The sequence below is a fragment of the Salmo salar genome, chromosome ssa15 (genome assembly GCF_905237065.1).
Source record: "Salmo salar chromosome ssa15, Ssal_v3.1, whole genome shotgun sequence".
Taxonomy (NCBI): domain Eukaryota; kingdom Metazoa; phylum Chordata; class Actinopteri; order Salmoniformes; family Salmonidae; genus Salmo; species Salmo salar.
The window spans coordinates 62,690,951-62,763,039 of record NC_059456.1 but is presented as its reverse complement, the minus strand read 5'-3'; the positions used below and the strand labels follow the sequence as shown (position 1 = coordinate 62,763,039).

At 44.5% G+C, this 72,089-nt stretch overlaps 1 protein-coding gene across 10 annotated transcripts; it reads right to left on the bottom strand.

Moving 5' to 3' along the window:
* Positions 1–14,884: 14,884 nt before the first annotated feature.
* Positions 14,885–45,079, bottom strand: LOC106571846 (dystroglycan 1). Of its 10 annotated transcripts, none has more exons than XM_014145327.2 (4): positions 45,009–45,079; positions 43,004–43,077; positions 39,203–39,784; positions 14,885–19,859 (listed from the first exon to the last, which is right to left on the bottom strand). In XM_014145327.2, the coding sequence occupies exons 3-4, from the start codon at positions 39,569–39,571 to the stop codon at positions 17,574–17,576; spliced, it is 2,655 nt and encodes an 884-aa protein (XP_014000802.1). In that variant the 5' UTR covers positions 39,572–39,784; positions 43,004–43,077; positions 45,009–45,079; the 3' UTR covers positions 14,885–17,573. The 10 variants fall into 10 exon arrangements, with proteins under 10 accessions (XP_014000802.1, XP_045551870.1, XP_014000798.1 ...); XM_045695914.1 differs by having other exon boundaries at positions 43,008–43,077; XM_014145323.2 differs by having other exon boundaries at positions 44,789–45,028.
* Positions 45,080–72,089: the final 27,010 nt, after the last annotated feature.

The window sequence follows — 72,089 nt, the reverse complement described above, 5'->3', positions numbered from 1 at the left end:
CAAGATGCTTTACTGTTGGCATGACACAGGACTGATGGTAGCACTCACCTTGTCTCCTCCAAAAGTCTTCGCCTCACTGTGCGTGCAGATGCACTCACACCTGCCTGCTGCCATTCCTGAGCAAGCTCTGTCCTGATGGTGTCCCGATCCCGCAGCTGAATCAACTTTAGGAGACGGTCCTGGCGCTTGCTGGGCTTTCTTGGGCTCCCTGAAGCCTTCTTCGCAACAATTGAACCGCTCTCCTTGAAGTTCTTGATGCTCTGATAAATGGTTGATTTAGGTGCAATCTTACTGGCAGCAATATCCTTGCCTGTGAAGCCCTTTTTGTGCAAAGCAATGATGACGGCACGTGTTTCCTTGCAGGTAACCATGGTTGACAGAGGAAGAACAATGATTCCAAGCACCACCCTCCTTTTGAAGCTTCCAGTCTGTTATTCGAACTCAATCAGCATGACAGAGTGATCTCCAGCCTTGTCCTCGTCAACACTCACAGGTTGATGGTTTATATTTAGTATAATGTATTACAGCTTTGGCATTCTATTTGTTTTATTATATTATTTAATAATTTCATATATTTTACGTGATAAGACCAGAGAGAAGGCCAGAGATAATTACAGACGCCTGTGATAATCTGAAGTACCCAAAAGGGCCACTAGATGTCCTGTGATAGAGTACATACAATTCTTGAAAGATTTACATTTACATTTTAGTCATTTAGCAGACGCTCTTATCCAGAGCGACTTACAGTAGTGAATGCATACATTTCATTTCATGCATTTTGGTAGGTTACTGGTAACATACCCTCCCTTTGCAACCCTACATTAGACTGTAAAAAAAATCTTACTTGCCTTTCCTATCATCAAATCAAATCAACTTTTTGCGCAGAATACAACAGGTATTACAGTGAAATGCAGTTTAAAAAATACAGATATGAATAAGAGATAGAAGTAAAAAGTCATTAAAGAGCAGCAGTAAAATAACGATAGTGAGACTATATAAAGAGGGTACCGATACAGAGTCAATGTGCAGGAACACCGGTTAGTTGAGGTAGTATGTACAGTTGAAGTCGGAAGTTTACATACACTTAGGTTGGAGTCATTAAAACTCGTTTTTCAACCACTCAACAAATTTCTTGTCAACAAACTATAGTTTTGACAAGTCAGTTAGGACATCTACTTTGTGCATGACACAAGTAATTTTTCCAACAATTGTTTACAGACAGATTATTTCACTTATAATTCACTGTATCACAATTCCAGTGGGTCAGAAGTTTACATACACTATGTTGACTGTGGCTTTAAACAGTTCGGAAAATTCCAGAAAATGATATCTGTAATGGTTTTCTTAGAGAAGTGGAGGAGTCAGGCGCAGGACACAGGGATAAAGGTAAACAAACGTGTTTACTAAAAATATCAATAAATCTTCTCATAGAAAAATACATAGTTTGGAGAAACACCTCCAACTACACAAAACAGACAAATAATCACCGACAAGACAAACAGGAAATGCAGAGGTTAAATAATGAACATGATTAGCGAAATGAAAAACAGGTATACACAATAAAGACAAAACCAAACGAACAGTGAAACATCGATCGGTGGCAACTAGTAAGCCAGTGATGTCGACCGCCGAACGCCGCCCGAACAAGGAGAGGGGCCGACTTCGGCGGGAGTCGTGACAGTACCCCTCTCCAGCAGCGGGGACGACCCGGAGGACGGGGAGCAGGGCGATCCGGACGGAAGCGGTGAAAATCCTGGATTAACGACGGATCCAGGATGTCTTCCGCCGGTACCCAGCTTCGCTCCTCCGGGCCATACCCCTCCCACTCCACGAGGTACTGAAGGCCCCTCGCCCGACGTCTGGAGTCCATAATGGCTCGTACGGTATATGCCGGGGCCCCCTCGATGTCCAGAGGGGGCGGAGGAACCTCCCGTACCTCAGACTGCTGGAGCGGACCAGTCACCACCGGCCTGAGGAGAGACACATGGAACGAGGGGTTAATATGATAATCAGGGGGAAGTTGTAACCTATAACAAACCTCGTTCAATCTCCTCAGGACTTTAAATGGCCCCACAAACCGCGGACCCAGCTTCCGGCAGGGCAGGTGAAGGGGCAGGTTTCGGGTCGAGAGCCAGACCCGATCCCCCGGTGCATAAACCGGAGCCTCACTGCGGTGGCTGTCGGCACTCGCCTTTTGCCGCCTGATGGCTCGTTGAAGACGTACATGGGCAGCATTCCATGTCTCCTCCTAGTGCCGAAACCATTCATCCACCGCAGGAGCCTCGATCTGGCTCTGATGCCATGGTGCCAGGACCGGCTGATACCCTAGCACACACTGAAAAGGGGTAAGGTTAGTGGAAGAGTGGCGTAGGGAATTTTGGGCCATCTCCGCCCAAGGGATAAATGATGCCCACTCTCCCGGCCGGTCCTGGCAATAGGACCGCAGAAACCTACCCACCTCTTGGTTGACTCTTTCCACCTGCCCGTTACTCTCGGGGTGGAACCCTGAGGTAAGGCTGACCGAGACCCCCAGGCGTTCCATAAACGCCCTCCAGACTCTAGACGTAAATTGGGGACCCCGATCAGAGACTATATCCTCAGGCACCCCGTAGTGCCGGAATACATGGGATAATAGGGCCTCCGCAGTCTGTAGAGCCGTAGGGAGACCGGGCAAAGGAAGGAGACGGCAGGACTTAGAAAACCGATCCACAACGACCAGGATCGTGGTGTTACCCCGTGACGGGGGAAGATCCGTCACGAAATCCACCGATAGGTGTGACCACGGTCGTTGCGGAACGGGAAGGGGTTGTAATTTCCCTCTGGGCAGATGTCTAGGTGCCTTGCACTGTGCGCATACCGAACAGGAGGAGACATAAACCCTCACGTCCTTGGCTAACGTGGGCCACCAGTACTTCCCCGTAAGGCAGCGCACCGTCCGACCTATACCAGGATAACCAGAGGAGGGTGATGTGTGGGCCCAACAGATCAAACGATCGCGAACATCAAACGGCACGTACACGCGCCCAACGGGACACTGGGAGGGAGTGGGTTCTGCACGTGACGCCCGTTCGATGTCCGCGTCCACCTCCCATACCACCGGTGCCACCAGGCATGAGGCTGGAATTATGGGAGTGGGCTCTGTGGACCGCTCCTCTGTATCATACAGCCGGGACAGTGCGTCTGCCTTGACGTTCTGGGAACCTGGTTTATAGGAAAGAGTGAAAGAAAAGCGTGTGAAAAACATAGCCCACCTAGCCTGGCGAGGGTTCAGTCTCCTCGCTGCCCGAATATACTCCAGATTTCGGTGGTCAGTCCAAATGAGGAAAGGGTGTCTAGCCCCCTCAAGCCACTGGCTCCACGCTTTCAGAGCCCCGACAACAGCTAACAACTCCCTAACCCCCATGTCATAGTTTCGCTCCGCCGGGCTGAGCTTCTTCGAAAAGAAAGCACAGGGGCGGAGTTTTGGTGGTTTACCCGAGCGCTGAGATAGCACAGCCCCTATTCCAGCCTCGGATGCATCCACCTCAACTATGAACGCTAAGGAGGGATCAGGATGCGCCAGCACTGGAGCCGTGGTAAACAGAGCCTTCAGGTTACCAAAAGCTCTGTCCGCCTCAGCCGACCACCGCAATCGCACCGGTCCCCCCTTCAGTAAGGAGGTAATGGGAGCCGCCACCTGGCCAAAGACCCGGATAAACCCCCGGTAGTAGTTGGCAAACCCTAAAAACCGCTGCACCTCCTTTACCGTGGTTGGAGTCGGCCAATTACGCACGGATGAAATGCGGTCAGTCTCCATCTCCACCCCTGACGCGGACAAACGGTACCCAAGGAAGGAGACGGACTGTTGAAAGAACAGACATTTCTCCGCCTTGACGTAAAGGTCATGCTCCAACAGTCGACCAAGCACCGTACGCACAAGGGACACATGCTCAGCGCGGGTGGTGGAGTATATGAGAATATCATCTATATACACCACTACACCCCGCGCGTGCAGGTCCCTGAAGATCTCATCCACAAATGATTGGAAGACGGATGGAGCATTCATTAACCCATACGGCATGACGAGGTACTCATAGTGCCCAGAAGTAGTGCTAAATGCTGTCTTCCACTCATCCCCTCCCCTGATACGCACCAGGTTTTACGCGCTCCTGAGGTCCAATTTTGTGAAGAAGCGCTCCCCGAGCAATGACTCTGTCATACTGGCGATCAGAGGCAGCGGGTAACTGTATTTAACAGTAATCTGGTTCAAACCTCGATAGTCAATGCACGGGCGTAAACCTCCATCCTTCTTCTTCACAAAAAAGAAGCTCGAGGAGACAGGTGAAATGGAGGGCCGAATGTATCCCTGTCCCAGAGATTCAGCGACATATGTTTCCATAGCCGCCGTCTCCTCCTGTGACAGAGGATACACGTGACTCCTGGGAAGTGCAGAACCCTCCAGGAGATTTATCGCACAATCCCCCGGTCGATGGGGTGGTAATTGAGTCGCCTTCTTTTTACAGAAGGCGATTGCCAAATCGGCATATTCGGGAGGAATGTGCATGGTGGAAACCTGGTTTGGACTTTCCACCGTAGTAGCACCTAAGGAAACACCTAAACACCTCCCTGAACACTGACAGGACCATCCCTTGAGAACCCTCTGTTGCCACGAAATAATAGGATCATGAGAAGCCAACCAGGGAAGCCCCAACACAACGGGAAACGCAGGAGGTCAATCAGAAAGAGACTAATACTCTCTTCATGACTTCCCTGCGTTACCATAGCAATGGGAACTGTGACCTCCCTAATCAGCCCCGACCCCAAAGGACGACTATCTAGGGCATGTATAGGGAAGGGAACATCAACGGGAACAATAGGAATCCCTAATCTATTGGCCAAGGACCGATCAATAAAGTTCCCAGCTGCGCCTGAATCTACTAGCGCCTTATGCTGGGAATGCGGGGAAAACCCCGGAAATCTTATAGATAACCACATGTGAGCAACAGGGGGGTCTGGGTGAGTCGTGTGCCTACTCACCTGAGATGAACCACCAATGTTCCGCCTACCACCTCGACTACCTGGAAAACCTCCCCAGCACCGACCAGCAGTGTGTCCTCTGCGGTCACCTCTGCATGGAACGGTTCCCCCTCCCTAGTACCAGCCCCGCCCAACTCCATCGGTGTTGGGTCTAAGGGACTGGAGGATGGAACCAACGGACCCCGATCCGGACGTCCGCGGGAGCCCAGCAGGTTATCCAGCTGGATAGATAAGTCCACCAGCTGGTCCAGGTGGAGGGTGGTGTCCCTGCAGGCTAGCTCCCTACGAACGTCCTCTCGCAAACCACACCTGTAGTGATCGATCAGGGCCCGCTCATTCCATCCCGCACCAGCCGCCAGAGTTCTAAAATCCAGTGCAAACTCCCGAGCGCTCCTCATCTCCTGCCTTAAATGTAACAAGCGCTCTCCCGCCGCTCTTCCTTCTGGTGGATGATCAAATACTGCCCGAAAGCGGCGGGAGAAGTCCTCGTAGTTATCCCGAGTCGGGTCTTCCACCTCCCAGATGGCGTTGGCCCACTCCGGGGCTTTACCAGTCAAACAGGAGATGAGGGCGCTCACTCTCTCGCGTCCCGAGGGCGGCGGCTGGACAGCCGCCAGGTAGAGCTCCAGCTGGAGTAGGAACCCCTGACACCCGGCAGCTGCTCCGTCATACGCTCCCGACAGCGAGAGCCAAATCCCACCGGATATAGACGGAGATTGGGTATGATCCAGAGGTGCGCCGGGTGGTGGTGTGGCTGGGTCGACGGGACATCCTTTACTCACCACTCTCTCCATGGTCAGCAGCACGCAATCCATGGCAGTCATAAGATTCTGGATCATACTCGCCTGCTGCTGAATGCGCTCCTCTATACGAATAGGAGGGCTGGCTGCTCCTGCTGACTCCATTGTGAGGTCGGTGATTCTGTAATGGTTTTCTTAGAGAAGTGGAGGAGTCAGGCGCAGGACACAGGGATAAAGGTAAACAAATTTGTTTACTAAAAATATCAATACATTTTCTCATAGAAAAATACATAGTTTGGAGAAACACCTCCAACTACACAAAACAGACAAACAATCACCGACAAGACAAACAGGAAATGCAGAGGTTAAATAATGAACATGATTAGCGAAATGAAAAACAGGTGTACACAATAAAGACAAAACCAAACAAACAGTGAAACATCGATCGGTGGCAACTAGTAAGCCGGTGACGTCGACCGCCGAACGCCGCCCGAACAAGGAGAGGGGCCGACTTCGGCGGGAGTCGTGACAATATCATGGCTTTAGAAGCTTCTGATAGACTAAATTACATAATTTGAGTCAATTGGAGGTGTATCTGTGGATGTATTTCAAGGCCTACCTTGAAACTCAGTGCCTCTTTGCTTGACATCATGGGAAAATCAGAAGAACTCAGCCAAGACCTCAGAAAACAAATTGTAGACCTCCACAAGTCTGGTTCATCCTTAGGAGCAAATTTCCAAACGCCTGAAGGTACCACGTTCATCTGTACAAACAATAGTACGCAAGTATAAACACCATGGGACAACGCAGCCATCATACCGCTCAGGCGCGTTCTGTCTCCTAGAGATGAACGTACTTTAGTGCAAAAAGTCCAAATCAATCCAAGAACAACAGCAAAGGACCTTGTGAAGATGCTGGAGGAAACAGGTACAAAAGTATCTATATCCACAGTAAAACGAGTCCTATATCGACATAACCTGAAAGGCCACTCAGCAAGGAAGAAGCCACTGATCCAAAACCGCCATAAAAAAGCCAGACTACGGTTTGCAACTGCACATGAGGACAAAGATCGTACTTTCCTCTGGTCTGATGAAACAAAAATAGAACTGTTTGAACATAATGACCATTGTTATGTTTGGAGGAAAAAGTGGGATGCTTGCAAGCCGAAGAACACCATCCCAACCGTGAAGCACGGGGGTGGCAGCATCATGTTGTGGGGGTGCATTGCTGCAGGAGGGACTGGTGCACTTCACAAAATGGATGGCATCATGAGGAAGAAAATTGGCAATCACAAATCCCTGACCTCAATCCTATAGAAAATTTGTGGGCAGAACTGAAAAAGAGTGTGCGAGCAAGGAGGCCTACAAACCTGACTCAGTTACACCACCTCTGCCAGGAGGAATGGGCCAAAATTCACCCAACGTATTGTGGGAAGCTTGTGGAAGGCTACCCGAAATGTTTGACCCAAGTTAAACAATTTAAAGGCAATGCTACCAAATACTAATTGAGTGTATGTAAACTTCTGACCCACTGGGAATGTGATGAAAGAAATAAAAGCTGAAATAAATCATTCTCTCTACTATTATTCTGACATTTCACATTCTTAGAATAAAGTGGTGATCCTAACTCAAAGCAAATCAAAGTTTATTTGTCAAGTACACCGAATACAACAGGAGTAGACCTTACAGTGAAATGCTTACTTACAGGCTCTAACCAATAGTACAAAAAAGGTATTAGGTGAACAATAGGTAAGTAAAGAAATGAAATCAACAGTAAAAAGACAGTGAAAAACAGTAGCGAGGCTATAAAAGTAGTGAGGCTACATACAGACACCGGTTAGTTAGGCTGATTTAGGTAGTATGTACATGTAGATATGGATAAAGTGACAATGCAAATATGAACAGAGAGTAGCAGTAGCGTAAAGAAGGGTTGGTGGGTGGTGGGACACAATGCAGATAGCCCGGTTAGCCAATGTGCGGGACAACTGGTTGGTCGGGCCAATTGAGGTAGTATGTACATATCTACATGAATGTATAGTTAAAGTGACTGTGCATATATGATAAACAGAGAAGCAGCAGTGTAAAAGAGGGGTTGGGGGGGGCACACAATGTAAATAGTCTGGGTAGCCATTTGATTACCTGTTCAGGAGTTTTATGGCTTGGGGGTAAAAACTGTTGAGATGCCTTTTTTGTCCTAGACTTGGCACTTCAGTACCGCTTGCCATGCGGTAGTAGAGAGAACAGTCTATGACTGGGGTGGCTGAGGTCTTTGACAATTTTTAGGGCCTTCCTCTGACACCACCTGGTGTAGAGGTCCTGGATGGCCGTACACACTAGTGCCTTGTAGTGCCTTGCGGTCGGAGGCCGAGCAATTGCCGTACCAGGCAGTGATGCAACCAGTCAGGATGCTCTCGATGTTGCAGCTGTAGAACCTTTTGAGGATCTCAGGATCCATGCCAAATCTTTTTAGTTTCCTGAGGGAGAATAGGCTTTGTCGTGCTCTCTTCACGACTGTCTTGGTGTGTTTGGACCATTCTAGTTTGTTGGTAATGTGGACACGAATAAACTTGAAGCTCTCAATCTGCTATACTACAGCCCCGTCAATGAGAATGGGGGCGTACTCGGTCCACCTTTTCCTGTATTCCACAATCATATCCTTAGTCTTGGTTACTTTGAGGGATAAGTTGTTATTCTGGCACTACCCGGCCAGGTCTCTGACCTCCTCCCTATAGGCTGGCTCGTCGTTGTCAGTGATCAGGCCTACCAATGTTGTGTCGTCTGCAAACTTAATGATGGTGTTGGAGTCGTGCCTGGCCATGCAGTCGTGGGTGAACAGGGAGTACAGGAGGGGACTGAGCACGCACCCCTGGGGGGCTCCAGTGTTGAGGATCAGTGTGGCAGATGTGTTGCTACCTACCCTCACCACCTGGGGACGGCCCATCAGGAAGTCCAGGATCCAGTTGCAGAGGGAGGTGTTTAGTCCCAGGATCCTTAGCTTAGTGATGAGCTTTGAGGGTACTATGGTGTTGAACGCTGAGCTGTAGTCAATGAATAGCATTCTCACATGAGTGTTCCTTTTGTCCAGGTGTGAAAGGGCAGTGTGGAGTGCAATAGAGATTTCATCATCTGTGGATCTGTTGGGGCAGTATGCAAATAGGAGTGGGTCTAGTGTTTCTGGGATAATGGTGTTGATGTGAGCCATTACCAGCCTTTCAAGGCACTTCATGGCTACGGACGTGAGTGCTACGGGTCTGCAAGTTGGTCAGCACATGCCTGGAGCACACGTCCTGGTAATCCATCTGGATCCGCAGCCTTGTGTATGTTGACCTGTTTAAAGGTCTTACTCACGTTGGCTACGGAGAACGTGATCACACAGTCGTCCGGAACAGCTAATTCTCTCATGCATGCCTCAGTGTTGCTTGCCTCGAAGCGAGCATAGAAATTATTTAGCTCGTTTGGTAGGCTCGTGTCACTGGGCATCTCGCGGCTTTGCTTCCCTTTGTAGTCTGTAATAGTTTGCAAGCCCTGCCACATACCGGTGTAGTATGATTCAATCTTAGCCCTGTATTGACGCTTTGCCTGTTTGATGGTTCATCGCAGGGCATAGCAGGATTTCTTATAAGCTTCTGGGTTAGAGTCCCACACCTTGAAAACGGCAGCACTGCCCTTTAGCTCAGTGCGAATGTTTCCTGTAATCCATGGCTTCTGGTTGGGGTATGTACGTACAGTCACTGTGGTGACGACGTCCTCGATGCACTTATTGATAAAGCCAGTGACTGATGTGGTGTACTCCTCAATGCCATCGGAAGAATCCCGGAACATGTTCCAGTCTGTGATCGCAAAACAGTCCTGTAGTTTAGCATCTGCTTCATCTGACCACTTTCTATAGACCGAGTCACTGGTGCTTCCTGCTTTAATTTTTGCTTGTAAGCAGGAATCAGGAGGATAGAGTTGTGGTTGGATTTACCAAATGGAGGGCAAGGGAGAGCTTTGTACACGTCTCTGTGTGGAGTACAGGTGATCTAGAATTGTTTCCCTCTGGTTGCACATTTAACATGTTGATAGAAATTTGGTAGTACTGATTTAAGTTTCCCTGCATTAAAGTCCCTGGCCACTAGGAGTACCACCTCTGGTTGGGTGGTTTCCTGTTTGCTTATTTCCTTATACAGCTGACTGAGTGCAGTCTTAGTGCCAGCATCTGTCTGTGGTGGTAAATAAACAGCCACGAAAAGTATAGCTGAAAACTCTCTAGGCAAGTAGTGTGGCCTGCAATTTATCACAATATACTCTACTTCAGGCAAGCAAAATCTAGACTTCCTCAGATTTCGTGCACCAGCAGTTGTTTACAAATATGCAGACTGCCAGTGAAACATAGGATATTCTTGATCGTACATCGTCTAATTTATTGTCCAATGATTGCACGTTAGCCAGTAATATTGACGGTAACGGCAGCTTTCCTACTCGCCTTCTGCGGGTCCTCATGAGGCATCCCGCTCTGTGTCCCTGTACCTGCGTTTCTTCCTCTTGCAAATAATGGGGATGTTGGCCCTGTCAGGTGTTTGGAGAATGTCCTGTGTGTCTTGCTTGTTGAAGAAAAAATCTTCATCTAATCCGAGGTGAGTGATCGCTGTCCTGATTTCCAGAAGCTCTTTTCTGCCGTAAGATACGGTTGTAGAAACATTATGTACAAAATAAGTTTCAAATACCGAAAAAAAAACACATAATAGCACAATTGGTTGGGCGCCCGTAAAACTGCTGCCATTTCTTCCAGCGCCATTTTATTTGACCTATTTGACCTAAAACAGGGAATATTTATGAGGATTAAATGTAAAACATTGTGAAAAACTGAGTTTAAATGTATTTGGCTAAGGTGTATGTAAACTTCAGACTTCAACTGTACAGTACATGTAGGTAGAGTTATTAAAGTGGCTATGCATAGAGTAGCAGTGGTGTAAAGTGGGGGAGGAGGGGGGAAATGCAAATAGTCTGGGTAGCCATTTGACTAGATATTCAGGAGTCTTATGGCTTGGGGGTAGAAGCTGTTTAGAAGCCTCTTGGACCTAGACTTGGCGCTCCGGTACCGCTTGCCGTGCGGTAGCAGAGGGAACAGTCTATGACTAGGGTGGCTGGAATATTTGACAATTTGTAGGGCCTTCCACTGACATCGCCTGGTATAGAGGTTCTGGATGGCAGGACACTAATATGATACATGTTGCACCAATTGGACAGCATAACATGAGCATCGTTATATGATTCACTCTAAGTATACACACTACAGTATAAGACATTTTCACATAAGACTCCCATATCATGGAGCAAATTATTAGTCATATACTCTACCAACTGTGGCTTTCTGAGGGTGGGGGGAAGAGGAATAGCTCTCAAGCACTGTATTGTGTTTGAAGAGGACAGATGAGAAAATGTGGACATTTTCTGCCAATAAACGTCTGTTTGTCAGTGAGGTATGGGTCTGCAACGCGTCACCAACCGCTAATAGAATTGCTTCTGACCTTTCCAAAGCCATCATAACAAAAGCCCTTTAATGTTACAATCCTAAGGCAATGATTAGTCATTGTTATAAATAGATAACCCCAGGAAAGAGGTAGGAGCCAAAAGCACTGGAGGAGAAGCTGGCCACCTGAAAACGTAGTTAAAAAAATATACTGAATATAGTATACTATACTTCAGGCTCCTCGTTACACTGAATTTAAATAGATTTACATTACATAAATATACAGTCATTTCTACTACAAATGTGTGGAGCTTGTATGTGGAAACCAATTTGCAGTAGCCAGCTAGGAACTGGGATGTTCAATATTGTTTTTATACTACAGTAATCAGGCATATAATCAGGAATGTGATTGGAATAAAAAAGAAAATCATGGGTAGAAAGGCTATCGGTCAACTTTGAATGTTAGATTCAGGTGTGCGAAATAGCAGTCCTGATTTTCTAAGGTCAAACGATCAGGAATTCCAGATCAGTCAGGAACACCAGTAGGTAAAAGCCCATCTCTCAGAAGTTCTTAAGGCAGAAGAAAAGTGGTGTACTTAGTCCTTACAAGGTCCTGCCTGTGCCTTGTAATAGCATGTGTAGCAGTGCTGGATAGTGGTTGGCCCTAACACTGGCCCTAATCTATCACTCTTGCACTTAAACAGTGGCGCTTGTAAAACACAAAGACCTTTCCAAACCATCATCATGAATAATGCAGAGTAGACACAACCACTCCGTGGTTTCTCACAAGAGGACATTTAGTGATAAAGGTACAAAAGACCTGCAGTTTTAATTAAAGCCTTCACAAAGTAGGGTAAGCTTAATATAGGCCTTTTGAAGGGCTACAACTCCTCTGGCTTACAGTAGCTCCACAATGACACACGTGTTCAATGTGTATGATTAAATAAGATTCTGATTTGCATTCATTATACACATTTGTAGCTTGTGCACCTGTTCATGTGAAAATATATTAATTGTGCAACTGCATGTCCCTTAAGAGATTTTCCATTACTTTTGAAAGTAGCATTCACGAGTGACTAGTGGTCCCCGAAAAGGGTGTACTAAGTCATGTGCAGATATGGGCACCATGACATTATTGCTCGCTCTGCTGTCTGCACTGAGCCGTTGGGCCCACCTGCAACCTTATTGGATAACACTAGGCAGGCCTCAAATGCGAGGGGCTGAAGTTCAGTGGCTAGAACTCTAAAATGATAGGGGGCTGGCCCCCGTGGGGGGAAATGTAGGGAAAATCGCACAGCACGGCTTCAAGAAAACAGTTGCTCTCAAACTAGGGATTTCGTGGATAATTGATGTAAAACAGTAATTCTGCTCATAGATTATGCATGTAAGAAATACACCGACACATCGAGCCCAAAACGGGAGGTTTAAAAAATACTTCCTTAGTCGCCAAAGTACCGGAGCATGTCTTTAAAATGATTGTGCAGCAATAGGCCCATTACAAGCGTTTTAATCCAAAATAAAAATGAACTCATGGTATTTGTAGATTGACATATGTCTATGATTATGAAAAGTAATGAGACACAATTTAAAATACTGATAGCTAGTTTGTGAAGAGAGAAATGTGTTGCTGATTCATTCAACTGCAAGATTCATATCAGATACTGATCTGATCAGGATTGTGATCATGTAAAATGCCTCATTAGCTAATGTCTCAGTCTCCATACTGTCTCTAAGTACACATACTGTAAACATGTTAAATCTTATTGACATTAACCATAGCTAATAACCCAATCTCATGGAAGTATTAATAACCTCTTAGGGCTAGGGGACGGTATTTTCACATCCAGATGAAAAGCGTGCCCAAAGTAAACTGCCCGCTACTCAGGCCCAGAAGCCAGGATATGCATACAATTGGTAGATTTTGGTAGAAAACACTCTAAAGTTTCTAAAACTGTTACAATTATGTCTGTGAGTATAACAGAACTTATTTGGTAGGCGAAACCCGAGGACAAACCATCCAGGATTTTTTTGGTTTTAGGTGACTGTGTTTTCAATTGGTTTTCTATGTGAATCTAGATTGCTGAGGCATCTGGTTGATGTTCCTAAGGCTTCCACTAGATGTCAACAGTCTTTAGAAATTGGTTGATGTTTTTCTTTTGAGAAATGAAGAAGTAGCCATTTCCTTTCTGGGTGTATAGCCAACTGGACTGTTTTGTTTGGGGTGCGTGACCTGGAGCTCGCAACACTTTCATTTTATCAGCTATTGAACACAGTTTATCCTGTCTTGAATTTTATCGATTATTTACGTTTTAAAATACCTAAAGTTGGATTAGGAAAGTTGTTTGAAATGTTTGGACAAAGTTTACAGGTAACTTATTAGATATTTTGTTGTCATGTTGGGCGAGTTGGAACCAGTGTTTTCTGAATCAAACGCGCCAAATAAATGGACATTTTGGAGATATAACAACGGAATTAATCGAACAAAAGGACCATTTGTGATGTGACTGTGTTTTCAATTGGTTTTCTATGTGAATCTAGATTGCTGAGGCATCTGGTTGATGTTCCTAAGGCTTCCACTAGATGTCAACAGTCTTTAGAAATTGGTTGATGTTTTTCTTTTGAGAAATGAAGAAGTAGCCATTTCCTTTCTGGGTGTATAGCCAACTGGACTGTTTTGTTTGGGGTGCGTGACCTGGAGCTCGCAACACTTTCATTTTATCAGCTATTGAACACAGTTTATCCTGTCTTAAATTTTATCGATTATTTACGTTTTAAAATACCTAAAGTTGGATTAGGAAAGTTGTTTGAAATGTTTGGACAAAGTTTACAGGTAACTTATTAGATATTTTGTTGTCATGTTGGGCGAGTTGGAACCAGTGTTTTCTGAATCAAACGCGCCAAATAAATGGACATTTTGGAGATATAACAACGGAATTAATCGAACAAAAGGACCATTTGTGATGTTTATGGGACATATTGGAGTGCCAACAGAAGAAGCTCTTCAAAGGTAAGGCATGAATTATATCGTTATTTCTGAGTTTTGCGTCGCGCCTGGCGGGTTGAAATATGATTGTCATGTGTTTGTTTGATGGGGTGCTGTTCTCAGATAATCACATGGTTTGCTTTCGCCATAAAGCCTTTTTGAAATCTGACATGGTGGCTGGAGTTAAGCTTTAATTTGGTGTATTGCACTTGTGATTGTATGAAAGTAAAATATTTCAAATATTTTTTTTATTTTTTTTTCGCACTCTGCAATTTCACCGGATGTTGCCGAAACATTCCGCTAGCGGAACCCCTAGCCATAACAGGTTTTAATATATGAAATGTGAGAAAATGTTTATAAAGCTTGAAATAGGGGCGACAGGTAGCCTAGTGGTTAGAGCATTGGGCCAGTAACCGAAAGGTTGCTAGATTGAATCCTCGAGCTGACAAGGTAAAAATCGTCGTTCTGTCGTTCTGCCCCTGAACAAGGCAGTTAACCCACTGGTCATAGGCTGTCATTGTAAATAAGAATTTGTTCTTAACTGACTTGCCTAGTTAAATAAATGTAAAATATATTTTTTTTAAATAGAAGAAATGGTAACGTGATAATTCAAAACCAGTGGTGGTCAAATTCAGTTTTCACCAAGGAAAAAGACTGAACAGAGAAGGGAACATAGTGTCTTTGAGGCTTTACAAATAGTAGTTCATCTTTATTAATATATTAATATATTTATTAATATACTTTATTAATATATTTTCATAAAACAAATTTGAGACTGTATCAAAAATCTGTAAAAACATTAGATTTTTTCAACCATTGTTCCTTATGGTGATATAAGATATGAAACATACAGTATTCACTTGTTTTCATCCCCCATCGTATTCTTTACAGGATGCAATATTTTCAGTGATGGAAAAGTAAAAAAAAAAAAAAATGTGTCTCCCTTCCCCCACAAACTATTAAAGTTGTTTTTGTTTTATGAAAGCGTGATCATAAATCTAGACAAACAAAATATAAAATGATTTCCACCCACCCACCCTCCCTAACCAACTCTACTGATAAAACACTAACATTTTGGAGATCTTCAGTTTCATAGGCACACCATTATGTACATATACTTGTCCCCATGCCTCGTCTCAACTGATAATGACAGAGGCAGAACACTAACGATACAGTGCAGCAGCATAGAGGCAGAGAGCAGTGATATTACAGTACGTTCCCCCTCAATTTTCTTATTTCATTTACTTAATGAAGGTTAGTCTCTCATTGTGATTAAATCTCTTTAGCAAGAGACCGGGGGGGTGAAATACTACAAAGCAGGATCAATGAGTTAGCCAGCTAACATATTCTTTTTTTGGAAAGATAAGCTTGAAATGGGCATGGTCTAAATGACTCAACAACCAAAAACACATGTCTATGTTTAGCTTTCTTGATGAACCAGAAAATCGATATAATATATATATATATATTTTTTTTTTAATCAAAGTTAGCTAGCCTACTCATTGATCCTGCTTTGTAGTATATCTCTCTGGTCCAAGGAGACCTGTTCCCCAAAACTTGCATCAACAACAGCAACAAACAGTTGATCAATCTAGTAGCCTAATTCTTTACTTCCGTCAGTTCTCTCTATTATCTAGTCACAGCATCTCATTGACCCAGCATTATGGGCCCACACGAGCCATGCTTTGCTTTGTCACTACCTTGGCAACCCCGGAATAATCAAAGTCAGCTAGCCTACTCAGTGATCTTTCCGTTTCAGGGACGAGATCAGCGGCAAGTTAATACACTGAATATAATGTCATTATTACTCCTGTTTTGTAATCCCATTACATTAAGAACAAGTGTGGGTCACTCACTATGAGTCTATGATTTACTTGTTGATCAAGTACCTGTATAGCAGAGAATATTTCAGTCACATGATTTGTTAAAGAAAACATTTTTTTGAATCATGTCCTTTTTAGGCTACCAGTTACAAATGTTTAGTTCTGCAAGACACAAAGGGCTAGTTTTACTAGGTGTCTTACACCTGTCATTTTCAAGAGGGGATACAACCTACAAGGAGAAACAAATGGTAACATAAGCTAAGTTTCCATCCAATTGGAGATAGATTTTCATGCAAATCAAAAGAAAAAATAAATAAATCGGCATTAAACAAGAGCATTTTCACATCAGTGGTGTTTTTCCACCAAACTAACTTGTTGAGGATAAAAGTCTGTGTGTGATGTAGAAAGTGCACACAAAATGTACTTTTTCGCTTAAATTCAATGTGTTTCCATCGTATTTTGAACTCTACCAATAATTTTGTCACAAACTGTTAAATAGCATATGTACCTTGGTACAGTATGGGTACAGATACAATGCGGGTATGCTGTGCGGGTAGGCTAGTCTACATGATGGGATTATTATGGATAAGTGCGAGAATATTTTTGTCAAATGGCAGTCAAGCATCGATCATCATTGTCATCAGAATAAGACCCTCAATATTTATTAGAAAAGAGCATCAAGATCACCATGCACTTTCACCATCCTGTGAAATTCGTCATAAATTATTTAATCTGTAGCCTAATAAATTGCATGGACCACACACACACACACACACACACACACACACACACACACACACACACACACACACCATATCATTGTGTGACTCCAAGTTAACTTCGATATGATTTATAAAATTGTACCGAAACTACCTGTTTCGATCACAGCTGCCATGATTTTTTTTATTTTATTTATACAGATTGACTTTACTCTGAGAAAAACTGTGGATGGAAACGTGGCTAGAAATTAAGAGAATAATATAAATGTACAATTATGACGTAAATAAAACATGGTTTTAGTTCGCCTTTTTGTCTTAGACTCCCTTCTAAAAATAACAGATGCAAAATCTTAGTAGATCTAGCTCAAAGAAAGATAAAAGCAATACACTGTAATTTGTATAAAGATTCACTTTGTGAATGATAGCCTCCTAGTATGTTGTCATGGTGACATTTGATCCAAGGCCTCTGCAGCCTCCAGTCTCTTCCGCATTTTCATTATTTTCTATACAATAGAAACAGTACATCTTCAAAGATAAAAATGATTATTCTTGGCAAGAACAGATTTTAAAAAAGATTATTAAGCAAGATTCGAAAGCACAACTATGATGGACAACAAAAGAAAGAGTGCTGGAGTTTCAAACTGTCTCTGTACAGTTTTCCTGTGCCAGTAGTAGACTTATACAGTATGTTTTCATAGTGGTCACTTATACAGGTGTGGTCGCCTACTCCGTCCATGTCGAAGCCATCTTAATCTACAGTACGTGTGTAAAATCCCTACGTAAATTGTTTTCATACAAACAACTGCTCTCATCCATCCCAAAGCCAAGGCTTTTGAGAGCGTTATGGAGGAACGTAGGGTGGTGGCGACCTGTATGATGTCATGTTCTTGGGGCGAGACCCTTTCCCCTCAATGGGGACAGTGAAGGGTGGAGGGGGCTGATAGGGGGGTGCATTGGGGTCCTCATCCTGGTAGATGGAGTACTCCAGGAGATCCTGGTTAAGCAGGGTACTGTGAGGGCCAGCCATGTTGGGGTACTCCGGAGGGGGCAGGGGCGGCTTCTCCTCCTGCAGGATTAGGGGAATACTGGAGGACGGGGGGGACTTGGAGTCCTCTAACTCATCTGCAAAGATAATGGGCACGCCTTTCTTGATAAAGGTGGCCTGCTCCTCAATGGTCATCTTGCCCTTGCGCTTCTTGCGGTAGCAGACCATTGCGATGACGCCGGCGATCAGCAGTAGTGCCGCCACCACCACAGCCGGGATAACCGTGTGCAGGTAGACATCGTCACTGGTGCTACGACCCGTGCCAGGGGAAGGAGTCGCTGGAGGGGGAACAGGGATAATCACCTCTCCTGGGGGCACAAACGTGTAGGTATGGCACTTGTTGGTGCCGCGAACAGAGATATTGATGGGTTTGAAGTCTGGCTCCATGGCATTGGAGAAGGCCAGAGTTGGCCTGCCCTGGGGGTCGGAGATCTTTCTGCTGAGGATGGTGATCTGGTCCTTGGGACAGGGACTCTGCTGGAGGCTGTTGTTGGTCCACTCCACCACAATGGAGCCCTTAGTGATGCTCCGCAGGGTCAATGTGCTGGTGTTCCGGTCGCCCAGTGCATACGCCAACTTCTTAGTCAGGAGGATCTTCTTGTGGATGTCGTTGGTCAGTGTATTGGGTTCGCCGTAGAAACGGGCAGCAAAAACGACAGACGGTTTGTCGTTGACTGACAAATGGTTGACATGGACCTCAAAGGCGTCTATGGTGCTCATGCCTGCCTTGTCGGTGGCCAGCATGAAGTACTCATGTTTGCCCATGTGTTCTTTCTCTGGGAGACCGTAAAGGAGCTGGATGGTGCTGTTGAACTGGATCCAGGAGGTCTCGCTCACCGCCTCGTTGTGGTTCTTCCTCAGAGTCAGACGCAGCTTGTCTGTGGTGCCGTCCTCTTTGTCGAAGAAGGTATCTGGAGGAATCTTCACCTCAAAGTAAGTCCCGACCCAGGCGTTCACCTCGTCGATGGGATTGCGTAGCTGGGGCTTCTCATTGTTGTAGTCAGGAACCGGAGACAGATGGGTGGTGTGTCTGGGTGGCTTAGTCGTGGTTTTAGGTTCCTTAGGCGCTGGAGTGGAGATCTTGGGCTTCTTGGTTTTCTTGGTGGTGGAAATCTTGGGCCTTCTAGTGGTGCTTGGTGGGGTGGGCAGAGCAGTAGCCTCTGGAATAGCAGGCTGGGTCATAGTAGGCTGTATAAGGATGGTACTGGTGGTGCCCAGGATCCTAGTGGGCTGAGGAACCCCTATAGTAGGAGTGTGGGCTATCTGATCTCTTAGCCTGATAGTGGGCTTCACCGGCAAGGGCAAGGGGCCACGGACAGGGGGGGCAGAGCTGTCAGTGGCTAGGGAGATGGAAGGGGATGTGGGGGTGGGAATGATACGAGTAGGGGGCTCGGGATGAGTGGTTGGGGGGAGAAGGGAGGGCACAGGAGTGGGGGTGTTTCCCAGCTGCCTCCTGACCCGTTTCACCAAGTGGGGCTTCTTGTTGACGATGTGCCAGCCCACCACTGGGTAGCCTAACTTGGACGACATGGACCCGTCTTTGGCAGGTGATTGGACGCTGTTGATATTCGGAATGTTGGACTGGTCAAGGGCACAGCCAAGCTTCCACGACAACAGGGCCCCATTCTCCACCACCTTCTTGGCATTTCCAGGCCCGGCCATGAAGGCGGACATGTCGAACAGGCGGTTGTTGACGACGGGGACCACCCTCATGTGCTCCAGAGGGACACCGGAAAACTTCTTCATGCTAGCCAGCAGGCCTACCCTCTGCTGGGCGTCCATCTTGGTGAGGTCAGCATCCAAGATGATAGTGAGGACAGTGATGGGCTCCTCGTTGCCACAGATGAAGGACTGGAGGTTGTTGCTCTCAGCCTGGAGGGCCAACAGGGCCGGCTCAGTGTTGGCTCGCCCTTCTAGGTGCACCTCAATAGAGAAGGCCTCCAGGCCATGGCCACTGTTTATCTCAGAGCGGGAGATATGGTGGACACCTTTGTCCTGCTCCAGGGCTAGGCCTTGTAGGATGCAGCTCCCAGTGTCCCAGTGCAGCCAGGAGGGTAAGCTGTCCTTTCCCACCTCAGTTAACTGCAATAGGAGAGAAGAAAGCTTTAGAGATGGGGGAAAGTTATGGCTCATAGATAAAACTCTGAAAAGAGAGGGTGTTTCACACAAAAGGCAGATTCTGCCAATAAAAACTTACCCAACTGTACAGTAATCTTAAGGGTATTATTATGAAAGGGTTTATCATACAGCCCTGAAGATGGAAAACCCAGTCTGACTTTTTCCATTCAATCATTTCATCTGTGTATTGCTGTCTCTACCAACCTTTTGTTGAAGTGAGCAGGAAGCTCGGCTCAGTTACCACCTATTCACAAAATGACAGCCGCCCGAGTCATCACCCCTTCATTTTGAGACATTACGATGTGACAGGATATCATTCCCAATAATACAAGGAGCCAATATTATCCCATTCATAAACTCCTTATTGAACAAATTGCACCACAGTAAACCCCAATCAGCAGTGATACAGTGAGAGAAAAAAACACACAGACATAATATTATGCATAGCATTGCAAATATGTCAATATTTGGGTAGTTATTGAGAAGCCTAAGGCTGAAACAAATTGCTGCAACAGAATGATCTGGCCTAGAGTATGTTAAATATCAAACAGAAATATTTCCAGTAAGATTCAAAATAGCCATACGAGCTGGGAGAAGTAGAAGGGGAATTATGAAATAATCAAGCGGTTGTGGTTACGTAAAGTTAAGCTTATTGAGCAGGACTACAATGCTTCCCAAAAAGTATTGATTCTCTCCATTCTCCATCCACACACAGATTGAAGGCCATTTTCTGTTCAGCTGTAATAGCTGTTCCCAATTACAAAGAGATGTTGAGAGCTGGCTCTTATGTGCAAGGTAAACTCCTCAAACGTATTTCAGCATAAACAATAAGACTGGAATAAGAACGGTATTGTGATCAAGCAGTTGGGCACAAACAATTACGGAAATGAGGTACAGGAACATACAGAGTCAGGGTCTGACATTAACAATGGCCCGCAGTTGGGCCAGTAAATTCTCAGCGCATTTGTGCTTTACAGTTCAACATTTACCTGCCCTGTCGCGGTCTACAATTGAAAACAATTCAAGGCTACATGCGGGAGTGTCGTGCCATTTGTATTTGAGACATAGGATGTTCATTCAAGCACCACCATGCTCCCGCGAGCCACAACTTCTCGAGCAGTACAGAAGTTGATACATTCACACAGCACATCCTGAACAAAAAGAAGTGCCCATCAATCAAGTTTACTTAGTTTAGGGAAAGTGCTTTACAAAAGTAAACCTTCAATAGTTAACATACTAGCAATGTGTTGGCTACTGTTGATAGTCTGCACAAAGAAATCTACAAAAATACACTTTAGCATTTGTCTTGTCCAGCCTACCTGTAGCCAGCTCGATCTCTCTATTGGAATGCAATTATTTTTCAATCCGTATCATAATAACAAAATATAGCCTATTAATCCTTAAGAGTCGATTAACACACTCGTGCATAATACATAATACAAAAATCTAAAATATGTTTTTTATTTTAATGGGTTGCGTCTCAATCCACAGCGTCCACCTACAGTTGAAGTGGGAAGTTTACATTACACTTAGGTTGGAGTCATGAAAACTCGTTTTTCAACCACTCCACACATTTCTTGTTAACAAACTATAGTTTTGGCAAGTCGGTTAGGACATCTACTTTGTGAATGACACAAGTAATTTTTCCAACAATTGTTTACAGAAAGATTATTTCACTTATAATTAACTGTATCACAATTCCAGTGGGTCAGAAGTTTACATACACTAAGTTGACTGTGCCTTTAAACAGCTTGGAAAATTCCAGAAAATGATGTCATGGATTTAGAAGCTTCTGATAGGCTAACTGACATAATCTGAGTCAATTCGAGGTGTACCTGTGGATGAATTTCAAGGCCTACCTTCAAACTCTGTGCCTCTTTGCTTGACATCATGGGAAAATCAAAAGAAATCAGCCAAGACGTCAGAATTGTTTTGTTGTTGACCTCCTGGTTTATCCTTGGGAGCAATTTCCAAACGCCTGAAGGTACCACGATCATCTGTACAAACAATAGTAGGCAAGTGTAAACACCATGGGACCACGCAGCCGTCATACCGCTCAGAAAGGAGACATGTTCTGTCGCCTAGAGATGAACGTACTTTGGTGCGAATAGTGCAAATCAATCCCAGAACAACAGCAAAGGACCTTGTGAAGATGCTGGAGGAAACAGGTACAAAAGTATCTATACCCACAGTAAAACAAGTCTTATATCATGATAACCTGAAAGGCCGCTCAGCAAGGAAGAAGCCACTGCTCCAAAACCGCCTTAAAAAAGCAAGACTAGTTTGCAACTGCACATAGGGACAAAGATCGTACTTTTTAGAGAAATGTCCTCTGGTCTGATGAAACAAAAATATAACAGTTTGGCCATAATGACCATCGTTATGTTTGGAGGAAAAAGGGGGAGGTTTGCAACCCGAAGAACACCATCCCAACCGTGAAACACGGGGGTGGCAACATCATGTTGTGGGGGTGCTTTGCTGCAGGAGGGACTGGTGCACTTCACAAAATAGATGGCATCATGAGGTAGAAAATTATGTGGATATATTGAAGCAACATCTCAAGACATCAGTCAGGAAGTTAAATCTTGGTCGCAAATGGGTCTTCCAAATGGACAATGACCCCAAGCATACTTCCAAAGTTGTGGCAAAATGGCTTAAGGACAACAAAGTCAAGGTATTGGAGTGGCCATCACAAAGCCCTGACCTCAATCCTATAGAACATTTGTGGGCAGAACTGAAAAAGCACGTGCGAGCAAGGAGGCCTACAAACCTGACTCAGTTACACCAGCTCTGTCAGGAGGAATGGGCCAAAATTCACCCAACGTATTGTGGGAAGCTTGTGGAAGGCTACCCGAAAAGTTTGACCCAAGTTAAACAATTTAAAAGGCAATGCTACCAAATACTAATTGAGTGTATGTAAACTTATGACCCACTGGGAATGTGATGAAAGAAATAAAAGCAGAAATAAATCATTCTCTCTACTATTATTCTGACATTTTACATTCATAAAATAAAGTGGTGATCCTAACAGACCTAAAATAGGGATTTTTTTCCAGGATTAAATGTCAGGAATTGTGAAAAACTGAGTAGTAAAAAAAACTCAGATACCATGATGAAATCCTGATGCTCATTGCCATGCCATTCATCTGCCGCCATTTCCTCATGTTTCAGCATGACAATGCACAACCCCATGCCGCAAGGACCTGACAGGACAGGACTGTGTGCCTGACAGGACTGTTTTCGTCATTCTTTTTGTTCAGTGTTTATTTATTTAATAAAGAAGAAAATTAGCATTCACGTACCCGCTGCATTTTGGTCTACTCACTACGACAGCCGTGACAATAACAGCGCTCACAGCCTTCCAGGAAAACAAACATGTATACATGCATGGTCTGATTTACATATATTTGAGGCTGCATATACAGACAATTCGTATAAAACCTGTATAAACTGTATTTAGAATTCTATGACAATATTTAAAAAATCTGGATTATGTCTCTACTACAATTAATTCCAAATGGACTGGTTTGAATTTCTCAATGACTAATATGGCTGCTATTTTCACCCCATTCTGGAACTGAGGGTTAATGACAGTGATACGAACCCAATAACTAGCTTACTAATATTGTTGCACTCGCTAAGTCAAGGGGTCTTATGTCTAGTTATAAACTCAGGAAAAAAGAAACGTCCCTTTTTCAGGACCCTGTCTTTTAAAGATAATTAGTAAAAATCCAAATAACATCACAGATCTTCATTGTAAAGGGTTTAAACACTGTTTCCTATGCTTGTTCAATGAACCATAAACAATTAATGAACATGCACCTGTGGAACGGTCGTTAAGACACTAACAGCTTACAGACCGTAGGCAATTAAGGTCACAGTTATGAAAACTTAGAACACTAAAGAGGCCTTCTGACTCTGAAAAGTACCAAAAGAAATATGCCCAGGTTCCCTGCTCATCTGTGTGAACGTGCCTTAGGCATGCTGCAAGGAGGCATGAGGACTGCAGATGTGGCCAGGGCAATAAATTGCAATGTCCGTACTGTGAGACGCCTAAAACAGCGCTACAGGGAGACAGGACAGACAGCTGATCGTCCTCGCAGTGGCAGACCACGTGTAACAACATCTGCACAGGATCGGTACATCCGAAAATTACACCTGCGGGACAGGTACAGGATGGCAACAACAACTGCCCGAGTTACACCAGGAACGCACAATCATTCCATCAGTGCTCAGACCGTCCGCAATAGGCTGAGAGAGGCAGGACTCAGGGCTTGTAGGCCTGTTGTAAGGCGGGTCCTCACCAGACATCACCGGCAACAACGTTGCCTATGGGCACAAACCCACCGTCGCTGGACCAGACAGGACTGGCAAAAAGTGCTCTTCACTGACGAGTCGCGGTTTTGTTTCACCATAGGTGATGGTCAGATTCGTCTTTATCGTTGAAGGAATGAGCGTTACACCGAGGCCTGTACTCTGGAGCGGGATCGATTTGGAGGTGTATGGTCCGTCATGGTCTGGGGCGGTGTGTCACAGCATCATCGGACTGAGCTTGTTGTCATTGCAGGCAATCTCAACGCTGTGCGTTACAGGGAAGACATCCTCCTTCCTCATGTGGTACCCTTCCTGCAGGCTCATCCTGACATGACCCTCCAGCATGACAATGACACCAGCCATACTGCTCGTTCTGTGTGTGATTTCCTGCAAGACAGAAATATCAGTGTTCTGCCATGGCCAGCGAAGAGCCCGGATCTCAATCCCATTGAGCACGTCTGGGACCTGTTGGATCGGAGGGTGAGAGCTAGGGCCATTCCCCCCAGAAATGTCCGGGAACTTGCAGGTGCCTTGGTGGAAGAGTGGGGTAACATCTCACAGCAAGAACTGGCAAATCTGGTGCAGTCCACGAGGAGACTGCAGTACGTAATGCAGCTGGTGGCCACACCAGATACTGACTGTTACTTTTGATTTTGATCCCCCCTTTGTTCAGGGACACATTATTCCATTTCTGTTAGTCACAAGTCTGTGGAACTTGTTCAGTTTATGTCTCAGTAGTTGAATCTTGTTATGTTCATACAAATATTTACATATGTTAAGTTTGCTGAAAATAAACGCAGTTGACAGTAAGAAGACGTTTCTTTTTTTGCTGAGTTCATGTAAAGTCATACCGTATAAAACAAAATCACAACAGCTGTGATGGAAACAGGTAGTTTTGGTACAATTTTATAAAAGCTGACAGAATTTGTTCGGTCGACATGGTGGGATCTTTTTGTCTAAAATTAATGATGCAAGAATTGGAGGTAGAGATGCCTTTATACGCAATTATTGATATAATAATAACTATCATGTCTAAGTAAACTTGGAGTCACGCGATGATATGGTGTGTGGTCTTCCCACTACGATTCGGGAAACAAAGCAGTTTATTTGGCTACAGCCGGCTGTTAGCTATACAGCCGATTACGGAGTCATTATCAGCCGGGTACTTTTTCCACTTAAATTAAACTAGGCAACTTTTCAATTCGCTATTCACAAAAAAACAATGACTGATATGCATCTTCTAGCAATCTATTGATAGGACAGGTGCCTGCCAGTCACAAAGTGAGCGATGACAGGGAAACACTGCTTGTTTGAGAGTCTGTCGGTCTCGCCTCTCGGTACCTGCGTGTGTGTGATGTGTGCGCTGTGGTTGCAGTCAAATTTTTACACGGGGAGAGAGAGCATGAATTTGTACTTCCCATATGTGGTAAGAATTTGGGGTGGCAGGTAGCCTAGATGTTAAAGCGCTTTACAAGTAACTGAAAGGTTGTAAGATCGAATCCCCGAGCTGACAAGGTAAAAATCTGTCATTCTGCCCCTGAAAAAGGCAGTGCTCCTAGGCCATCATTGAAAATAAGAATGTTCTTAACTGACTTGCCTAGTTAAAAAACAAAAAAAACTATGAGTTGAAATCCACTTAGCCTATTGTTCTTGCATTAATTTATTTTCTTTTGCGTGCAAGGTCCGACATTTTACATTTACATTAACTGGCCTGAAAGGGACAGTAACTTTCAGGTCAGTGAATGTAAATGGGACAGTCTACCATTGAAGACTACCCGCTTAACTGTCATGGTATTTGTATTTGAGCAATATGATTGGCCCGTTCATTCAAGCACCAACAACACTCCTGCGAGTCACAACTTCGAACAGTACATGACTTGAAGCCTTCAAACAGCACCCGCTGTCCAGAGCAAAAATAATAGCCCATCAATCTACTCGCTGAGCTTATTTATTTTAGGAAAAGTAATATACAAAAATGAAACCTTCAACAGTGAACATACTAGCAATATGCTGGATAGTCTGCAAAAAGAAAGCTAAAAAATATGTCTAGCATTCGTCTTGGCTAGCCTACTGTAGCCATGTCAAAATCTTTTGGAACTTTTGTCTTAAAGGGGCAGCATTCTATTATCAAATCTTCTCAAAATGACATTCTTTAGAAACAAAAATGAATGCCATAAAAAAAAAAAAATAGAGTAATGACTTGTATTGCTAAAGTATATACACTGCTCACAAAAATAAAGGGAACACTTAACTTCTCTAGGGCCAGTGGGACGATTTCGTCCCACCTACGTAACAGCCAGTGAAATCCTGTGGCGCATTATTCAAATACCTTAGAAATGCTATTACTTCAATTTCTCAAACATATGACTATTTTACACCATTTTAAAGACAAGACTCTCGTTAATCTAACCACACTGTCCGATTTCAAAAAGGCTTTACAACGAAAGCAAAACATTAGATTATGTCAGCAGAGTACCCAGCCAGAAATAATCAGACACCCATTTTTCAAGCTAGCATATAATGTCACAAAAACCCAGAAGACAGCTAAATGCAGCATTTACCTTTGATGATCTTCATCAGATGACAACCCTAGGACATTATGTTATACAATACATGCATGTTTTGTTCAATCAAGTTCATATTTATATCAAAAACCAGCTTTTTACATTAGCATGTGACGTTCAGAACTAGCATACCCCCCGCAAACTTCCGGTGAATTTACTAAAAATTTACTAAATTACTCACGATAAACGTTCACAAAAAGCATAACAATTATTTTAAGAATTATAGATATAGAACTCCTCTATGCACTCGATATGTCCGATTTTAAAATAGCTTTTCGGTGAAAGCACATTTTGCAATATTCTAAGTAGATAGCCCGGCATCACAGGGCTAGCTATTTAGACACCCAGCAAGTTTAGCCTTCACCAAACTCCGATTTACTATTAGAAAAGTTTGATTACCTTTGGTGTTCTTCGTCAGAATGCACTCCCAGGACTTCTACTTCAATAACAAATGTTGGTTTGGTCCCAAATAATCCATAGTTATATCCAAACAGCGCCGTTTTGTTCGTGCGTTCAAGACACTATCCGAAAGGGTAAAGAAGGGTGACGAGCACGGCGCATTTCTTGACAAAAAAAATCTAAATATTCCATTACCGTACTTCGAAGCATGTCAACCGCTGTTTAAAATCAATTTTTATGCCATTTTTCTCGTAAAAAAGCGATAATATTCCGACCGGGAATCTGCGTTTAGGTAAAAAGACGAAAGAAAATAAAGCACGGGGTCGACTCGTGCACGCGCCTAAGCCCATTGTCCTCTGATCGGCCACTTGCCAAACGCGCAAATGTGTTTCAGCCTGGGGCTGCCTCGATATCATTCAGCTTTTTCCCGGGCTCTGAGAGCCTATGGGAGCCGTAGGAAGTGTCACGTTACAGCAAAGATCCTCAGTCTTCAATAAACAGAGACAAGAAGAACAAGATCTTGTCAGAGAGGGCCCTTCCTGTAAGGAATCTTCTCAGGTTTTTGCCTGCCATATGAGTTCTGTTATACTCACAGACACCATTCAAACAGTTTTAGAAACTTTAGGGTGTTTTCTATCCAAAGCCAATAATTATATGCATATTCTAGTTACTGGGCAGGAGTAGTAACCAGATTAAATCGGGTACGTTTTTTATCTGGCCGTGTCAATACTGCCCCCTACCCCCAACAGGTTAAACAACACAATGTAACTCCAAGTCAATCACACTTCTTTGAAATCAAACTGTCCACTTATGAAGCAACACTGATTGACAATAAATTTCACATGCTGTTGTACAAATGGAATAGACAACAGGTAGAAATTATAGGCAATTAGCAAGACACCCCCAATAAAGGAGTGGTTCTGCAGGTGGGGACCACAGACCACTTCTCAGTTCCTATGCTTCCTGGCTGATGTTTTGGTCACTTATGAATGCTGGCGGTGCTTTCACTCTAGTGGTAGCATGAGACGGAGTCTACAACCCACACAAGTGGCTCAGGTAGTGCAGCTCATCCAGGATGGCACATCAATGCGAGCTGTGGCAAGAAGGTTTGCTGTGTCTGTCAGCGTAGTGTCCAGAGCATGGAGGCGCTACCAGGAGACAGGCCAGTACATCAGGAGACGTGGAGGAGGCCGTAGGAGGGCAACAACCCAGCAGCAGGACCGCTACCTCCGCCTTTGTGCAAGGAGGAGCAGGAGAAGCACTGCCAGAGCCCTGCAAAATGACCTCCAGCAGGCCACAAATGTGCATGTGTCTGCTCAAACGGTGAAAAACAGACTCCATGAGGGTGGTATGAGGGCCCGACGTCCACAGGTGGCATTTGCCAGAGAACACCAAGATTGGCAAATTCGTCACTGGCGCCCTGTGCTCTTCACAGATGAAAGCAGGTTCACACTGAGCACATGTGACAGACGTGAAAACGTTCTGCTGCCTGCAACATCCTCCAGCATGACCGGTTTGGCAGTGGGTCAGTCATGGTGTGGGGTGGCATTTCTTTGGGGGGCTGCACAGCCCTCCATGTGCTCGCCAGAGGTAGCCTGACTGCCATTAGGTACCGAGATGAGATCCTCAGACCCCTTGTGAGACCATATGCTGGTGCGGTTGGCCCTGGGTTCCTCCTAATGTATGTCAGCAGTTCCTGCAAGAGGAAGGCATTGATGCTATGGACTGGCCCGCCCGCTACCCAGACCTAAATCCAATTGAGCACATCTGGGACATCATGTCTCGCTCCATCCACCAACGCCACGTTGCACCACAGACTGTCCAGGAGTTGGCGGATGCTTTAGTCCAGGTCTGGGAGGAGATCCTTCAGGAGACCATCCGCCACCTCATCAGGAGCATGCCCAGGCATTGTAGGGAGGTCATACAGGCACATGGAGGCCACACACACTACTGAGCCTCATTTTGACTTGTTTTAAGGACATTACATCAAAGTTGGATCAGCCTGTAGTGTGATTTTCCACTTTAATTTTGAGTGTGACTCCAAATCCAGACCTCCATGGGTTGATAAATTGGATTTCCATTGATTATTTTTGTGTGATTTTGTTGTCAGCACATTCAACTATGTAAAGAAAAAAGTATTTAATAAGATTATTTCTTTCATTCAGATCTAGGATGTGTTGTTTAAGTGTTCCCTTTATTTTTTTAAGCAGTATATATTACATATATTTTTAATACCATAATAACCAAATGTAGCCCATTAACAGCTGAATATGGAGAGAAGGTATGCCAATATATAAGCCCGGCATGACCCCAATGCATTTCAGACCTACACCATGTCCAAGCCAGTAGAAATTCTGTTCGGGACAGTAGATTTTTGGCCAATTGGCCCAATCGGTGAGAAAGTGAGAAAAAAAGTTAACGTTGGACCCTGGTATGTTTCAAATGCAGCCACGGAGTTGTGACACATAGGCCATTTATTGTGCTTTGATTGACAAATGGCAAACTTGATTCGTTTATAAAAAGGTGTTGAAATGACTGAATAAAGTCGAGCTCATATATCCTTGCCATTCATAAATCATTCAACTTAGTTATACAGTGCATTCAGAAAGTATTCAGACCCCTTGACTTTTTCTACATTTTGTTATGTTACAACATTATTCTAAAATGGGTTACATTTTTCTTTGCCCTCAATCTACACACAATAGCCCATAATGACAGGGCAAAAACAGGTTTTTAGAAATGTTTGCAAATGTATAAAAAACATATCACTGTAATGAGTGCGCTGAAAGTCGGAAAGCAAGTACAGGGAGTGAGTGTTTTAATAAATAAACAAAACAATGAACACGAAACACAAGCAACGCACCGACATGAAACAGAGTCAATAACACCTAAGGAAAGAACCAAGGGGAGTGACAGATATAGGGAAGATAATCAAGGAGGTGATGGAGTCCAGGTGAGTGTCATGAGGCGCTGGTGCGCTTCACGATGGTGACAGGTGTGCGGGATAATCAGCAACCTGATGACCTAGAGGCCGGATGCGTGACAGTACCCCCTCCCCGACACACGGCTCCAGCCGCAGGACGCCGACAAAGGGGACGAACCCAGGGATCAGGAGCGGACCGGTCACCCCTGCTGAGGCACGGGAACCTGTCACGCCGGCTGGTACGCAGAAACCTGACAGACCGGCTGAGGCAGGGGAGCCTGGCGATCCGGCTGATGCATGAAAGCCTGACGAGCCGGCGGAAGCAGGGGAGCCTAGCGATCTGGTGGAGGCATGAAAGCCCGACGAGCCGGCGGAGGCAGGTGAGCCAGGCAATCTGGTTGAGGCATGAGCGCCTGTAGCGGCTCCCGGACCCGAAGTCATTTACACTGACACAAAAAAATTAACACTCCCTGATGCTTTCCTTAGGTGAGGTATTATTCTGTAACGAGTGCGCTGAGAGTCGGGAAGCAAGTACAGGGAGTGAGTGTTTTAATAAATAAACAAAACAACAAACACGAAACACAAACAAAGCACCGACATAAAACAGAGTCAATAACACTTGAGGAAAGAAGCAAGGGGAGTGACAGATATATCAAGGAGCTGATGGAGTCCAGGTGAGTGTCATGAGGCGCTGGTGAGCTTGACAATGGTGACAGGTGTGCGGGATAATCAGCAACCTGATGATGCTACAAGCCTGGAACACCTATATTTGGGGAGTTTCTCCAATTCTTCTCCTCAGATCCTCTCAAGCTCTGTTGGGTTAGATGGGGAGCGTCGCTGCACAGCTATTTTCAGGTCTCTCCAGAGACGTTCGATCAGCTTCAATTCCGGGCTCTGGCTGGGCCATTCAAGGACATTCAGAGACTTGTCCCGAAGCCACTCCTGCGATGTCTTGGCTGTGTGCTTAGGGTCGTTGTCCTGTTGGAAGGTCCTGAGCGCTCTGGAGCAGGTTTTGCTTCCTCCGTCTTTCCCTCGATCCTGACTAGTCTACCAGTCCCTGCCACTGATAAAAATGCCCACAGCATGATGCTGCCACCACCATGCTTCACCATAGGGATGGTGCCAGGTTTCCTCCAGACATGACGCATGGCATTTCGGCCAAAGAGTTCACTCTTGGTTTCATCAGACCAGAGCATCTTGTTTCTCATGGTTTGAGCATCTTTAGGTGACTTTTGGCAAACTCCAAGCGGGCTGTCATGTGCCTTGTACTGAGGAATGGCTTCCGTCTGTCCACTCTACCATAAAGACCTGATTGGTGGAGTGCTGCATAGATGCTTGTCCTTCTGGAAGGGTCCTCCATCTCCACAGAGGAACTCTGGAGCTCTGTCATATTGACCATCGGGGTCTTGGTCACATCCCTGATGAAGGCACTTCTCCCCGGATTGCACAGTTTGGAAGGGCGGTCAGCTCTAGGAAGAGTCTTGGTGGGTCCAAACTTATTCCATTTAAGAATGGAGGCCACTGTATTCTTGGACCTTCAATGCTGCAGACATTTTTTGGTACCCTTCCACAGATCTGTGCTTTGACAAAATATTGTCTCGGAGCTCTACGGACAATTCCTTCAACCTCATGGCTTGGTTTTTGCTCTGACATGCACTGTCAACTGTGGGACCTTATATAAACAGATGTGTCCCTTTTCAAATCATGTCCAATCAATTGAATTTACCACAGGTGGACTCCAACTTGCACAAACATTTCAAGGATGATCAATGGAAACAGGATACACCTGAACTCAATTTCGAGTCTCATAGCAACGGGTCTGAATACTTATGTAAATAAGGTATTTCTATTTTGTATTTTTATTAGGGATGCATGATATATCGGTAAGCATATCAGAATAGGCCTATATTAGCAAAAAATGCCTACATCGGCATCAGCCCGATGTCTAGTTTAACGCTGATGTGCAAAACCGATGTCAAAGCTGATGTGCATACCCATATATAACATAGGTAGATGACGTAATGACGCCATGAACAATATAGCGCTGCACGTGAAACACAGCATTCCTAGCCTAGCCTACAATGTCTGCTGTGTGGATCGAGCAGTCAACAAGTCGAGCAGTCATTTGAAAGGGTAAGAACATTTCAGCGAGACAACTCAAAGGCGAAACCCATTAAAGGCAAGAGAATGGGATTCATTGCCCTTGACAACCAACCGTTCTCTGTCGTGGATGATTTTGGCTTTCTCCGACTGGTCGAGCACCTTGAGCCCCGGTACACACTACCAAGTAGGCACTATTTTTCAGATGTAGCCCTACAGGAGTTACACAGTATTGTTGAAACACACATCCATGAACTACTTGCTATGGGTGTCACTGCTATTAGCTTCACGACTGACATTTGGACCAGCGATGTCAGCCCCATGAGCATGCTGAGTCTGACAGCACAGTTGCATGCTTAAAAATGTGCTGGTTCTCATACCGCTGCTGCCATTTCAATGGCATTTGAGAACATGTTTGAAACTTGGAAATATGAACACACTCCTAGCTCCATTCGAACAACTGACTCGAGAAATAAGCTCATCAACTGCGTCTGCAGCAGACGTGATACCCTCTGTCATGGCATTGAAACGCCTGCTCAACTAAACTGCTGACACAGACCTTTGGGGTTAACTTGGAAAAGTACTCTACTAGAGGCTGTGAACAAGCGATTCGGTGGCATTCTCTCTGAACCTCTTTACTGTGTCGCCACCATGCTCTATGCTAGGTACAAGGAATGCTACTTCGATGCAGACAAGAAACAGGGTTTACGTGAAATGGAAACAGACACAGTGACAGTGAGCACTGAGGAAGAGAGGCCCTACGAACAGACAGAGCTGAAACTTCACAGCTTGACATGTATGATGAGATCCTGGTTGAGAATGAAACAACTGAACAATGAAACAGCAAAGCAAGCAAGTGAATGAAATAGGTTTGATTATGTTTTTTTTACTGGTAATGGGGACATACGTAAATGCCAACAAAATAACTTTTTGGTCAGTGTGTGTGTGTGTGTGTTTAAACTATTTAACTGTACTAGAATGTTTAAGGCTGCTAAAAAATGTTATATTGGTTATCGGTATCGGGTTTTTTGGCAAGGAAAATATCGGATATTGGTATCGGCCGAAAGTTTCATATCGGTGCATCCCTAATTTTTGTATATTTGCTAAAAAATCTAAAAACCTGTTTTCGATTTGTCATTATGGGGTATTGTGTGTAGATTGATAAGGAAAAACATTTATTTAATAACTTTTAGAATAAGGCTGTAGCATAACAAAATGTGGAAAAAGTCAAGGGGTCTGAATACTTTCCGAATGCACTGTATGTTCACGGTATCACCTCTGGAGAAAACTAAAGATCTTGTTTGTATTTTCGATATGAAGTCCATCAGGACTCTTTCAAGGCCCAGTGCAGTCAAAATAAAAAAAACCTGATTTAAACTCCTTTCCAATAAATATTGAGGGTCTTATTCTGGTGACATGATGATCAATGCTTGACTGCAGTTTGATAAAGAAAAATATTATCCATAATAATCTCATCATGTAGACTAGCCTCCCTGCACAGCCTACGCGCACCGTATCTGTGAGCTGTTGCTTACTCTGCCAAGACCAGAGTAGGCTTATTTGCTATTTAACGCAAACGTTTTTGTGACAAAACTATCAGCAGAGATGAAAATGCGATGGAAACATTTTTATTCGGTACATGAAAACTTAAACAAAAAGGTGCATTTTGTGCACTACGTCATCACATACTGATTTTTATCTTCAACAAGTCAGTTTGGTGGAAACCAAAAATATAGATTTTAGAATATTTGCATTCAAATCTGTCGCCAATGGATGGAAACCTACCTATAGGTCACCCATATCTATTTCCCTTAACTTTCCAAACATTTATAAAAAAAAAAGTATCTTTCTTTCCATAAAACGTCCTTAACTGAAGAGACAAAATATGTACACTATAAATCCCTACAGCTGCAGTTACACAACCGGACAACAAAAACCCTCAAGAAAGCCATTCTCAAATCCAGAACCCAGTCAAAACAAAACCATCAAAATCACAGCTCTGTACCCAGGTAAACATTTTTTAGCCATAAGCACTCACTGAAATGGAACCGTTAGCCATATTCTCCTCAATTTCCTCCACCTTAACAGCAGACACACTAGGTCTACATGCTGCAGGAACTGTCAACAGCTCCTCAACAACCAGAAGTGACAAAACCGAGGGCCTCCCGAGAGGCGCAGCATCGCAGTGCTAGAGGTGTCACTACAGATCTGTGTTCCATCCCGGTCTGTATCACAACCGGCCATGATCGGGAGTCCGATAGGGCGGCGCACAATTGGCCCAGTGTCGTCCGGGTTAGGGGAGGGTTTGGCCGTGGGGACTTTACTTGGCTCTAGCAACTCCTTGTGGCGGGCCGGGTGCCTGCAGGCTGACCTCAGTCGTCAGTTGAACGCTGTTTCCTCTGACCCATTGGTGCACCTGGCTTATGGGTTAACCAGGCAGCTGTTAAGAAACGCGGTTTGGTGGGTCATGTTTCGGTGGATGCATGAGTTGGCCTTCAACCTCCCGAGCCCATTGGGGAGATGCAGCGATGAGACAAGATCGAAACTGGGGAGAAAAAGGGGGTAAAATAAAAATAAAAAAGTGACAAAACCGGTGGATTTTCCGGTTTTCCACCAGCTCCTGATTCTCATCAAAAGACACAGCTTTGTCGCTGCCAAATCTGGATCCCTACAAATCAGCTGGGCTAGACAATCTTGTCCCTCTTTTTCTAAAATTATCCGCCGAAATTGTTGCAATTACTAGCCTGTTAAACCTCTTTTGTATCGTCTGAGATCCCCAAAGATTGGAAAGCTCCCTCTTCAAAGGGGGATACACTCTAGACCCAAACTGTTATAGACCTATATCCATCCTGCCCTACCTTTCTAAAAACTTTAAAAACCAAGTAAAGAAACAGATCACCGACCATTTCGAATCCCACCGCACCTTCTCCACTATGCAATCTGGTTTCCGAGATGGTCATGGGTTCACCTCAGCCACGCTCAAGGTCCTAAACGATATCATAACCGCCACCGATAAAAGACAGTACTGTCCAGCCGTCTTCATCGACCTGGCCAAGGCTTTCGACTCTGTCAATCACCGCATTCTTATCGGCAGACTCAATAGCCTTGGTTTCTCAAATGACTGCCTCGCCTGGTTCACCAACTACTTCTCAGATAAAAGTTCAGTGTGTCAAATCGGAGGGCCTTTTGTCCGGACCTCTGGCAGTCTCTATGGGGGTGCCACAGGGTTCAATTCTTGGGCCGACTCTTTTCACTGTATATATCAATGATGTCGCTCATGCTGCAGGTGATTCCCTGATCCACCTCTACGCAGACGACACCATTCTGTATACATCTGGCCCTTCTTTGGACACTGGGTTAACAAATCTCCAAACGAGCTTCAATGCCATTCAATCCATCCTTCCGTGGCCTCCAACTGCTTTTAAATGCAAGTAAAACTAAATGCATGCTCTTCAACCGATTGCCCGCTCGCCCGACTAGCATCACTACTCTGGACGGTTCTGACTTAGGTATTTGTAGTTGTCCACATATTCTATGTGTCTGGATAGACTGTAAACTTTCCTTCCAGACTCACATTAAGCATCTCCAATCCAAAATTAAATCTAGAATCCGCTTCCTATTTCGCAACAAAGCCTCCTTCACTCATGCTGCCAAACATACCCTCGTAAAACTGACTATCCTACCGATCCTTGACTTTGGCGATGTCATTTACAAAATAGACTCCAACACACTACTCAGCAAACTGGATGTAGTCTATCACAGTGCCATCTGTTTTGTCACCAAAGCCCCATATAGTACCCACCACTGCGACTTGTATGCTCTCGTTGGCTGGCCCTCGCTACATATTAGTCGCCAAACCCACTGGCTCCAGGTCATCTATAAGTCTTTGCTAGGTAAAGCCCCGCCTTATCTCAGATCACTGATCACCATAGCAACACCCACCCATAGCACGTGCTCCAGCAGGTATATTTCACTGGTCATCCCCAAAGCCAACACTTCCTTTGGCCGCCTTTCCTTCCAGTGCTCTGCTGCCAATGACTGGAACAAATTGCAAAAATCACTGAAGCTGGACACTTATATCTCCCTCTCCAACTTTAAGCATCAGCTGTCAGAGCAGCTTACCGATCACTGTACCTGTACACAGCCAATCTGTAAATAGCACACCCAACTACCTCATCCCCATATTGTTATTTATCTAATTGCTCTTTTGCACCCCATTATCTCTACTTGCACATCATCATCTGCACATCTATCACTCCAGTGTTAATGCTAAATAGTAATTATTTTGCCTCTATGGCCTATTTATTGCCTTACCTCCCTAATCTTCTACATTTGCACACACTGTACATATATTTTTATATTGTGTTATTTACTGTACGTTTGTTTATGTGTAACTCTGTTGTTGTTTTTGTCACACTGCTTTGCTTTATCTTGGCCAGGTCGCAGTTGTAAATGAGAACTTGTTCTCAACTGGCCTACCTGGTTAAATAAAGATGAAAAAATAATAATAATTTAAACACAGAGAAGTGTCAGCTAAATCAAAACCTGATGAACCTCCTCCACTGTGGCAAAGCACATGTCAGCTAATGGAACAAAGGACTCACTGACAAACTGACTTCAACAGATCACTTGGGGAAACCAACTAATTTCTCAGAACACACATAGAGCCTAGCGTATCAGTGTCACTCAACCCAACAAAGAACGTCTCTCCTAAACTGACACATGAATCAACCTTATTCTCAACCTTCAGAGGGTACACTAGATATGATATCTCTGCCCAGGTCTCAGCTAGAGACACAAGAACCCCCTTTCTCACTGGGGAGATCCATTTCCTGGAAGCCACTTTCGAGTATGACAAAGAAAGTCCCCACACAACTAATTATCCTCCCTATCTGGTTTCAAATCAGCACAACTCTGAACATGAGTAACTTCACAAACTGGGGACACCTCAAAACTCTCATTGAGAGCCTCATTAAGATGTTTCTGAAACATGGTTGGGGTCCACCTGTGGTAAATTCAATTGATTGGACATTAACTGGAAAGGCACACACCTATCTAGATAAGGTCCCGCAGATGTCAGTGCAAAAACAAAAGCAGAGGTAGAAGGAATTGTCCGTAGAGTTCCGTAACAGGATTGTGTCAAGGCACAGATCTAGGGAAGGATACCAAAATAATTCTGCAGCATTGAAGGTCCTCAAGAACACAGTGGCCTCCATCATTCTTAAATGGAAGAAGTTTGGAACCACCAAGACTCTTCCTAGAACTGGCAGCCCGGCCAAACTGAGCAATTGGGGGTGAAGGGCCTTGGTCAGGGAGGTGACCTAGAACCCGATGGTCACTGTGAAGGAGCTCCAGAGTTCCTCCGTGGAGATGAGAATACCTTACAGAAGGACAACCATCTCTGCAGCACTCCACCAATCAGGCCATTATGGTAGAGTAGCCAGACGGAAGCCACTCCTCAGTAAAAGGCACATGACAGCCCACTTGGTGTTTCCAAAAGGCACCTAAAGGACACTCAGAGCATGAGAAACAAGTTTCTCTGGTCTGATACCAAGATTGAACTCTTTGGCCTGAATGCCAAGCTTCCCTAAGGTGAAACATGGTGGTGGCAGCATCATGCTGTGGTGATGGTTTTCAGCGGCAGGGACTGGGAGACTAGGCAGGATCGAGGGAAAGATGAACAGAGCAAAGTACCGAAAGATCCTTGATGAAAACCTGCCGCTGCCAGAGTGCTCAGGACCTCAGACTGGGGTGAAGGTTCACCTTCTAACAGGACCCAACCCTAAGCACACAGCCAAGACAACCAGGAGTGTGGAAAAGGTGAAAGGGGTCTGAATGCTTAACCTTGTTTATTTGATGATGTTAAAAATGTTTAAGTTTAGAATTGGGGCTGAAATAGTGGAGGCAGTGCTCCTGTTGTCTTTGTCCTGACTTGTGGTAACTCCGTGGTTCTAAATCAGTAGTTGTTAGGTAAACTATCAAATATTAGCTTGCTTGACCATGTTGCAGGTCATATAAACTGTTTGTTACTTGCAATATTTACTTTGTGGACATACTTTGTGGACAGACATTGCTCTCTGGTTATTAATGAAACAAACGTATGTGTAGTTGAATTTATTCCGCCACTGTGTGACTGTTGTCTTTTTGTTGTCACGGCCTTATTGTATATCACGCTGGCGTATGAACTAATGGGTTATAGAGCAAACAACACAATTATCACAACATAGGTTGTAATATGGATTTTTTACTGGCTTGGCTTCTTCTGTAATTTTCCCTAGCACCGCTACTGGTCCAGCTCTGTCTCGCTTGACCTTGGTCGGCCAGTCCAAGAGGATTACTATTGTTCAGACGGTGACGAAACATAAATACGTACAAAAAAGGAAAAATACAAAAGGCATGCCCTAACTAAAGACTTAAAAAACTAACTAAATGCCTCATGGCCATGAAATGGCTTGCAAACTGGGTCACTGACTGACAACCACGTTAAAATGGCGGAAAGGGAAATACCTAGTCAGTTGTACAACTGAATGCCTTCAACTGAAATGTGACCTGTGCTTAAAAGGGACACTTTGGGATTTTGGCAATTATCTACTTCCCCAGAGTCAGATGAACTCGTGGATACCATTTTTATGTCTCTGTGTCCAGTATGAAGGAAGTTAGAGGTAGTTTCACGAGCCAATGCTAACTAGCGTTAGCGTGTAGCAACTTCCTTCAAACTGCACGCATACACATAAAAATTCTATCCACAAGTTCATCGGACTCTGGCGATGTAGATAAAGGGCCTCATTGCCAAAATCCTGAAGTATCCCTTTAATCAAACCTTGGCAACCCCCAGACCCGGCTGCTGCCACCTGGGATCAAGTGTGGAAGTGTTACCTAGATAGTGTGTTGCCTACCTGTGTGCGAACACTACACTACCTACTACATAACAATAGCACCTCTAGTAATTTAATAGGAACGTCTTAGTAATACTATTTGGTAGTAACATCCTACTCATGAGTGCTTACCTGAACATTACAACTGCCATTCGTCAACCTGGGTGGAATCCTCAACTGGAACCCCTGGCCCACCACCGCTGAAGAGTCTGGGATGCCTACGGGAGCCACCTCTGTGACCGCAGCCAGGGATTCTGGGATACCCATGGAAGGTCCCTGTGTGACAGAGGCTGCAGCATTCAAGTCAGAGAGGACAGAGGAGTGCATGGAGGCTTCCAGGTCCACCAACACCATCTCCCCCAGGCCCTCCATTACCGGTCCCCCAGGTACAGTGCCCTGGACCAGAGCCACCAGAACACCCAGCACCAGGGGGATAGTTCTGCCTGGAGGCCTGGTTCTCCCGACACCTCCACAGTCCCAGCCTCTCTGTTTACAGTGCATAGTGGTAGGCCTATGTGTTCCCCACCTCCTCTCTTAGGACTATTTCAGGGCCACATGCACTGGAAGTCAAAGTGATGGTGGGTTATTATTTCTGGATGTTTAATGTCTTTGTTGATAATTAATGAGGTTTTATTTTGTGTTTCCTTTGTTGTTTTCCTCTATTATCCATGAAGAGTCCGTGGCAGGTGGTTAGTCAGCCATGTTAGTCAGCCACTGCAAAGAAAGAGAATCAACTCATGTAAGAATCTGATAGTTTTTTTAATTAATAAACTCATCAAGCCTTATTTGCCTTCAAAAGACCTCTCATGCATGACCTTTTTCAACTGTATAATAACAAAGAAAATTTTCAGCAGATATTCAGGGTTTCGTTTTACAGATTTTTTAGAGAGTAAGAAAGAAACTTTTTCCAACAATATTTCAATGCAATGGCCCATGAAGTGGGCGAATGTATCAATGACAACAAAACAAACGACGGGCAAAACTGAGAGCTAAAACATATTTACGAGTATATTTACATATGTACAAGTTTGTTTTTGCCTTTGTCACAGTAATGATAAACTAGCAATCTAATGGGAGGTCTGACTAAATGAACAAGCAGAATCTAAAACAATAGATTAAGTACAAGCAAGTGTGAAAAAAATACAGAAGACCAAGCAAAAAGTAGTATTACGATACTGACTGAGAAAATCGAAACATTTCAAGTGCCATAATCATTTGCTAAGAGGGTATGTTGATCTCCCACTGATCTCCTCTTTGCATGTCATGGAGTTTTTAGAATAGCAGTTCTCGTGAAACGGCAGACAGAGTCAAAGGTCATTTGTCTTGGTTGTAAGTTTTAATTAGGTGCCCTGGGGGTGGGAATTAGAGCCTCGACTGTGCCAACCCCAATCCTGTAGTGCTGAGACAGGCAGCCCAGGGTCGGCCAATCGCCTGGAATCCTAATGCTAAGCAAGCTAGGCTGTGACGTCAGCTCATCAGAACTATAACAGACCATCTTTAGGAGGAAAATTTGCATAGAAAAGTGCATTTACATGGCCTATTGGGGAAAAGTAAACCTACTCTTTACAACTCTGACAGCTGTTATTGCCTGGTTGCTATATATATATATATACATACATATATATATATCTTAGATCCAATATTCATTGTCCCTTCAAAAAAGGAAACTGATGAGGATCAGGATACAATGCATCTAAGCATTTTCTCCCCCTTTTAAAACACCTGTCAACATCATTCAGTTTCTGTAAAGAAATTAAAAGAGATCCCTGGTCTGTTGACTCTGCTCCGCCAGCCCGGCCAACGCTGCTCAGAGGCCAAACGCTGTCATCACATTGCTGTCGCTATCAGACGCGGTCGATGACAGAACCTCAACTTAGATGCAAAGGCAGCAAATAATCTAAAATTAGGGCTAAGTGCTTTCCAAGGGAGCCTTCACTCATAGTGATTCAGTCTACAGTCAAAGATGAGAGCCGATCATTTGAGCATGGAATGAAAAGTTTAACGTTTTCGTGCTTTTATTTATTCAATATATCATACCTTTAATCTCAGTCGGGCACCATCTCTTACTTCTACACTTTTTGATGGATGTATATCTTTACAGAGGTAGGTAGAGATGGATATCTTATTTTTATTTTACCCCTTTTTCTCCCCAATTCCATGATATCCAATTGGTAGTTACAATCTTGTCCCATCGCTGCAACTCCCTTACGGACTCGGGAGAGGCGAAGCTCGAGAGCCATGCGTTCTCCAAAACACGACCCTGCCAAGCCGCACTGCTTCTTGTCACACTGCTCGCTTAACCCGGAAGCCAGTCACACCAATGTGTCGGAGGAGACACCGTACAGCTGGAGACCGAAGTCAGCGTGCATGCGCCCGGCCCGCCACAAGGAGACGCTAGATCGCGATGGGACGAGGACATCCCGGCCAGCCAAACCCTCCCCTAACCCGGAGGACGCCTGGGATCAAACCACTCAAAAATGTACCGCTACAAGGCAAGGATACATTTGTTGATGAAGCATAATTTGAAGCAATTGGCAAGTTCTTAAATGTCTATTAGACTGAGTTGTCAGTCATCTGCTTTTCAACTTGAGAAGATTGTTAACCATTTGTTTGACCAGTAGATGGCTTGTTTTTTTGGCCCACCGATGCCTTACTCCTTAACCATGTTGAGACATGCAGAAGTAGGCTACAGATTCCAATCAAACCATCAGAGATGATTCTAGTCTGCACTCTCCCGATACACTCCCTGCATGAGGCTCTCTCCTCTCTTCTGCTAGGAGCCCCTGACTCAGAGCAGTCTGAATAGAAACACAGTAGTCATGCTTTCTATAGGTTTCTAAAGTTGCCTCCTTGAAAGAGACAAGGCCAAGCTGGCAAACTGGTAGGGCCTACATTCGAAGAGGCTGTTAATTTCAACAACAACAAAAAAAACAGGCCTAGGCCTACATTATGGACTGTTAGACTCAATCATCCAATTAACTTCCCTTTACTTAAAATGTAAGAGCACAAACAAGTAAAACACGCCTGCCATTTTTACATAAAAGTGTTTATATTTTGTTTAGCTAATACACCTTGCAATGCTCTACAGGCAAAAAGCTCTTTGTGTCACAGTATGCATCAAAGCGAGCGCTCTAGTCACTGTGGCCTAGATTCTATCATGTTCCCATTTCCTGAACATGATTCAATCATGTGTTCAAACTAAGGATTGATTTCAAAGCTCATTTCCTAAACAAGCAAGAAAAGTATTTTATGTGTTGCTGTTCGCGCCATACGTAACTACAGTGCAATAGCAAGGAGGAATATGATGCAATCAAAACAAACACAAAAGCAGTGAATTTCATAAGGAGTCAGACGTGTTACACCAAATTGTTAAGACTTGAGTAGATTTTAACTCGTGTCTATTGTGTCTGTCTGTTCTCCTAAAACAAGTGCATCTCTTTTCAGCCTATATCCAACAGCCATTCCTGAGAACATAGATCATTGACATAGGCCCTAGTTGGAAGCCTCAGTTAGCCAAAATTAGGCCATCTGTTAAACAGCAGGTGCTTTAAATTCAACAAAATGTCAAGGAGCACCTTCACTATAGAGTAACACACATCCTCCAACTAATAGGCCTTGATGATATAGGCCTAAGAAAGAACGTCCTCTGGAAGCTTTATAAAATTGATACTTCGAAGATTTCAAGTTTGGCAAAGTTGCAATCAGGGAAAGTTGTAATCTTGAGAAGGTTTGTCAGTCGCCTAAATCACAACCAAACTGTGAATATAGAGCCTCCCCACTCATACAATAACATAAAACAAAGGGTTCAAACTAAAAACAAGTTTTTTTTAATCATTTGAATAAGGCCTTGGGGCTGCGCAAATAATTATGTTAGGCCTTCAATGTCTTGTGTAAGGTAAAGCAAATGTTATTACCATGCCAATGATTTCCTACCTACTGTATATTTGCAGTCAGAATAGTGTAGCTCTGTTCATCCTCATATAGACAGTGTCTGCTCCATACAGTTCCTACCAAGGAAGAAGAGTTTACATTCAATTCTATGCTTCATTCCCCTTTACAATTATTTGCCTGTTATATGACCTGTACATTGGGAAATAATTTAAAACAATAAAAATAATTGGGCCTCAAATGCAGTGGCATTAAGAGCAAATTTAATTGACATATCCCACATCCACCAAAGCAGCCATTGGATAACACAGATGTACACAAATGTACATCTGAATATTAAATATTTCCACTAGACAAGTTTGCCTTGCAATCTCAGATGACTGGATGTTCCCAATCCCTCTCTATGAAGTTAACCAGTCAGACCCCAACCATTGAACAGCTAGCTAGTTGCAAGTAATTTAGCTAGCTAGTAGTAAGTAGGCTTATCAATGTTGACCTTGACATAGGGGGTAGGTAAGCTACCTTTAAAAGAGGTGAAAGTAAACTAATATTGCTGCGAAATCCAAGCAGCAGTGTCATGCGATTCAAATTGTAAAACAATATAGCCAATAAAACAGAGTTAGAGAGAACTCAACTGATTTAGCTAGTTACTTGAGCTGATCAGGGGTGTAAGCATGAATCCAAACGGTTGAAAAACGTTCAACTAAAACGAGAGATTCTACTGGACAAATTAGGGTAAATCCCTCCCCGTTTCGTTCCATTTGCTTCCGTTTATGAAGCGTTTGGCAACAGAATTGCCGTAATGAATACATCCCAGGTCTGAAAGCCAAACGGTTTGCTGTATGGTGAGACAATGTAGCTAACTAGTCCTAAATGTAATATCTATCTAGCTAAACGAGTCTAGGTCAAATAAATAAAGGCCCCCCGCTATGCAAAATATGCGCGCTAAAAATAAGTAGACAACGTTACTTAAATAAGTATATATTCATTTAGCTAGCAATAACCCTATATTCACAGAACTGGCAAACAGCTAACATAGCTACAAAATTAGGCCATGTTAGTAGAATAAGTTATTTAACATTGAATTCTCGAAATAGTCCAGATACACAAATAATAAGTATCTGTCATTACAAAGGAGGGCCCTGCTTGTCCCGATACGCGTCAACTGTTCGCAAGCTACACATTGCTAACTAGCTAGCTTTCTTTTTAGACTTCAACATTATAACGTTAGCTAGCTAAACACTTGCAAAACGTCAATCGTTTATCGGTGAAAATGCATTTTCGAACATGAAAGGATTGTTTTGGTAGCAGATATGTAATAAAGGATTTGTAATAAAGGATTAGGAAATAATTCCAAGCAGACAACAGCGCTCAAGCGAGAGATGCACCTGTTATACGCAGAAAAAGGCTCACTCATTTAGCCAGCTAGTCGTGTGCTCGACCTAGGTAGGCTCAAGCTACACTAAAACCCTATCTTGCCCAAAGTAGTTAGCTAACTAGGTTAGTTATGAAATCGATGTAGACAATCAATTCAATGCAAAATACGAACGTGTGGCCTATTTTCTTCCGTTTCCATCCATTATTTGAAGATGTTGACGAGAAACGAAGTATGACCACTGATGTTAACCTTCTGTTGAGAAGATGCAGTCTAATCGAGGAGTGTGCTAGCTAAGTTAGTCTTTAGAATGGATGGTAATGAAAGAGACTAATCATTTAGGAAATACCGTTAAATATGACACTGCTGAATGATACAACTGATTCATTTTGTTTATTTTGTGAAATAGCTACCTATACTATTGAGAGATGCAGAAGATGAAACCCCAAACTGACCTTGTTATTTTTGGTAAGACATTCCTCTTTTCTCTCTTTCACTTTCTCATCTGTATGAAAATAAAACCAACTCAAAAGCCTACATATCCATCGTTTAAACGTATTGGGTGTCACAAGAAATAAAGGCAAATTGGTAGGTCAAACCTGAAAAGTCACCGCTATCCTGCTTAGTTGTCAAGGTATTTTTAAACATCGTAGCATAGTCAGCTGAAAAGGTTACCACTGTGCAAGTCTCCTCCCCCACTGCTGCTCTGCTCTTCCATCATTTTCGGATCTTCAGGTTGTGGCCATAATTTTTCTGCTTGTAGATGACTCCTCCCCTTTTCAGATTCGCACCCTCATTTGTTTTTGACAGGGCCCAGGTAAAATGGGCCATAAATGCATCTACACTGAACAAAAATATAAACGCAACATGTGAAGTGTTAGTCCCATGTTTCATGAGCTGAAGTAAAAGATCCCAGAAATGTTCCATACACACAAGAAGCTTATTTCTCTCACATTTTGTGCACACATTTGTTTACATCCCTGTTAGTGAGCATTTTTCCTTTTCCCAAATAATCCATCCACCTGACAGGTGTGGCATATCAAGAAGATGATTAAACAGCATGATGATTACACAGGTGCACCTTGTGCTGGGGACAATAAAAGGCCACTCTAAAATGTGCAGTTTTGTCACAACACAAGGCCACAGATGTCTCGAGGGAGCATGGATGCTTACTGCAGGACTGTCCACCAGAGCTGTTACCAGAGAATTGAATGTTAATTTCTGTACCATAAGCCGCCTCAAATGTCATTTTTGAGAATTTTGGCAGTACGTCCAACCGGCCTCACAAACGCAGACCACGTGTAATCACGCCAGCCTCCACATCCTCCACATCCGGCTTCTTCACCTTCGGGATCGTCTGAGACCAGCCACCCGGACAGCTGATGAAACTATTTACACAACCAAAGAATTTCTGCACAAACTGTCAGAAACCGTCTCAGGGAAGCTCATGTGTGTGCTCGTCGTCCTTTACCAGGGTCTTGACCTGACTGCAGTTCGGCGTCATAACCGCCTTCAGTGGGAAAATGCTTACCTTCGATGCCCACTGGCACTCTGGAGAAGTGTGCTCTTCACGGATGAATCCTGGTTTCAAATGTACCGGCCAGATGGCAGATAGCGTGTGTGGGTGAGCGGTTTGCTGATTTCAACGTTATGAACAGAGTGCCCCGTGGTAGCGGTGGGGTTGTGGTATGGGCAGACACAAGCTACCGACAACGGACACAATTGCATTAGATCAATGGCAAAATCCTGAGGCCCATTGTTGTGCCATTCATCCGCTGCCATCACCTCATGTTTCAGCATGATAATACATGGCCCCATGTCGCAAGGATCTGCACACAATCCTGGAAGCTGAAAATGTCCCAGTTCTTCCATGGCCTGCATACTCACCAGACATGTCACCCATTGAGCACGTTTGGGATGCTCTGGATCGTGTACCACAGAGTGTTCCAGTTCCAGCCAATAACCAGCAACTTCACACAGCCATTGAAGAGGAGTGGGACAACATTCCACAGGCCACAATCAACAGCCAGATCAACTCTATGCGAAGGAGATGTGTTGTGCTGCTTGAGGCAAGTGGTGGTCACACCAGATACTGACTGGTTTTCTGATCCACCATGCCCCTACCTTATTTAAAAAGGTGTCTGTGACCAACAGATGCATATCTGTATTCCCATTCATGTGAAATTCATAGATTAGTGCCTAATTCATTTATTTCAATTGACTGATTTCCTTATATGAACTTTGCATTGTGCATTTTATTTTTTTTCAGTGTACTTGAAAGTAAAAAAAATAATCCTCAACCTTCTAAGGAACAACCCACAGGCACAGACAAGATTTCAACGTCTATTCCACATTGGTTCAACGTAATTTCATGTGTGCCCAGTGGGAAGGTGGTAATTGTTTTTGCAACACTATAGTTTGAGAAGAAGATATGAGCTGATACAACATTTAGCCAACATTATTTGATACAAAACCCTCTTCAGATTATTTTTGATGAATATGTAATTATGATACATCTATAAATCTTACATATGTAAGGGAGCCAAGTTCATAATTTTATTTTGCATACAGATCACATAGCCTAGCCTACAGTCTATGGATGTTTTGTAAGATCATTCAATGATGGCATTTTAACTGTAGTCGTTATCATCATATAACATACCAAATACTGTTTTTATTTGTATGTTATATTCAAATGTGATTGGGAATGATTGCACAAGGACTTTGTACTTCCACCTAATAAGAGGTGCACTTCTACTTAAATTAACCTGAACAATCCTTGAGTGGAACACTTTCCCTACTAAATAGTTGAAGACGAATAAGGCAAAAATGAAAGCTATTGTTGGACCCCTGCACTCCATTCACACTTAATTTATTAATTTATTGAAAAATGAAAAGGTATCCCTTTCCATGTGCCTTTTTACCTCACTTAAAAATGTGATCTCTGATGAAGTGCCGGTGGAAAATGAATTATCTAATGTTATATTCAAAGTTGAAGGGTATAGGTTACTTAAAGATATTAATATATATCATAAATCCATAAACAAATGCACTCAAGAAGCGATCTATTTATGGTTGGTGATTCGTTGGTTGAAATGTACTGCTTGTCATCAAAAAGCCTGTCAGTCATGATCATCCGTTCCTCTGAAAAAAAACTATAGAAAGAGAAACAAGTTGACTATTACATCCGAAGGTTTATGTCTGTCTTGCTGTTATTGGCAAATAAGATTAGGAAATATTTACAAGGGGAGTGGTACAGATTTTACATTTGTGCAAAATGCATAGGCTACTTCTTTTAAGTTCATTTTTGGGCAGTGCCTATGGCCAGTGCCTTGTCTTTTCATTTATTATGCAAACATTCCATTGTGGCTTCCCAATAGGTGTTTCCTATAAACCTCACCACAAAACACACTTGTTAATTGATCTGCAGGATCCTCCTGGGTTAGTGGAAGAAAAAGTCTCAGATGTCCAGATGAAGTCATATTCACTATCAGGACATTGATTTATCTGTATCTGCTCTGAGAGATGATAACAATCATGTAATGATGTGCAAACCAATAGGCCTACAAACACAATCAATATGTACAATAACATAAAAGGCAGTTATTGGCTGAGTGAACACCTAGCTGGAAGATCAGAAGGTTCAAATACAATGTGGATGTTGAAAATTTAAAGGGCCAAAGGCAAACCATACATGCGGTGCACATTGACTTTCCAAGTCAACAGAAAAGTAAGCTCATAGTAGTGCACTAAACAACATGGTACAACAATATCTCAATATGCTTCCTGAATATTTGAGCAATTGCACAATTGTCTGTGATGAGACTTCTCTGTTTTAACAAGCCATTTTGGGAAAAGGGAAAGGTGCCTATTCTGGCTGTGTAGTTGGTCAGGGCTTGTCAAACAGACATGGGAAACGTTGTCTTATTAGCCAGGAATAATGCTATTGATTGTTCTGTCAAGTGGGACATCACTTGCTAGTAAGACACTCATTCATTGATCAGTGCAGCAATTCCTCGGGAGCAAGGTTCAGTTAGTCCGTTTTGTCAGATGGCAGATGTTTTCATGCTGGTCGATCCTTGCCCTTAGAGTGCCGGTTTGGTTTTACTGTCAAATCAACATCCAGTAACACTTGTCATGTATTAATAGTACATACTGTACAGTACCTTACTTATAAACAGGTTATGAATGACTTATTCATAAAATTATTTCCCATTATTCTCTATTTAGGGTTGCTCTCACTCCTTTCTATTTTTGCCCCCGCACTACATCAATAAAAAAAATGTGACCATACCATCTTTATTTAATAGAATTCATTCTTAAGAACAATAACATCTTTATTTGTAAATCAGTGCTTCTGGTCCCAAGGCCAGCTCTGGATCCGGAAGCAAGTTCTTGGCTTTCTCCTTAACACTGATCCTTAGTGATCCTCACCAGCCTCTCACAGATCCTGTCTGACAATGATGACATCACTTCTCATCTCTTTCATTCTTTCCTCCATCCTCCTACAACACCTGCACAACCGCTTCTTCTCTACAGGAGAGGATTATGGTCCCTGACGATGTCACAGCAGAGGGGGGGGGGGTCAGTCAGTCAGCTGTTTGGACCTCCCAACACACAACACTCTCTGTCTCCAAACACCTGGACCAAACTCTCTGAGTAGACTTTCTGACCGCGCCAAAGATGTCTTCAACCAGACTGCTAAAAATGGTTGACCTCAAGACACATCCTTTAGAAACACTATAATTGTATATTTGTCTGTGTCCTTTTTTATATGGGGTGATTCCAGATAAAGATAATTCAAGTTATTGGCTCAGAAGGGCCCTTTTGAGTTGATGTGAGTGGCTGGTTATATTATCCAACACATTAATATGTTTTTAAATAGGACATAGGCTCCTTTGGGATTGCCGCATGAAAGAGGGAGGGAAAGTTTGGAGGCATAATGACAGCTCGCAGACACATCCTCAAGCTATGACAGCAATAACCAATTTTCATCACACACACTGCCTAGCAAAAATACCTTGAAAATAGGCAAATGCCATAATGACAATATTCTAGGCTGTAAACAGTAATTATCTGTTTTTCCAGAATGGCTTGTTAAAACAGAGAAGTCTCTTCACAGACCATTGTGCAATTGCTCAAATATTCAGGAAGCATATTGTAATTCCAGTCGGAATCCACGCTTCAAGATCGTTTTGATCACGTGGACTTGGAAATGCTCCGGGCAGCCTCAGAGAATAACATTGATTTATACGCTGACTGTGAGTGAGTTTATAAGGAAGTGCATTGGAAATGTTGTACACACCGTGACTATTAAAACCTACCCTAACCTGAAACCGTGGATAGATGGCTGCATTCGCGGAAAACTGAAAGCGCGAACCATCGCGTTTAACCATGGAAAGGTAACTGGGAATATGGCCGAATATAAACAGTGTAGTTGTTCCCTCAACAAGGCAATCAAACAAGCAAAATTTCGATAAAGGGGGCAAAGTGGAGTCGCAATTCAACGGCTCAGACACGAGATGTACACTACCGTTCAAAAGTTTGGAGTCACTTAGAAATGTCCTTGTTTTTGAAAGAAAAGTACACACGTCCTCAACTGGCAGCTTCATTAAATTGTACCCGCAAAACACCAGTCTCAACGTCAACAGTGAAGAGGCGACTCCGGGATGCTGGCCTTCTAGGCAGATTTGCAAAGAAAAAAACATATCTCAGACTGGCCAATAAAAGATTAAGATGGGCAAAAGAACATTGACGCTGGACAGAGGAACTCTGCATAGAAGGCCAGCATCCCGGAGTCGCCTCTTCACTGTTGACGTTGAGACTGGTGTTTTGCGGGTAGTATTTAATGAAGCTGCCAGTTGAGGACATGTGAGACTTCTGTTTCTCAAACTAGACACTAATGTACTTGTCCTCTTGCTCAATTGTGCACCAGGGCCTCCCACTCCTTTTTCTATTCTGGTTAGAGACAGTTTGCGCTGTTCTGTGAAGGGAGTAGTACACAGCGTTGTACGAGATCTTCAGTTTCTTCCCAATTTCTCACATGGAATAGCCTTCCTTTCTCAGAACAAGAATGGACTGATGAGTTTCAGAAGAAAGTTATTTGTTTCTGGCCATTTTGAGCCTGTAATCGAACCCACAACTGCTGATGCTCTAGATACTAACTAGTCTGAAGAAGGCCAGTTTTATTGCTTCTTTAATCAGGACAACAGATTTCAGCTGTGTTAACATAATTGCAAAAGGGTTTTCTAATAATCAATTATCCTTTTAAAATGATAAACTTGGGTTAGCTAACACAACGTGCCATTGGAACACAGGAGTGATGGTTGCTGATAATGTGCCTCTGTACGCCTATGTAGATGTTCCATAAAAAATCTGCCGTTTCCAGCTACAATAGTCATTGACAATATTAACAATATCTACACTGTATTTCTGATCAATGTTATGTTATTTCAATGGACAAAAAATGTGGTTTTCTTTCAAAAACAAGGACATTTCTAAGTGAATCTAAACTTTCTAACGGTAGTGTATGTGGCAGGGTCTACAGGCAATTACGGACTACAAAAAGAACCAGCCACGTCAGAGACACCGATGTCTTGATTCCAGACAAACTAAACCCCTTCTTTTCCCGCTTTCAGGATAATACAGTGCCACCGATGTGGCCCGCTACCAAGGACTGTGGGCCCCCCTCTCCTTCTCTGTGGCAGACGTGAGTAAGACATTTAAACGTGTTAACCCTCGCAAGGCTGCTGGCCCAGACGGCATTCCTAACTGCGTCCTCAGAGCATGCGCAGACGAGCTAGCTGATGTGTTTATGGATATATTCAATCGTTCCCTATCCCAGTCTGCTGTCCCCACATGCTTCAAGATGGCCACCATTGTTCCTGTACCCAAGAAGTCAAAGGTAAGTGAACTAAATGACTCAGATCTGTCATCATGAAGTGCTTTGAGAGACTAGTTCACTTTTTAGTGACAGGGGGCAGTATTCGGAAATTCGGATGAATGACGTGCCCAAATTAAACTGCCTACTACTCGGGCTCAGAACGTAGGATATGCATATTATTAGTAGATTTGGATAGAAAACACTCTGAAGTTTCTAAAACTGTTTGAATGATGTCTGTGAATATAACAGAACTCATATGGCAGGCAAAAACCTGAGAAAAAAATCCAACCCGGAAGTGACTTGTAGTTCTTCTATCTAATCTCTATTCAAACTACAGTGTCTGTGGGGTCATTTTGTACTTCCTAAGGCTTCCATTGGCTGTCACCAGCCTTTAGAAACTGGTTTCATCCGTCTACTGTTACTGGGCAGAGAATAGGAGCTCAGTCAATCAGTGGACTGCCTGGGACCAGTGAGTTGTTTACTGCGCGGCAGTATGAACGGTTTCTATGAACGGTAATGGAACTATTTGACTTTTCGTCTCTGGTTCTGCGCTCTCGCGTTATGCCTTTGGATTAGTGACCTGAACGCGCGAACAAAACTGAGGTATTTGGACATAAATATGGAGTATTTTGAACAAAAATAACATTTCTTGTGGATGTGGGAGTCCTGGGAGTGCATTCCGACGAAGATCAGCCAAGGTAAGGGAAGATTTATAATACTAATTCTGAGTTTAGTTGACTCCAGAACTTGGTGGGTAACTGTATAGCTTGCTTTGATGGCTGAGCTCTGAACTCAGAATATTGAAAAATGTGCTTTCGCCGAATAGCTATTTTAAAATCTGACACAGCGGTTGCATTAAGGAGTAGTATATCTATAATTCTTTCAATAACTGTTGTAAAGTTTATCAACGTTTATGATGAGTATTTTTGTAAATTGATGTGCTGATTCACCGGAGGTTTGGTGGGAATACATTTTCTGAACATCACGCGCCAATGTAAAATGGGGTTTATGGATATAAATATGAACTTTATCGAACAAAACATACATGTATTTTGTAACATTGAGTCCTGGGAGTATCATCTGATGAAGATCATCAAAGGTTAGTGATTCATTTTAGTTGTCTTTCTGTTTTTTGTGACGCCTCTCCTTGCTTGGAAAATGGCTGTGTGATTTTTCTTGTCAAGGTGATGTCCTAACATAATCTAATGTTTTGCTTTCGCCGTGAAGCCTTTTTGAAATCGGACACTGTGGTTAGATTAAGGAGAATCTTATCTTTACAATGGTGTATAATACTTGTATGTTTGAGAAATTTGAATTATGAGATTTTTGTTGTGTTGAATTTGCCGCCCTGCTATTTCACTGGCTGTACCGCGGGTGGGTGGCTAGCGTCCCACATAGCCCATACTAGTTTTAAGGATCATATCACCTCAACCTTACCTGCCACCCTAGACCCACTTCAGTTTGCATATGCCTGTCACGATTCCCACCGACGGTGGCGCCCCCTCCTGCTCGGGTGGCGCTCGGCGGTCGTCGTCACCGGCCTATTAGCTGCCACCGATTCCCTTTTGCTTTTCCCTTTTTTTTATTTTGTGACACCTGTGGTCAATTAGCCATTAGAGGGGCTATTTAGTTTAGCTGGCCCGCTCCTGTTCGTGCGGGATTAATGATTGTTTCTTGTGTGACGGCTTGTGTTCATGTCGACGTTGTTGTACGCCGCATGTATTTTCTCCCCTGTGTGTGGGAACATTTGTTTTTTGTGAGTGTATATTAAAAACACCACTACCCTGTGTTCGCTGCTTCCTGCACCTCATTCCTCCTCCACAATTACCAAGCCTTAACAGAATCCCGCACCCCGATAGAAGGCATGGAATCAGCGGGAGCAGCGGCCACTCCTCTGCCCTCGATGGAGGAACGCGTACTCCACCACACGACAGTCCTCCATCGCATCGGATCGGCAATGGACCAGATGATGGAGAGGATGGACAGATGGGAGAGAAGTGGTATCCTCTCTCCACCTCCACCTCCCCCGATACAGCCATCTTCGCCTCCCATGACGTCTGGCTCTGGCGCGCTTCGTCTGGCGCTCCCGAGGGAGTACGATGGGGCAGCGGCTGGGTGCCAGGGGTTTTTGCTCCAGCTTGAGCTGTACCTGGCCACCGTCAGACCTGCTCCCATGGGGGAGGAGAGCGTGAGTGCCCTCGTGTCCTGCCTGACGGGCAGAGCTCTGGAGTGGGCTAATGCGGTCTGGAACGGTCCAGACTCAGCGAGGGACCACTACCCGGAACGGCTGTTCCACCTCAGGCAGGAGACGAGGAGTGCCCAGGACTTCGCGCTGGACTTCAGGACCTTGGCTGCTGGGGCGGGGTGGAACGACAGGGCCCTCATAGACCACTACCGCTGCAGTCTCCGGGCGGACGTCCGCAGGGAGCTGGCCTGTCGGGACACAGCTCTGTCCCTGGACGAACTGATAGATATGTCCATACGACTGGACAACTTGCTGGCTGCCCGCGGGCGTTCGGAGAGGGTCCTGCCCGTTCCACCCCCGTGCACCCCCGCCCCTACCCCTATGGAGGTAGGGGGGGCCGTGCCAAGGGGCACCGGAGGAGGTGGCTCCTCCTGCACCAGCTGTGGTCGGAGAGGACACACGGCCGACCGGTGCCGGAGGAGCCAGTCTGGGAGTCGAGATGGTAGGCAGAACACTTCTCGGTTACCTCAGGTGAGTCAGCACCAGATTCACCCAGAACCCCCTGTTGGTCATGTGTTTTTACCTGTTTTGTTTACTAAATTTTTCCCCTCTTCCCAGCATAGGGCGCTAGTCGATTCAGGCGCAGCTGGGAATTTTATGGACCGTGGACTTGCCATTAAGCTGGGCATTCCGCGGGTGCCGATAGATTCCCCTTTCCCCGTGCACTCCCTAGATAGCCGACCATTAGGGTCAGGGCTAGTCAGGGAGTCTACGGTGCCACTGGACATGGTAACGCTGCGGAATCATAAGGAACGCATTCGTTTTTTCCTTATTGACTCGCCTGCGTTTCCGGTGGTGCTGGGGGTCCCCTGGCTGGCTGGTCACAATCCCCGTATTTCGTGGAAACAGGGGGTTCTCCAGGGGTGGTCAGAGGAGTGTTCAGGTAGGTGTCTAGGAGTTTCCATAGGTGCCACGTCGGTGGAGAGTCCAGACCAGGTGTCCACCGTGCGCATTCCCCCCGAATATGCCGATTTGGCGATCGCTTTTTGTAAAAAGAGGGCGACTAAATTACCACCTCATCGACAGGGGGATTGTGCGATAGATCTCCAGGTTAACGCTGCGCTTCCCAGGAGTCACGTGTACCCCTTGTCACAGGAGGAGACGGCGGCTATGGAGACATATGTCACGGAATCCCTGGGACAGGGGTACATTCGGCCCTCCATCTCACCCGCTTCCTCGAGTTTCTTTTTTGTGAAGAAAAAGGAGGGAGGTCTGCGTCCGTGCATTGATTACAGAGGTCTAAACGCTATTACGGTGGGGTTTAGTTACCCACTACCTCTCATCGCTACGGCGGTGGAATCATTTCACGGAGCGCAGTTCTTCACAAAACTGGATCTCAGGAGCGCGTATAACCTGGTGCGTATCAAGAAGGGAGACGAGTGGAAAACCGCCTTTAGTACCACATCGGGCCATTATGAGTACCTCGTCATGCCGTATGGGTTGAAAAATGCTCCAGCCGTCTTTCAATCCTTTGCTGACGAGATTCTCAGGGACCTGCACGGGCAGGGCGTGATTGTATATATCGATGACATTCTGATATATTCCGCCACCCGCTCCGCGCATGTGTCCCTGGTGCGCAAGGTGCTTGGTAGACTGCTGAAGCATGACCTATACGTTAAGGCTGAGAAGTGTGAGTTTTCCAAACGAGCCGTCTCCTTTCTGGCTTATCGCATTTCCACCACGGGGGTGGTGATGGAGTGTGACCGCGTTAAGGCCGTGCGTAATTGGCCGACTCCAACCACGGTGAAGGAGGTGCAGCGGTTTTTAGGCTTTGCCAATTACTACCGGAGGTTTATCCGGGGTTTTGGCCAGGTAGCGGCTCCCATTACCTCACTGCTGAAGGGGGGGCCGGTGCGTTTGCGATGGTCGACGGAGGCGGACGGAGCCTTCAAGAAATTGAAGACGCTGTTCACCGACGCACCCGTGTTGGCGCACCCGGACCCGTCTTTAGCGTTCGTAGTGGAGGTGGATGCATCCGAGGCTGGGGTGGGTGCCGTGCTATCACAGCGCTCGGGTGCGCCATTGAAACTCCGCCCCTGCGCTTTCTTTTCGAAGAAGCTCAGTTCGGCGGAGCGTAACTACGATGTGGGGGACAGGGAGTTGCTAGCAGTGGTTAAAGCTTTGAGGGTGTGGCGGCACTGGCTTGAGGGGGCTAAACACCCCTTTCTCATCTGGACCGACCACCGAAACCTGGAGTACATCCGGGCAGCGAGGAGACTGAATCCACGTCAGACGAGGTGGGCCATGTTCTTCGCCCGGTTTAGGTTTACCATCTCCTATAGACCGGGGCCCTAAATACTAAGGCCGACGCGCTGTCCCGTCTCTATGACACGGAGGACCGGCCCATCGATCCAACTCCCATCATTCCAGCGTCTAGGCTGGTGGCACCTGTGGTATGGGAGGTGGACGCGGACATCGAGCGGGCATTGGTGTTGGAACCTGCGCCTGCGCAGGTGCCCGTGGGGCGCATGTATGTGCCGCTCGGTGTTCGTGATCGTTTGATTCGGTGGGCGCACACGCTACCTACTGCGGGTCATCCTGGTGAGGCGAGGACAGTGGGGAGTCTAAGGGGGAAGTACTGGTGGCCCACCTTAGCTAAGGACGTGAGGTCCTATGTCTCTTCCTGTTCGGTGTGTGCCCAGAGTAAGGCTCCTAGGCATCTACCAAGAGGGAAGTTACAGCCCCTCCCCGTTCCACAACGACCATGGTCGCACCTGTCCATTGACTTCCTGACAGATCTTCCCCCCTCTCAGGGGAACACGGCAATTCTGGTGGTTGTGGATCGGTTCTCTAAGTCCTGCCGTCTCCTCCCATTGCCCGGTCTCCCTACGGCCCTGCAGACTGCGGAGGCCCTATTTACCCACGTCTTCCGGCACTACGGGGTGCCGGAGGACATTGTCTCTGATCGAGGTTCCCAGTTCACATCCAGGGTCTGGAGAGCGTTTATGGAGCGGCTGGGGATCTCGGTCAGTTTGACCTCCGGTTATCACCCCGAGAGCAATGGGCAGGCGGAGAGGGTGAACCAGGAGGTGGGCAGGTTCCTGAGGTCGTATTGCCAGGACCGGCCAGGGGAGTGGGCGAGGTATATTCCCTGGGCTGAGTTAGCCCAGAACTCACTTCGCCACTCCTCTACTAACATATCACCCTTTCAGTGTGTGTTAGGTTACCAGCCGGTCCTGGCACCATGGCACCGGAGTCAGACCGAGGCTCCTGCGGTGGAGGACTGGGTCCAGCACTCCAAGGAGACCTGGAGAGCCGTCCAGGACTCACTAAAGGAGGCCAGTGCGCGGCAGAAGAGGAGTGCTGACCGCCACCGCAGTGAGGCGCCCGTGTTCGCACCGGGAGACAGGGTCTGGCTCTCGACCCGGAACCTGCCCCTCCGCGTGCCCTGCCGGAAGCTGGGGCCGCAGTGTGTGGGGCCCTTCAAAGTCCTGTGGAGGATAAACAAGGTGTGTTATCGGTTGCAACTCCCTTCCTATTACCGTATTAACCCCTCGTTTCATGTGTCTCTCCTCAGGCCGGTGGTAGCTGGTCCCCTTCACGAAGATGAGGTGCCGGAGGTCCCTCCGCCCCCTCTGGACATCGGGGGGTCCCCGGCGTACAGCGTACGGGCCATTCTGGACTCGCGACGCCGGGCGAGGGGCCTACAGTACCTCGTGGACTGGGAGGGGTACGGCCCGGAGGAGAGGTGCTGGGTGCCGGCGGCGGACGTCCTGGACCCATCTATGTTGAGGGAGTTCCACCACCTTCGTCCGGATCGCCCTGCCCCTCGCCCTCCGGGTCGACCTCGAGGCCGGTGTCGGCGCGCTGCGGGAGCCGCGCGTCAGGAAGGGGGTACTGTCACGATTCCCACCGACGGTGGCGCCCCCTCCTGCTCGGGTGGCGCTCGGCGGTCGTCGTCACCGGCCTATTAGCTGCCACCGATTCCCTTTTGCTTTTCCCTTTTTTTTATTTTGTGACACCTGTGGTCAATTAGCCATTAGAGGGGCTATTTAGTTTAGCTGGCCCGCTCCTGTTCGTGCGGGATTAATGATTGTTTCTTGTGTGACGGCTTGTGTTCATGTCGACGTTGTTGTACGCCGCATGTATTTTCTCCCCTGTGTGTGGGAACATTTGTTTTTTGTGAGTGTATATTAAAAACACCACTACCCTGTGTTCGCTGCTTCCTGCGCCTCATTCCTCCTCCACAATTACCAAGCCTTAACAATGCCCCAACAGGTCCACAGACAACGCAATCGCCATCACACTGCACACTGCCCTATCCCATCACGGACAAACTGAAATGGTCCACCCACACAGACAGTGTGGTGAAGAAGGCACAACAGTGCCTCTTCAACCTCAGTACGCTGAAGAAATATGGCTTGTCACCTACAACCCTGACAAACTTTTACAATTGAGAGCATCCTGTCGGGCTGTATCACTGCCTGGTACGGCAACTGCACCGTCCTCAACTGCAATGCTCTCCAGAGGGTCGTGCGGACTGCACAACGCATCACCGTGGGAAAACTATCTGCCCTCCAGGTCACCAACAGCACCCGATGTCACAGGAAGGCCATAAAGATCATTAAGGACAACAACCACCCGATCCATTGCCTGTTCACCCCGCTACCATTCAGAAGGTGAGGTCAGTACAGGTGCATCAATGCTGGGACCGAGAGACAGATTCTCGAGGCCATCAGACTGTTAAACAGCCATCACTATCACAGTGAGGCTGCTGCCTACATACAGAGTGAAATCATTGGACACTTTAATATATGGATGGCTAGTCACTTTAAATAATGGCACTTTAATAATACATTTACATTTTAGTCATTTAACAGACACTCTTATCCAGAGCAACTTACAGTAGCAAATGCATACATTTCATTTCATGTATTTTTTTTTTTTTTGGACTGACCCCCCCGTGGGAATCGAACCCACAACCCTGGCGTTGCACACACCATGCTCACGTTGCAAACACCATGCTCTACCAACTGAGCCACAGGGAAGACCATGTGTTTACATATCTCATATGTGTACGGTCGTGGCCAAAAGTTTTGAGAATGACACAAATATACATTTTCACAAAGTCTGCTGCTTCAGTGTCTTTAGATATTTTTGTCAGATGGTACTATGGAAAACTGAAGTATAATTATAAGCATTTCATAAGTGTCAAAGGCTTTTATTGACAATTACATGAAGTTGATGCAAAGAGTCAATATTTGCAGTGTTGACCCTTCTTTTTTAAGACCTCTGCAATCCGACCCTGGCATGCTGTCAATTAACTTCTGGGCCACATCCTGACTGATGGCAGCCCATTCTTGCATAATCAATGCTTGGAGTTTGTCAAAATTTGTGGGTTTTTGTTTGTTTGTTTGCCTCTTGAGGATTGACCACAAGTTCTCAATGGGATTAAGGTCTGGGGAGTTTCCTGGCCATGGACCCAAAATATTGATGTTTTGTTCCCTGAGCCACTTAGTTATCACTTTTGCCTTATGGCAAAGTGCCTCCATCATGCTGGAAAAGGCATTGTTCGTCACCAAACTGTTCCTGGATGGTTGGGAGAAGTTGCTGTCGGAGGATGTGTTGGTACCATTCTGTATTCATGGCTGTGTTCTTAGGCAAAATTGTGAGTGAGCCAACCCCCTTGGCTGAGAAGCAACCCCACACATGAATGGTCTCAGGATACTTTACTGTTGGCATGACACAGGACTGATGGTAACGCTCACCTTTTTTCCGGATGCCCCAGACAATCGGAAAGGGGATTCATCAGAGAAAATGACTTTACCCCAGTCCTCAGCAGTCCAATCCCTGTACCTTTTGCAGAATATCAGTCTGTCCCTGATGTTTTTCCTGGAGAGAAGTGGCTTCTTTGCTGCCCTTCTTGACACCAGGCCATCCTCCAAAAGTCTTTGCCTCACTGTGCGTGCAGATGCACTCACACCTGCCTGCTGCCATTCCTGAGCAAGCTCTGTCCTGGTGGTGCCCCGATCCCGCAGCTGAATCTACTTTAGGAGACGGTCCTGGCGCATGCTGGACTTTCTTGGGCACCCTGAAGCCTTCTTCGCAACAATTGAACCGCTCTCCTAGAAGTTCTTGATGATCCGATAAATGGTTGATTTAGGTGCAATCTAACTGGCAGCAATATCCTTGCCTGTGGAGCCCTTTTTGTGCAAAGCAATGATGACAGCACGTGTTTCCTTGCAGGTAACCATGGTTGACAGAGGAAGAACAATGATTCCAAGCACCACCCTCCTTTTGAAGCTTCCAGTCTGTTATTCGAACTCAATCTGCATGACACAGTGATCTCCAGCCTTGTCCTCGTCAACACTCACACCTGTGTTAACGAGAAAATCATTAACATGATGTCAGCTGGTCCTTTTGTTGCAGGGCTGAAATGCAGTGGAAATGTTTTTGGGGGATTCAGTTCATTTGCATGGCAAAGAGGGACTTTGCAATTAATTGCAAATCATCTGATCACTCTTCATAACATTCTGGAGTATATGCAAATTGCCATCATACAAACTGAGGCAGCAGACTTTGTGAAAATTAATATTTGTGTCATTCTCAAAACCTTTGGCCACGACTGTACATTGTAGCAGGATCAAGGGTGTGGGGATTCCACGTCACCAAGTTCAATAACAAACAGGCACTAGTAGCTAAGGGGAAGTTTACTAGGGATTTTTGTACATGGGGAAAGAAGGGGAAATCCACCAATCACCTCAGTCCACAAGCTGTTCTCTTTGTCTGTTCCTTTTCCCAGGGGTAATCATCACACTCGGGTTCTCAGCCAATCCGGTCCGGTACACAAGGGGGTTAGTCCGACAGTCCAGGTCACAACGTGTAATCTCACAGATAGTATGTTTTGCAGGCTGCTTCCCCCTTTTATCCCCAAACCCTCACTGGCTTAACGAGTAACAGTCTTGCCTCGTTGGGGCAAGAAGTCCATATAAGGCCCGGGGGTGGAGCCAATGGACTGCCAGATCTCTCCCCTCAATCACCACTCCCCTCACCTCTCCCTGCCGGCTGCCACAATATGTATATACTGTATCGTATACCATCTATTGCATCTTGCCTATGCCTCTCGGTCATCGCCCATCCATATATTTATATGTACATATTCTTATTCCATCCCTTTAGATTGGTGTGTATTAGGTAGTTGTTGTGGAATTATTAGATTACTTGTTAGATATTACTGCACTGTCGGAACTAGAAGCACAAGCATTTCGCTACACTCACATTAACGTCTGCTAACCATGTGTATGTAACCAATACAATTTGATTTGATTTATGATCCCAGTACTGACAAGAATCACAGTTACCCTCAGCCTTGAAAAAGAGATATGATACACTAGAAATAAAAGGGAGAGAGAGTGAGAGAGAGAGAGAGAGAGAGAGAGCACAGTTTCTGCTTAAATGGGAGCTAGAGAGTGTGTCTGTAAGAGAGAAAATATCTAACATTATATAGCATTACATAACTATACTGTACTGTGCACAAATTATACAACTGAAATCATCCTTCTTTGAATGTGCATAAAGATTGGTGGTCTGTGGGTCATTGGTCTTAATATAACAGTACCACATTCAGCTGTGCATATATTACCTAAGGTTACTATTTTTGTGTTTGAGCTCATTGTGGGTTTTCTTAAAACCTCTTCGGGATAGGGGGCGGTATTTTCACGTCCGGATGAAAAGCGTGCCCAAAGTAAACTGCCTGTTTCTCAGGCCCAGAAGCTAGGATATGCATATAATTAGTCGATTTGGATAGAAAACACTCTGAAATTTCTAAAACTGTTAGAATAATGTCTGTGAGTATAACAGAACTGATTTGGCAGGCGAAACCACGAGCACAATCCATCCAGTTCATTGTGTTTTCCACTAGATTTCATTGGGAATCCTGATTTATATGGGCCCTGGTTGCAGTTCCTATGGCTTCCACTAGATGTCAACAGTCTTTAGAAATTGGTTGATGTTTTTCTTTTGAAGAATGAAGAAGTACGGCTGTAAAGTGTTCGTGCCACTGTGAAGGGCTGAAGTCTTTTATTGCACGTACACAGGAGCGCGCTCTGTGGTATTTTTCTGCGGTAATGAAAACAGATTATCCCGTCTTAAATTTGATCGATTATTTACGTTTTAGGATAGCTGAGGAAGGATTAGGAACGTTGTTTGAAATGTTTGGACCAAGTTTACAGGTAACTTATTAGATATTTTGTAGGCATGTTGGGCGAGTTGAAACCGGTGTATTTCTGAATCAAACGCGCCAAATAAATTGACATTTTTGGGACATAAAAAAGGACATTATCGAACAAAAGGACAATTTGTGATGTTTCTGGGACATTTTGGAGTGCCAACAGAAGAAGATCTTCAAAGGTAAGGCATATATTATATGGCTATTTCTGACTTTCGTGTCGCAGAAATAGCCATATAATACACCGGTTTCAAAATGATTTGTTATGCTGGATGCTGTCCTCAGATAATCGCATGGTTTGCTTTCGCCGTAAAGCCTTTTTGAAATCTGACACCTTGGCTGGATTAACAAGAAATTACACTTTATTTTGATGTATTGCACTTGTGATTTCATAAAAGTTTCATATTTATAGTAATTTAATTTGAATTTGGCGCTCTGCCATTTCACCGGATGTTGGCCAGGTGGGACGCTACTGTCCCACTGATCTGCAAGAAGTTTTAAACTAATCAAAGTAAGGCATGTTACTAAAATCATCTCGTCAGAAAACGTTTGTCTTCCAGCCAATCTCCCTCGATACAGTGGACCAGTAAGTCATGGGTAAATGACTTCACCTGATTGCAATAAACAGATCTCCCCACACACATGCAGACACACACACACAAAACACACACACACACTCCTCTCGCAGGTCTAACATAGCATGATTTGACCAAAGTCAAGGGGCTTCCATGTGATTGCACAGATCAATCTGACGCTTGATGTGTGAGCACAGAGCGGATTAGGAATCAGCTGACACCCCATGTCCTTCCAAGAGACTTAGTGGGAGGGCAAGAGAGAGTAGACTATTGGGCTAGGGGGAGTAGAGGCGGTGCTTGACTTGGACTGAAATAGGTGCCGGTATTCTTTTTGGGTGCCGGCACTGTTTATATTTAGGTGCAGGAACTCTGCAATAATGTTTAGCTAGTATTCTATAAGAGGAACAGGTGCTCAAGCAGTAGAACATTTGAGGTGCCAGTACTCAGCTTCGGTGAGTTCCTGCCCAAGTCAAGCACTGAGTACGGGGTTGTTGTTGGGGTTATCTTTCACCTTTCTCTCTCTCGTTACATACTCCAAAGAAACTACAAATATGTATTCAATGTTCTTTTTTATTTAAGCAATACTATAATTGTATATTGCATAAGATCTTTCAGGTTTGCAATTATTACACTAGTAGGTCATGCCAATATCTGCAAAGTTGGTTACTAGCAATGACTATACATTGTTGTAGATACTGTGACGGAATCTGCCTCCAGTTATTCATCTTAATGTGCTTTGATGTTTACTTTTTGTATCAAGACTGGACTTGGTTGAGCTGTTATTTGTTACAGGGGCGGCAGGTAGACTAGTGGTTAGAACGTTGGGCCAGTAACTGAAAGGTTGCTAGATTGAATCCCTGAACTGACAAGGTGAAAATCTGTCGTTCTGCCCCTGAACAAGGCAGTTAACCCACTGTTCCTAGGCCGCCATTGTAAATAAGAATTTGTTCTTAACTGACTTGCCTAGTTAAATGAAGGTAAAAAAATACAGTATGTGATGCTGTAAAGGGAACAGGGGGATTTGTATTTATTATGGATCTCCATTAGCTGCTGCCACAGCAGCAGCTACTCTTCCTGGGGTCCGGCAAAATTAAGGCAGTTTATACAATTCTGAAACATTACAATACATTCACAGATTTCACAACACACTGTGTGCCCTCAGGCCCCTACTCCATCTCTACCACATATCTACAGTACTAAGTGTGTGTGTGTGTGTGTGTGTGTGTGTGTGTGTGTGTGTGTGTGTGTGTGTGTGTGTATGCATGTGTCTGTGCCAATGTTTGTGTTGCTTCACAGTCCCCGCTGTTCCATAAAATGTTTTTTTACCTGCTTTTTAAATCAAATTTTACTGCTTGCGTCAGATACTTGATGTGGAATAGAGTTCCATGTAGTCATGGCTCTATGTAGTACTGTGTGCCTCCCATAGTCTGTTCTGGACTTGGGGACTGTGAAGAGACCTCTTGTGGAATGTCTTGTGGGGTATGTATGGGTGTCCGAGCTGTGTGCCAGTAGTTTAGACAGACAGCTCGGTGCATTCAACATGTCAATACCTCCCATAAATAAAAGCAGTGATGAAGTCAGATTGACATGCATATTATTAATATTAGCTCTCTGTGTACATCCAAGGGACAGCTGTGCTGCCCTGTTCTGAGCCAATTGCAGTTTCCATAAGTCCTTTTTTGTGGCACCTGACCCCACGACTGAACAGTAGTCAAGATGCGACAAAACTAGGGCCTGAAGGACCTGCTTTGTTGATATTGTTGTTAAGAAGGCAGAGCATTGCTTTATTATAGACAGACTTCTCCCCATCTTAGCTACTACTGCATCAATATGTTTTGACCATGACAGTTTACAATCTAGTGTTACTCCAAGCAGTTTAGTCATCTCAACTTGCTCAATTTCCACATTATTTATTACAAGATTTAGTAGAGATTTTGGGTTTAGTGAGTGATTTGTTCCAAAAACAATGCTTTTAGTTTTAGAAATATTTAGGGCTAACTTATTCCTTTCCACCCACTCTGAAACTAACTGCAGCACTTTGTTGAGTGTTGCATTAATTTCAGTCACTGTAGTAGCTGACGTATAGTGTTGACTCATCCACATACATAGAAACTCTGGCTTTACTCAAAGTCAGTGGCATGTTGATGGTAAAAATTTTAAAAAGCAAGGGGCCTAAACAGCTACCCTGGGGAATTCCTGATTCTAACTGGATTATATTTGATAGTCTTTTATTAAAGAACACACTCTGTGTTCTGTTTGATAAGTATCTCTTTATTCTTCATCCACATTTTAGCAGGGGGTGTAAAGCCATAACACATACGTTTTTCCAGCAGCAGACAATGATCAATAATGTCAAAAGCTGCACTGAAGTCTAACAAGGATTAGGGGGATTTCCTAGTCTCAGAGGGCCCAGAGACTGCTGTACCTGTTTGTACCTGCCCCAAGTCTCTGCACAAAAATACAATTTCCCAAGAAGCACTATCATCAGTTCTTTGTGGACTTCAAAAACAGTGTGCTATTCAAACAAACCCAGAATCCGGTAAACAGCAGCAATGACATTTCCCCCAGGATCCTGGGTGTGTTTGTATAGCGTTCTAGGATACAATTCCCTTTCCTCCTATTAGCATATATTCCAGTGTAATTTAAACTCTAAGTCCAAGTGCTGCTGACACAAGTTAGTTTTGCTGATTATTCGCAAATTACCAACAGAGACCCCAGAAGGCAATTACAAGAAATTGGTCATTAACAGCCCTGTGCATTGGACCAGAGGTAGAGGAGAAGGCCTCTCCATTACAGCATAAACAACTTTCTCTCCAGGAGCCCTGTGAAATGCACATTTCCAATAACATTAAATGGAGGTCAGTAGAAACCCCTCTAATGGGTTTTTGTGACTGAGGCAATAGTTTGTGTTATCAAAGACAAATGGGCCTTATGCTTCTAGAATCAAAAGGACATCAGCGAATGTACAGATCAGCTAAGCGGATGGCCACTGCGTGACCCCCATGAAAAACAGAGAAATCGAAGCCTTGACTAAAGCGGCAACTAAATGGGAGCTCTATAACCCCTGAATCAGCTCTGTAACTCTCTCATGGTTATATGGGAAAGACCCGTAAATGCACATAAAATCTCTCAAGGCAGAGGATGATAAAGTGGATATTAAATGTGGGTATTCAACAGAGCTGAATACAGCCAACACTTCCCACAGAATGACAACTGTACTGCACCTGTCAGCCTAGCTTCGGTGAAGACTTGATGAATGCTTTATAAAGCATTTATACGTTGTGGGTCATTTTAGTTGGACCATAATGTCTATTATTTTATAATTATATCTCTTGAGATCAACAGAAACAACAAATTAAGTAAATGACCTTTGCACCATTTCAAATGATTGCTCAGGTAGAAAACATTACATCGTTATTCCCTTTAGTCTCTTCTACTGTACAATCCTGGCATCAGGTTTGGATGCAAAGCTCGTCTCAATGGGCAAACATACCTCTGAGTCCTAAATTCTGACACTGTGTGATATACCTGTCAGGGGCAACATGAACCACTGTCCTCTCCTGTTACCTCCCAGATAGAGAGAGAAGCAGGGATCCAACCTCGTCTCTCTCTCTGTCTCTCTGAATAGGGCAGGAGATGTATTAACCCCAGAGCCTGCGTAAGGTCTCAGGAATGTGTTCCTGTTTCAGCCATTGGAGTTGACTGTGAGTGGCACACACGCCTAACGTGGCAGGCAGCCCTGTCTCATTATGTCTGTGTGTGCTGATGTGTGTCCTACTATATGTATGTCTGTACACTGCCTGGGCTAGGGGATAGAGGATGGGAGCCCAGAGAGTGCACTCCCGGGTCCCTGGTGTGCATTTACCACTACCTATCAATTTCAGGCCGGGGTGAGAGAGGCTACAGCCAGATCAAATCATGAGTCAGAGCTTCAGGATGCATTTCTGCCAGGCTGATTGCCTGTGCGTTCACATAGATCAAGGACAGAGTGAGATGAAATGAGTCACAGGCGAGCAGCACCCACCGCAACAAATTCATCCAGGTGATGTGTAGGAGGGAGGGAGAGTGGAAGGGGATCGAGAAGTTAGGGCATATCCCTCATTATCCGAGGTGACAATCATATTTATTGATAAAAGTTGAATACAAAGACAGTAAAAAACAACCTTCAAGGAGAATGAATGACTGAGTCTGAAGTTCCTTCTTGGTCCAAGGCTGTCTGTCTGTGTTGCCTGGCTCCAATAGCTATACACTCTCAAATTGTGGTCTACACTGTAGGAGAGCAAAGAGCTCAATACATTACAAACAGAATCCATGCATTCCTGCCAAAGTCCGGGAGAGAGACCTTTGGAGACAAGTCCTCTCTTGTCATTCTCTCACCATTCTCAAAATTCCTGGAATGTGTACAGACGTATGCAGACAAAGAAAGCCTTGAGGATATCTTCTCATCTTCTCTCATGGCTTTATACCTCTAACCTCAAAAAGATTTTGATTCTAGTTTACTAATATGCAATGTGGTTATTTCATTACTTAACCTTTTCTATAATTTGTATTACAAAGAGGCACAAGGGAATAGACCGTGAAAGAATGATCTCGTTTTCTTAGGGATTATTGAGTTGATTGTTTGCATCTGAGAATTTACAGGGAATGCTCAGTGTTCTTCTACAAAGTACATAGCTGAAAAACTCCAGACTCCAATCACCATTAGAGTCTGGAGTTTTTCCTGAGCAAGAACAAATGCCCCTCTACTTATAGCCTATAACAGCCCTACAATTTTCCTGGTCACAAGGTCAGGAATAGGTCATCATATCATCTGTATCACCTGTGTCCACCATATGAAAAGCTACAGGGGTCACACACTTCATTCTCTTCCATTGGATGGCTTTTGTATAGGGTTTGACCCAACAATTTCTATTTGGTACCGAATGATTTGCCTAAGATGAGCCATTGTGAAATGACTGGTTTCAGTGAACAAGGACTTTTGAAATGTTGAAATTTGACCAATTTAGAAAATGTCATAATTACATATAACCTTCTCAAATCTCTGCAGATTCAACTCAACTTTAATCCTGCTTCCTGGTTGTCTTTTCTTCTCCACCAATGCACATCTCTGTCATGAATACACAGGGTAGAACGACTGCCCCCTCTAATTGAAGCCACGGAAGTTCATGGCCAACCGTGGTACTGCAGGCATTGTTAGCAGAAAACAGAATCCCCATTATCGTGAATAGAAAAAAATTGCAATCTTTGTGTAAATAAAATTTTTTGCATAGACAATCATAGTACCAATAATAGATTTTTAATACACCCAATGTATTTCCTTGAACCAATTACTTCTTTGCACACTGAAGATAATCATCAGATAATTTAGTTGCTAATGAGTGCCCCGGTCGGCCTTCAACCTGAGTTACTCAATAAGAGGGGGCAGCACTGAGCTTGCCTGAAACGTCACTTCCTGGATGGAGTAGCTCAAACTGCGCATGTTATGAGACGCCATCTTAACCGACTTCATTTGGCTTCAATGCGCTATTGAGTCTTCACATAGGAATGAATGGTGTCACGTGATTGATGGCTTTGTTCATTCCTATATAGGCTACAGTCATTGTGAATACACCCCCTTTCCATACTTTCCCCCTTTTGTCTGATCTCATTCCTGCCTGCAGGGTATATCCAACCACAGCATAGCAACCCCCAGTCATAATGCTGCCCTGAATTGAATATGTGAGCACCTGTGGATGATAAAGCGTCCGCTGGTCTGCACTAGACAGTCTGAAACACGTAGCCTGCGGGAACACTTCCTCCCCCATCTGCCATGACCTCATCCTCTCTTATCAAAAACCAGATAAGCTGTGAAGGCCTCTGGGCTGGACTGTGGTTTGAACCCTGTCTCAATGCTGTGGAGCTGGGATTTCTGAAGAGAGACAAATGTCACTTTAACCATTTAGGGATGTATTTTGATATAAATTGGTGTGATCTGTGTTGTTTGGGATACGATTGTTTAGGTGTAGGCCTATGTACTTTATCTAACCCTTAAACTAACCTTTAATCTCTAAACTTTAGTCTGAATAAGACTTCAGCCCTAAATCTGACTAAACTCCAGCTGTAGCTACATAGCCATGTAATACATCTAACCCAAGAACATGTCTTAGCTCTTAGCAAGACCTCCTAAACAAATTCATGCCTTAGCCCAAACCTTAGCTAAAATGCCAGGCCTAATCCTAGCTAAACCCACAGCTGGTGCCTTTGCGTTGCTGTCCGAGTTCTCTGCCAGTGACTCACACATCCATACTTAAAAACTGGGGGTTTCCTTTGAATAAAACGTGTATTATCTAAGTCTCAGAGGAGCTCAATATCATGGAATGAAAGAGAACCCCAATAAAGTGCTTAATCTCTTATAACTGTAGTAGAATATACAGTAGCATTACAGAACTAGGAAGCAGCCTCCAGAAAGAGGAGAAATCTTCGTTCCCATCTCACTGTTTAAATCAAGGGGTCCTTGAGTGTTATGTGGTGTTCGGTGTCATATTGTAAATAATGGACAATATGAATGTGATTTATATGTTATGTCCCTGTACAGCAGATAACACAGGCTTTCAATTTCTGCCTTCACCATTCTACACCATCTACTTCTCACAGAACATTTGAAATCACAAAGCATTGTGGTCGATGAACACTTTTGTAACCAACTTTCAAATGTTTCTCTGTCAATGAACAAAATGAACAAACTTTGGGTTGTTGTGTATTAAAGTAAACAGTTGCTGCTCAGGTTAGAGTTGTGTGTGTACTTAATATGAAAATGTTGTAGAAGTAAGACTCAATAGGGTCCAATATAACAACTGTTACAAATCGAAAATGAGAGGAAATGTATCATTTAGTTTAATGATTTGAAAGGGTATTGTTGATTTTTTTAAATTGTGAGTCACAGGAATTTGACTAGTATAATAAATTAAACGAGATGATACAGCAGTTCAATTTTCTCTCTTTCTCTGTACTAGTATAATTTAACTCTAGGGTCTACATGTGATTTTTCACACACTGCCCAAGCTCTTGCAATTTACAGTACAGTAAATCATGATTCATAAAAAATATGATGTGAATAGATATGAAGTGCAAGAAGCCTTTGTTCTTTACTAATTACTAAACCAGCTATTAGTATTCCATCAACAATGTATTCTGTTGTTACACTGACTTGATCACTTCAATCATTCTCTTTCAAAAGCCAGTTTCAAAGCAGTACCATACATTATTAAAGAAAGACACATAATCCATATTTAAAATTCCTGTCCTCACTGCAATTATGCAGAGTTGATGCATGTAAATAATGGCTACTAGTGCATTGTAGCTATCGAGGGGAACAGAAGCAGGACTTGTGTGTGTGTGTGTGTGTGTGTATGTGTGCGTATGTGTGTACTGTGTGCTCTTGCATGCGTGTGCGGTGTAAGCTGGCATATAATGCATATGTGCCTACAGTGGGTCACACAAAAACTCCAAAGTATATATATATACTGTATATATTTTTTTTACTCTTCCTGATGCCACTGAAATGCTCAGTCTGACTGTGTGGGCATGGGGATACACATTTGAACATATTTACATATACAGCTCTGATTGGCTGATAGAATCGAATATAGAGCCCATCCTCTTTACCACTTAAAAAAAAAACAACAAAGGCACATGGTATTCAACCTGTCAATTGGAGCTGGACCCTGAAAGCGATAAACTTCCACGGGTGTGTAGGCTACTTTGTTTTGAAATCAAAACAAAAGGCACACATCACGCATCTTAATTTGCAATATTGTTGTTTTACTGTTTTCAAATCAAATCAACGTTTATTTGTCACGTGCGCCGAATACAAAAGGTGTAGACCTTACAGTGAAATGCTTACTTACAGGCCCTAAATAACAGACAACAGACATTATTTTTAAGTTAAAAATTGGTATTAGGTGAACAATAGATAAGTAAGGAAATAAAAAACAACAGTAAAAAGACCGTGAATAATAACAGTTGCGAGGCTATATACAGTAAGGAGGCTATAAAAGTAGCGAGGCTATATACAGGCACCGGTTAGCCAGGCTAATTGAGGTAGTATGTACATGTAGGTATGGTTAAAGTGACTATGCATATATGATAAACAGAGAGTAGCAGTAGCGTAAAAGAGGGGTTGGCGGGTGGTGGGTGGCGGGCCACAATGCATATAGACCAGGTAGCCAATGTGCGGAGGCACTGGTTAGATGGACTAATTGAGTTAGTATGTACATGAATGTATAGTTAAAGTGACTTAGCATATATGATAAACAGAGAGTAGCATCAGCGTAAAAGAGGGGTTGGGGGACACACACACACACACACACACAATGCAAATAGTCTTGGTATCCATTTGATTACCTGTTCAGGAGTCTTATGGCTTGGCGGAAAAAGCTGTTGAGAAGCCTTTAGGTCCTAGACTTGGTGCTCCGGTACCGCTTGCCATGCGGTAGTAGAGAAAACAGTCTATGACTGGGGTGGGTGGGGTCTTTGACAATTTTTAGGGCCTTCCTCTGACACCGCCTGGTGTAGAGGTCCTGGATGGCAGGCAGCTTAGCCCCAGTGATGTACTGGGCCGTACGCACTACCCTCTGTAGTGCCTTGCGGTCGGAGGCAGAGCAGGTGCCGTACCAGGCAGTGATGCAACCAGTCAGGATGCTCTTGATGTTGCAGCTGTAGAACCTTTTGAGGATCTCAGGACCCATGCCAAATCTTTTTAGTTTCCTGAGGGGGAATAGTCTTTGTCGGGCCTCTTCACGACTTTCTTGGTGTGTTTGGACCATTTTAGTTTGTAGGTGATGTGGACACAAAGGAACTTGAAGCTCTCAACCTGCTCCACTACAGCCCCGTCGATGAGAATGGGGGCGTGCTTGGTGCAACTTTTCCTGTAGTCCACAATCATCTCCTTAGTCTTGGTTACGTTGAGGGACAGGTTGTTATTCTGGTACCACCTGGCCAGGTCTCTGACCTCCTCCCTATAGGCTGTCTCGTCGTTGTCGGTGATTAGGCCTGCCACTGTTGCGTCATCTGCAAACTTAATGATGCTGTTGGAGTCGTGCCTGGCCATGCAGTCGTGGGTGAACAGGGAGTACAGGAGGGGACTGAGCAAGCACCCCGTGGGGCTCCAGTATTGAAGATCAGCGTGGCAGATGTGTTGCTACCTACCCTCACCACCTGAGGGTGGCCCGTCAGGAAGTCCAGGATCCAGTTGCAGAGGGAGGTGTTTACTCCAAGGATCCTTAGCTTAGTGATGAGCTTTGAGGGCACTATGGTGTTTAATACTGAGCTGAAGTCAATGAATAGCATTCTCACATAGGTGTTCTTTTTGTCCAGGTGGGAATGGGCAGTGTGGAGTGCAATAGAGATTGCATCATCTGTGGATCTGTTTGGGCTGTACGCAAATAGGAGTGGGTCTAGGGTTTCTGGGATAATGGTGTTGATGTGAGCCATTACCAGCCTTTCAAAGCACTTCATGGCAACGGACGTGAGTGCTACGGGTCTGTAGTCATTTAGGCAAGTTGCCTTAGTGTTCTTGGGCACAGGGACTATGGTGGTCTGCTTGAAACATGTTGGTATTACAGAATCAAGCAGGGTCATGTTGAAAATGTCACTGAAGACACCTGCAAGTTGGTCAGCACATGCCCGGAGCACACGCCCTGGTAATCTGTCTGGCCCCACCGCCTTCTGAATGTTGACCTGTTTAAAGGTCTTACTCACGTCGGCTACGGAGAGCGTGATCACACAGTCGTCCGGAACAGCTGATGCTCTCATGCATGCCTCAGTGTTGCTTGCCTCGAAGCGAGCATAGAAGTGATTTAGCTCGTCTGGTAGGCTCGTGTCACTGGGCAGCTCGTGGCTGTGTTTC

Coding starts and splice junctions, on each gene's coding strand:
- LOC106571846 (XM_014145327.2), bottom strand. CDS start 39,571: ATGCACTGTAAACAGAGAGGCTGGGACTGTGGAGGTGTCGGGAGAACC. Junction 19,860..39,202: donor ATGGCAGTTGTAATGTTCAG/GTAAGCACTCAT, acceptor CTCCTATTGCAG/TTAACTGAGGTGGGAAAGGA.